General features: G+C 48.6%; 1 protein-coding gene across 13 annotated transcripts; it reads left to right on the plus strand.

Annotated features, from left to right (window-relative positions):
• Window positions 1-3731: 3731 nt before the first annotated feature.
• Window positions 3732-37255, plus strand: LOC100281091 (LHY protein). 13 transcript variants are annotated; one of them, XM_008678959.4, is made up of 12 exons: window positions 3745-4087; window positions 4180-4271; window positions 11343-11401; window positions 13576-13601; window positions 13736-13823; window positions 17507-17535; window positions 17696-17901; window positions 17970-18081; window positions 18574-18635; window positions 34852-35073; window positions 35170-36546; window positions 36636-37255. In XM_008678959.4, the coding sequence occupies exons 7-12, from the start codon at window positions 17863-17865 to the stop codon at window positions 36984-36986; spliced, it is 2163 nt and encodes a 720-aa protein (XP_008677181.1). In that variant the 5' UTR covers window positions 3745-4087; window positions 4180-4271; window positions 11343-11401; window positions 13576-13601; window positions 13736-13823; window positions 17507-17535; window positions 17696-17862; the 3' UTR covers window positions 36987-37255. The 13 variants fall into 13 exon arrangements, with proteins under 13 accessions (XP_008677180.1, XP_035822786.1, XP_008677181.1 ...); XM_008678958.3 differs by lacking the exon at window positions 11343-11401 and having other exon boundaries at window positions 3732-4025; XM_008678962.4 differs by lacking the exon at window positions 11343-11401 and having other exon boundaries at window positions 18563-18635.
• The last annotated feature ends 34834 nt before the right edge of the window (window positions 37256-72089 follow it).

Genomic DNA, 72089 nt, shown 5'->3' on the forward strand with positions numbered 1-72089 from the left:
TTTGCAATGATTTGCTAGCTAACAGCACATGAGATCGAGTTATGTTCTCTATGAGTACTTATGATCTGGTTATAGTTGGATATACTGATCTTGGATATCTATAGAAGATCCTCAGGTACAAGATCAATGACATACTTCTGGTAAGTTGGACCTACTGTTTGATAAATGATGATCAATAGAGATTAATGGTCACTTACACTAATCATTCTATAGCACACTTCGTGGAATTGTATAGAATGATATACTACATACATAGGATATGTGGTGGTCATGATTTTCTATCACTGACCTTATTATCTATGAAGATAATTATACTTTGTGTGGTTTAGATGAAAGACAAGTTACGAACTAAGTCTCTACCTTACTCCACATTTTTAAGTGTGTTTGAGAGTAGGTATAGGATGACTTAGTGATTTGCAAAGATAAGTGGGGGTTTCCTCTTGATCGGAAGAACTTGTTTCTACATCATATTGTACTCATTTCTTTGCATGAGTTTTTCCCATGTTTGGGTTTCTCATTCAAAGTTTTTAACGAGGCAACATCAACACAAGACCTATGTCTTATCATCTATTTTTTCCCGTAGAGGTTTTCGAGGATGATACATTATGACATAGCTATTGTTGTATTTGAACTAGGTTATGAGTTTATCTCCCTAGAGTTCAAATAGATCAACAATAGGGTATGACCACTCTCCTTATTTTTCCCGTTGGATTTTTTAGGAGACTTAGCTGATATGTTGATTTCTCAGATTTTCTGATAAGATTATCTTGGACAAATATTAGCCTGAGTTATATGTCTTATCATTTATTTTCCCTAAGGGGGTTTTGAGATGATGAATATAGACATATCATTGTTCTTTGGGCTAGAGGTCCATGGGAGAGCAATGGCATACCATGGTTCAATGGAACCACCGATAATTATCTATAAGGATATTTGAGCTTGTGTTGTTCAGATGGAAACATTTATATTAGGAGCAACATTAATAAGCATATTGCTCCTAAATTGTTTTATCCCCATGAACTTCAGAAAATGGAGATATAAACATCTTGCAAACAAAGTCTTGTGATAATCTTGCTGATCTATTCACAAAATCTCTACCATACTCCATGTTTCAGAAATGTGTCGAGAGGATTGGTATGAGAAGACTTAAGCGATTGCAAGAATTAGGGGGAGTAATTCTCCATGATATTTGACTGTTTTGAACCATCATATTATACTCTTTTCTTTGTATGAGTTTTGCCTTGTTAAGGTTTTCTTATCCAAAGTTTTTAACGAGGTAATATCAACTAAGCTATATGCTTCGTCATTGATTTTTTTCCCATGGGGTTTTTAGGAATGATGATTACAGGCATATTTTTCTTTTGGAAATCAGTGCGAGTTCTACTCATGATCCAAAAGACATTGTGTACTCCTTATTTTTCCCACAAGATTTTTGATGAGATAATATATTGGAAGATAGCTGACAGATGATCAAATTGACTTTGATTGATTAAGGGGGAGTGTCACAAAATAACATATTACAAAGTTATATGTGATATAGTGATCAATTCAAGGGGCTCGGTGAACACATCCCCAAAAAACATACCTCTTGAGAATGACCCCTATTATATATATATATATATATATATATATATATATATATATATATATATATATATATATAAGTAAGTCTTTCATGCAATAAAGTACATACGAACTCTCATTTGTCATTCTCTGCGATCTACAGCTTGTTCGCTGCGGCTTGCTGCGGCTGCGGCTTCTACAGTATTTTTCTCTCTATGGATTGCAGCTGCAGCAGTCCAAACAGCTGCAACAGTGTCGCTTGTAGCCAGCCGAACACGCCCCTAGTTTTTTCACTGCTCTCTGCTGAGCTCGCTGGCGTCGCCGTAACCGCGAATAAAGAAAACGCCCCGCCATGTCACGTCCTACCGGGCAGATAAGCCACCAGTCCAACTCGCGGGCCCCACGGCTCCCTCGCATCCCACAAATCCAGTCGCCACGTGCACGCCCTCCGCAATCACAAAGGCCCAGCCCCGGGGCCCCACCCCCCTGGTGCGCTTTTCCGCCACAGGCTCTCAGAATCTTTACACCCGCACAAGCGCCCTTGCCGGCTCGGCCCCACCTGGCCGCTTCGTCAGCCGCACGATGTGACGGGGCGCGCATCGCCGCCGTCCAAGGCCCGCGCGACGCTGGCCACTAGTTCCCGCGCGGGGATCGGACGGTCGCGGCTCGGGAGCGCGGGCGGATCGGACGCTCCCGGTGGCGTCGCGGGGAGAGGGTGACGGTGGAACGGAGGTGGAGAAACGGCGGCCACAGGCTCGCGGCGCTCGCCGGTGCCCTGGAAAAAGCGCAAGGGGAGCCGCTAGATCGCCGCCAGTTGGCCGCCAGGTGGGCCCCGCGTGGCGGGGGCGCAGGCCAGTTCGGGCGTTTCCCAACCGCAAATTATTCATTATTGTCTGTGAGTCCTGTGACCTTTTGCGTTTTGCGGAAGGGTCCCTGCTTAAGCCTGGATTTGCACGTGGCTACCGTGGGAGGTTTTCTGGCTGTTATTTTTCGGTTCAGGTAACAGGCTTTGTAAATTAGTCTCTGCTGATTAATCTTCTCTCTATTCTATTTTCTATTTTATAAAGTAGCAGTTTACACGGTTGCCGCGCGTTACCCTTTCACTTACCGCGTTTCAAATCTCGGTTGTTGGCTCCACATTCACAATTACCTAACCAACCGAATACATATATTTTTATGTTTTACTAAAATAAAATCTACTCATGCGATACATAGAACAAAAAATAAGATAAAATTACGTACAAGTAGAGGTTCAACCTTGATTGTTATTTCCACGTTCACACCCATCTATCAACAAAACCCATATTTTTTTGTTTTATTAAAATAAAATCTTCACATGTGATATATAGGAACTATTGTAATATACATGCATCTGACTATTGTTTATGTATTCTTGAGATGAGAATGCTCCGAGAGATAGAAACATAAATATTATTAGTTAGTTGCCGTGAATCCCACAATTTCTATATATGATATATGGTTCTTCGTATAATACAAGTATACAACCCAACGTAACCTGTAGTGGTTAGAGGCAAATACTCTCTTCTTATAGACCATGCTTCCAATCAATGGACATTTTTTTTGATATTTCTCTAAGTGGGGAAGGGGACGGCACACGACAATTCTGGGGACCCTCACTACGCGCGTGGGAAGGGACAACACACACAATGGAACTTCCACTTTAAGGTGTAGTGAAGAGAAATTAATTTTCTCTATTTTATGTTAACTAGACACAAATGATACAAATCGGACAAAACCAAAAAATGAACTTATATGCTCAAACTAGTAGCTAGATAGCCATTCTCTGTAAACATGACGGGTGATCGTACATGGACCCTCAAACTCCTGCGCTATTCAGAGTGACCCTGACTATAATCCTCAAGTAAGTACCACTACACGCACTTTCCAAAAGCTGAGCAGCAGGATGAGCGTGACCAATCTTCAGCTTCAGCTCCTTCGCAAATCAAGAACCATCCATCCATTTTGTTCCGTTAGAGCGAGACACCGACGGATGCAGAAATGGTCGTCAGCCAGCAGCACCACCTTGCCCTCTGCATAAACTTAAACTATTCTCGCTCAAGGCTGCAATTCCGGGGATGCTGGAGGGCGTGCTCGCAAGATTTCTGGGGCCGGAGCGCGAGAAATCCACAAGAAAAGATAGTGGCCCAGATTTCTCGCGGCGCTCGCCGCGATCGCGACCCGCACAGGCCACAGCCTCTCTCCCCTCTGCTCCCGCGGCCCGCGCAGCGCACAGCATACAGCGCACCGAGCTGCGGCCACCGCAGCGAACAGCAAAGCACCTCCGACTCCAAGTCGCGAGAGCCTTCTCATTCGTCTTCCTCCTCTTCCACCCATCCTGCCTGCTCACTTCCGTTCCGTAGTCCAGCTAGATCCCCGGGCAACCGATCCACCGAGAAGCTTGTGGTTGTGGCGGCGGCGGAGAGGGAAGCGGGAGGTCGGAGGTAGGCGCGGATGCCACTGTTGTGCCGGCGCCGGCGGGGCCGGTGATGCCCGCTTGAGCTGGGTGGGAATCGGGCCTCGTTTTGCGCTGCCTCGTGGCGTTCCCTGTGATTACTGAGCCTCCTGACGCTCGAATGGGTGCGCGGGTTGGTGCAGGCCACCGTGCGTCGGAGGTGGACGAGGGAGCGAGGCGGCGCCAGACCGAGGTTGCGTCGGGCTCGATTTCTACTGGGCTGCTGTCTGCTGAGGTACTGCTGCTTCCCTAGCTAGAATTCACGGACCTCTGTGGCTCTGTTTTAGTCGACGCGACATGCCCGGATTACTACTTTTTTTTGCCTGCCAGAAAATTACTTTTCAGAATGTTCTCTGGTGTGCTTTTGTTATTCCAATCAGATGGCCATTCGCCTGTTTTCATTTTGTTCATCCTGGGCTACGTGTTTTCGATGCTTAATTTAGCAGTGGAATGGGTCATAATCTCTGGTCTGGTGTACAAGCTGAGAACCTGACGAGTCGTAACGCACAGTAGTTGTAAATGAGTTGTGCCGCTGCTCGCTGTGTTTCTTTTGCAGAGGACGGCGGTTGTGATTTGTTCGTCGTGGTATGTGATGGGTAACTTTACGGGGTTGAGTGTTTTCTTGGTGAGGTTATGGTTTTAGCGTTGTGCTTTAGGACGCCGAGTGGATATTTGCGTTACTATTCCTGCTGCTGAGCTATGTTGCTTTAGTTTCTGGACATGAACCTATATGTTTCTTGCAGACGTGAGTCTCTGATATTGGTTCCTGGAGGCTTATTGCTTCCCTTTGATTGGAAGAACTGGATCCTGTGAACTCTTAACTCGGCAAATTATTTGCAAAAACTTTCCTACTGGTATATGCTAGTGTTTTGAGGTCTGATTGCCTGATTTGATTAGCATGACTAGGACAATGAATAGTTTGCTTGCGAATTTTTGCAATTCATGTTTCCTTTGTCAGATTGAGCTGGATTATTTTCTGGCACGTAATCAGTCCCATATGTGCTTTCATCTCACTCTAGTCAATTTGAAATGCTTTTTATTGCGTTACTTGCAAAGTTTCCTAATAGATTTTAGTGTCATTAGGTGCAAAATAAAGAGTGATTTCCTGCTGTTCCTTTAGTGTCATTATTAGGGGCAACATGGAGAGTGATTCCTTCTACTCTTTAGAGTCATTAGGGGCAAAATGAAGAGTGGTTTTCTAGGCTCTTTTAGCCACATTAGATATCACTAGTTAGGTGTTAGTGTATTGTTACAGTTTCTATATATCACATAATCAGACCTTGTTTAAATGGGATAATTGTATAAACATGTTCCAAACCATTACACTGATTTGTGCTCTATTTGAACTGGTCGTTGTGCCTGATCTCAACACGTCTACCATGTAACCTGCATAATGCATTTCATATGTTGAGTGAGAAATCATAATTCCATTCCCCGCCCGGTCTCCTGTGAATTGGCTCGCGCGGCACCAAACCCTAGCCACCGCCACCGCTTCCTCCCCTCCCTGCCTTGTCACCAGCAGAGTAAGCAGCCGAAAGGAGACATGTACAAACGGCCTGTCCGGCCTGGCCCGGGCCCGGTGAAGCCCGACCCGCCAGGCACGATTAGAAAATTGGGTCAGACCTTCCAGGCTCTTGGGCTCAGATCTCTGCACGGGCCTGGCCCGTTGTAGGCCTAAATAGGCCAGGTCGGCCCGATAAGTACAAAAAAGCGGAACGATTAGTGGGCTAAGTGGGCTAGTAAGCACGAATAAGTACAAAAAAACCGGGCCTAGCGGGCTAGACATGTAGCGGACCGGACTGGGCCAGCCCAACGTGCTCATTTCTCTGTGACGGGCCACAAAACCGAGTGGGCTTTCGGGCTTCTTGTACATCTATAGCCGAAAGTCCCGAGCGGCTTGCGAGGATGTTGGCGGCGGGTCCTCGCGTGGCCCGACACGGTTTAGCCTGGCTATTGGAGTGAATATTCAATGGTTTAGGGCTAACCCAACAGGTTAGCTATATAGTGTTTACATGGGCCACATGGGCCAAGCCTTAACAGGCCTAACACTCTAACACCCCCCCGCAGTCTGGACGTCCGGCGCAGCGGAGTACACAGATTGGACTCAAAAAGAAGTACATCACACAATAGGATCCCCCCACAGACTCAACTAGCCACTACTGATGTTGAGGCTGGAGCGAAACTCGGCGAAGGTCGAGGACGGAAGACCCTTGGTGAAGATGTCGGCAAACTGGGAGGTGGTCGGGACGTGGAGGACCCGAACAGTACCGGCGGCGACATAATCACGGACGAAGTGTAGATCGATCTCGACATGCTTGGTCCGCTGGTGCTGCACTGGGTTGGTGGAGAGGTAGACCGCGCTGACGTTGTCGCAGTAGACCACCGAGCTCCTGGAGAGGGGACTGTGAAGCTCGGTAAGGAGCTGCCGGAGCCAGGCAGCCTCCGCCACGCCGTTGGCCACGGCACGGTACTCCGCCTCTGCACTGGAGCGGGAAACGACCGGCTGGCGCTTCGACGACCAGGACACAAGGTTGCCGCCTAAGAAGACAGCGTAGCCGGAGGTGGAGCGCCGAGTGTCTGGGCACCCGGCCCAGTCAGCATCAGTGTAGACGACCAGCTCGGAGGAGGTAGACTGGTGAAGAAGCAGTCCGTAGTCGACGGTGCCCCGGAGGTAACGGAGGAGGCGCTTGAGCGCCGCAAGGTGGGGCTCCCGAGGGTCGTGCATATGGAGGCAGACCTGCTGCACGGCGTAGGAGATGTCCGGCCTGGTGAAGGTGAGGTACTGAAGGGCACCGGCAAGACTCCTGTAGCCGGTGGGGTCCGCGACTGGGTCACCCGTGGCCGCAGAGAGCTTGGCCTGCGTGTCGACAGGGGTGGAGCAGGGCTTGCAGTCACTCATCTGGGCCCGCTCCAGAATGTCAAGTGTATACTGTCGCTGGTGAAGGAGGAGTCCTGAGGGGCGAGGCTCAGCAGTGACCCCCAGGAAATGGTGAAGCACGCCCAGATCTTTGACCGGAAACTCCCGCTGAAGCGCGTCGACGAAGCGGCGAAGAAGAGACGGACTGGAGGCGGTGAGGACAATGTCATCCACGTAGAGTAGCAAGTAGGCAGTCTCTGCGCCATGATGGTGGACGAACAAAGACGTGTCGGACTTGGCCTCCACGAAGCCCAGTGTCACCAGGAAGGTAGCCAGTCTGGAATGCCACGCCCGGGGGGCCTGCTTGAGGCCATAGAGGGACCTGTTGAGCCGGCAGACCATGTCAGGGCGAGAGGAGTCCACGAACCCCGCAGGCTGACAGCAGTAGACGGTCTCGGTGAGGGCGCCGTGCAGGAAGGCGTTCTTGACGTCGAGCTGGTGAACTGGCCAGGAGCGAGCGAGGGCCAGCGAGAGCACCGTGCGGACGGTGGCCGGCTTCACAACCGGGCTGAAGGTCTCATCGTAGTCGACTCCGGGGCGCTGAGTGAAGCCCCGAAGAACCCAGCGAGCCTTGTACCGGTCCAGGGTACCATCGGCCCGTCGCTTGTGTGTCCAGATCCACTTGCCGGTGACGACGTTGGTGCCGGGCGGACGGGGCACCAGATCCCACGTCTGGTTGGCGACGAGCGCCGCGTACTCCTCCTCCATCGCCTGACGCTAGTGGGGGTCCAGCAGGGCGGTGCGGACGGAGGAGGGTACCGGAGAAACCTGCGAGTCGGCGGTCGTGGCCGCCAAGACACGGGGCGGCAGGGTACCGGCCGCGTGCCGCGTCACCATCGGGTGGACATGCCGCGGGTCGCGATGAAGGAGCGGTGGATGGTACACCGGCGTCTCGACACGGGCCGCGGGTGGCCGCGGCGGAGGTGTAGGTGTCCCTGGCGGGGACTGGGCCACCGGCGGTGACAGCGGCAGGGGCGGCGACGGTGGAGGGGCGAACCCCGGCGGCGGCAGCCGGCGCTGGTAGACCCGCACCGGCTGGGCGAAGCGGGACGGAGGGGTCGTAACCGACGGCCCCGGAGGCGGTGCAGTCCCACCACCCTCGCTCGGCCCGGGGGCGATCGGAGACGGGGCGCCGCGGAGACGCGACACCACCGAACCCGAGCAAGGTACCGGGCCGGGAGTAGGACCGACAGGTGGTGAGCGAGTACCTGCAGAGAGAGGAAGGAGAGGTGGCTCGACCACCGTGTCAGTCTGAAAGAGAGTGAAGAGGTCAAGGTCAGGGTCGGAGGAGGGTGGTGTGGTGGTGGAGGAGTAGGGAAATACGGACTCATCAAACACCACATGGCGAGAGATGAGGACCCGGCGAGAGCAGAGGTCAAAGCAGCAGTAGCCTTTGTGGTCCGGGGAGTACCCGAGAAACACACAGAGGGTGGAACGGGGTGCTAGTTTGTGAGGAGCAGTGGCAGCGGTGTTCGGGTAGCAAGCACACCCGAAGACACGGAGGTGGTCATAGCGCGGAGGGGTACCGAAGAGTGCCTGGTGAGGAGTGGGGGCCGGGCACGCAGTGGAAGGGAGACGGTTGAGTAGGTAGGTAGAGGTGTGGAGGGCCTCGACCCAGAAACAAGCCGGAAGGTGCGCCTGGAGAAGAAGAGTGCGGATGGTGTCGTTGGTCGTGCGAATCATGCGCTCAGCCTTGCCGTTCTGGGAGGAGGTATACGGGCAAGACATCCGCAATTGCATCCCGTGGGAGAGAAAGAAGTCGCGGGAGGTGGAGTTATCGAACTCCCGACCATTGTCACACTGAACGGCCTTAATGGTGAGGCCGAACTGAGTGGACACCCAGGCGAAGAAGTGGCGGAGGGCGGGGAAAGTCTCAGACTTGGCACGCAAAGGAAAAGTCCACACATAATGAGAAAAGTCATCAAGCACCACAAGATAGTATTTGTAGCCTGACATACTGGTAATAGGTGAAGTCCACAAATCGCAGTGTACAAGATCAAATGCATGAGTAGCATGAGAGGAAGAAGAAGAAAAAGGAAGACGAACATGACGGCCTAACTGGCACGCATGACAAAGATGCTCATCATGGGATCTAGTACATGGGATAGTGACACTACGAGTAAGCTGCATCAAGGCGTCGCGTCCGGGGTGACCAAGGCGACGATGCCAGGTGGTAGAAGACGTGGCGGCAGCAAAAACAGCAGCTGTGTCAGGTGACGAAGACGAAGAAGATGTGGTGTACGGAAGCCGAAGGGTGTAGAGGGGGCCGGTGCTGTCACATCTGAGGAGGGGGCGTCGAGTTGCCGAGTCCTTCACAGTAAGACCAAAAGAGTCAAACTCGACAGAACAAGAATTATCAGCAGTAAATCGACGAATAGAAAGAAGATTGTGGACCAAAGAAGGAGCGACAAGAACATCGGGAACGCGAAAAGAGCCGGGAGGGCCGGCGGCACCCACAGATGTGACAGGAAGACACGAGCCATTCGCCACCATGATGGACGAGGGGAGAGAGGAAGAAGGAGGGCGAACAGAGGTGAGTATACCAGGGTCGGGGGTGGTGTGGTAGGTAGCACCGGTGTCCGCGATCCACTCGGGACCCATCGGCGGAGTCAGAGTAGGAGTCTGGAAGGCAGCCAGGGCGGCCGCGTCCCAACCAACCAGCCCGGACGGTGGAGAAGCCGGAGGCGTGGGCCACGACGAAACGGCAGGTGTCGAGGTCCAGGGCGACGGAGAGGCGAACCCAACAGGTTAGCTCCATCAACCCCTTGTATAGTGTGACAACGTCAGCGTTGTATACATCTCCATCAACCCCATCCAACACCAACGCACGAAGCACGTTGAGATCGATCTCCACTTCGTCCGTGAGCGTGTGGCTGTCGGCGACATTCGTGTTCATCATGTTCCGACGCACTCACAATTTGTCGACATCTTCACCAAGGGTCTTCCCTCCTCGCTATTCTCGGATTTCCAGTCCAGTTTCAACATCTGTCGTAGTTAGAGTTTCGACCGTGAGGGGTGTTAGACTCTTGTTTATATGTGTGTTACGGGCCTAGAGCCTAATCCATTAGGGGTAACTTTTCTGATGCTATTTATGCAACCCATGAATTTAGGGTTTCTAATTCTGCAACACTACAACTACACTAATAGGCAACTCAAGGAAAACAACCACGTAGTCAAACTTAGTACATTAGTTTAGCATGACTATTTATAAGTCAAATAAAATAGGAAAAAGGCTATTTTATGACCACCAACTATTCGTTGTATCTGTTTAACTCCCCACAATAACAACAAGAAATAAAGAGAATTGAGAGAAAAAAGTTGGTTGTTCCTTTGAGGGATTGGGGGTGATTTTTCGCAATTGAGAAAAAATAGGGAAAGGGAATTGGAAAGGAAATCTAGAGTTTTTTTGCATCTAGAGTTCTAGACCCCATTATCATTGGTTAAAGGGAAACATGTCACTTATTCTCAATCTAGTGGAGATGTTCTTAGGGAGCACCTGGGTGAGTGGCGTCTCAACTCCCAACTTAAGGCTCTACCAAGTACCAACGGAGCAAGTTCTTAGGGAGCACCTGGGTGAGTGGCGTCTCAACTCTCAACTTAAGGCTCTACCAAGTACCAACAGAGCAAGTTCTTAGAGAGCACCTGGGTGACAAAAAACCAAGAATGGTTCAATGCAAAAGAAATGTAAAATCGATGTAGGCGAATTGCTCCCTCTGGCCCAATAAAGTGTCGTTTTGACATCATCATTGTAAAACACAACTCTAACCATTGTTTCCTATCATAATAGATTCATATACATAGAAAAATTATATCGTCTATGAAGCTTAGTTTGAGATAAATTGGAACATCATTTTGCAAGTTCAGTCTCAACAGTGAAAGGCAATAATAATCAAAGTTTAGTTGTGCCCATCCCAAAACGATACTACATAGCTAAAGGGTTTACCATGCGTTTGGGATCTTACGTGGATCACAAATTCATGTTGCAAATTAATAGTTCAAGAACCTACTACCTACATGACACATATGCTGCTATGGCATTCATTTTGAGATAAATGGACACATCATTTTGTATGTTCAAACTCAACACTAAAAGGTATCTATTATCAAAGTTTATAGGTTTGGTTGCACCCATTCCAAAATGACATTCTGTAGCGACTAGTGGGTGTAAACACAGTAGCCATCTTCATAGATCAATCCATTAACGTCTCCAAAATCAAATCTTAGAGAAATAAAAGTACCTTCTAGAACGACCTCAATGGAATTACTGAAACGACTAGATCAAATAGTTTCTCCCAACAAATAAATGTGAGAATAATGTTTCACTTTTCCTTTTCTTACCACTATGAGTGTCTACTAATTTGATTACTAATCTCTGATGCTATAATGCAGGAGTTTCTACGTGCATCACCCCTCCCATGCACCTCTCCCTGATCCCTCGCGGGCCAATGGTAAACCATGCTTGTTGGCTCTAAACACACATTCACACTCATCTAGCCAACAAAACGCACATGTTTTTGGTATTTTATACTCTATACTCAAGCAGAATATACGTATTTTTTATGAAAAATAGCAACAATAAAATTGGGTCATGTCAAGCCATGCCCGCCATGCCACACCTAAGACCCAGGCATGGCACGATGATCAAGCTTGACGACACGGTCCCGGTGGACAATGGGTAAGACCGGCCTAGCACGGACCCGATCGATGATGGGCCAGTGTTAGAGTGTTAGGCCTGTTAAGGCTTGGCCCATGTGGCCCATGTAAACACTATATAGCTAACCTGTTGGGTTAGCCCTAAACCATTGAATATTCACTCCAATATGGTATCAGAGCCCATGTAAACACTATATAGCTAACCTGTTGGGTTAGCCCTAAACCATTGAATATTCACTACTTTGATTTTGGAGACGTTAATGGATTGATCTATGAAGATGGCTACTGTGTTTACACCCACTAGTCGCTACAGAATGTCATTTTGGAATGGGTGCAACCAAACCTATAAACTTTGATAATAGATACCTTTTAGTGTTGAGTTTGAACATACAAAATGATGTGTCCATTTATCTCAAAATGAATGCCATAGCAGCATATGTGTCATGTAGGTAGTAGGTTCTTGAACTATTAATTTGCAACATGAATTTGTGATCCACGTAAGATCCCAAACGCATGGTAAACCCTTTAGCTATGTAGTATCGTTTTGGGATGGGCACAACTAAACTTTGATTATTATTGCCTTTCACTGTTGAGACTGAACTTGCAAAATGATGTTCCAATTTATCTCAAACTAAGCTTCATAGACGATATAATTTTTCTATGTATATGAATCTATTATGATAGGAAACAATGGTTAGAGTTGTGTTTTACAATGATGATGTCAAAACGACACTTTATTGGGCCAGAGGGAGCAATTCGCCTACATCGATTTTACATTTCTTTTGCATTGAACCATTCTTGGTTTTTTGTCACCCAGGTGCTCTCTAAGAACTTGCTCTGTTGGTACTTGGTAGAGCCTTAAGTTGAGAGTTGAGACGCCACTCACCCAGGTGCTCCCTAAGAACTTGCTCCGTTGGTACTTGGTAGAGCCTTAAGTTGGGAGTTGAGACGCCACTCACCCAGGTGCTCCCTAAGAACATCTCCACTAGATTGAGAATAAGTGACATGTTTCCCTTTAACCAATGATAATGGGGTCTAGAACTCTAGATGCAAAAAAACTCTAGATTTCCTTTCCAATTCCCTTTCCCTATTTTTTCTCAATTGCGAAAAATCACCCCCAATCCCTCAAAGGAACAACCAACTTTTTTCTCTCAATTCTCTTTATTTCTTGTTGTTATTGTGGGGAGTTAAACAGATACAACGAATAGTTGGTGGTCATAAAATAGCCTTTTTCCTATTTTATTTGACTTATAAATAGTCATGCTAAACTAATGTACTAAGTTTGACTACGTGGTTGTTTTCCTTGAGTTGCCTATTAGTGTAGTTGTAGTGTTGCAGAATTAGAAACCCTAAATTCATGGGTTGCATAAATAGCATCAGAAAAGTTACCCCTAATGGATTAGGCTCTAGGCCCGTAACACACATATAAACAAGAGTCTAACACCCCTCACGGTCGAAACTCTAACTACGACAGATGTTGAAACTGGACTGGAAATCCGAGAATAGCGAGGAGGGAAGACCCTTGGTGAAGATGTCGACAAATTGTGAGTGCGTCGGAACATGATGAACACGAATGTCGCCGACAGCCACACGCTCACGGACGAAGTGGAGATCGATCTCAACGTGCTTCGTGCGTTGGTGTTGGATGGGGTTGATGGAGATGTATACAACGCTGACGTTGTCACACTATACAAGGGGTTGATGGAGAGGTATACAACGCTTACCATGCTTAACAGTCCACTCTTCGATAAGGACTCATCTAAGCGAAGTACTGGAACTTCTTAGTTCATTTAAACTCAGTTGTATTGTTTTTCATTTTTTAATGTTTCGAGAGTGCAGCTATTATTTTATATGCCAATAAGTACACAACTATTTTAAATATAGTGCCTTTTTATCATGAACTGTGATCAAGGGTTGAGATTTGATTGGGAGTAGGCACTTATTATACCCTTTCTTTTTGTTCTGGCAGTTTACGGAAGTGTTTGGCCCTAGAAGGTGCGCTTGATCTCTTCTTCTGATAGCGCTTTACATCTTGTGCATGCTTTTGATTGGTTTTATGAATCTAATCCATTTGTTTTCTTGGAATGGTTGCATAATTTGAAAACTTGCGAGTTTTAATATGATTCTAGAGTTGAAGATAAGGAGTGGAGCTAGGTTTAAACTCTGGTGACTTGGTTGTTGCGTGCAACGAATCAACTATGCTGAGTTTTTCTGTAGGTAAGTGAAATGTTGGTGATCCTAGGATTTTCATTTGAAGTAACTCCTGTAATTATGTTAATATACTCTACTTAATTGTGTCATGGACCTTCGGTCCATGGGGATAGCTGTCTTCTCCGGCGAGGTTATACCCCTCTGCCGCAGGCTTGGTTCTAGGGTAGCAGCCCTAGGCGCTTGAGAGGGTCATTGCAAGGGAGAGAGATTGGTTTGATAATGATCTTTGCTTGATTTATTCCCTGTTGCCATGTGGCTTATAAATAGCCCTATGGCTAACCAACTTCTCCTACAAACTCTCAACTAACTCCTACTTTCTTGGACTTATCTGCTGCTAACCAACTCTCCACAATTCTCTCATCTCAATCTTATTCTCTAGCCTTATCCTAGCTCATCTCAATCTTGTTCTCTAGCCTTATCCCAGCCTGGCTGTTGCCTCTCGCTCCCTATGATGCCCATGACATCTCCCCCTCCCTTGAGGACCAGCTCGTCCTCGAGCTGCCATAGACTTACCTGACACGACTTAAGGTTAAGCCTTTTACATCTCGGCTTACCTTTATTATTTAAGACGAAAATACAAAATAATTGTGGAACTAAAATATAAATTTGAACTGTAGCTATGTCCTCCTGTCCTCCTGGATCCCAAGGAAAGAGCTGAACTGCGGACTTCACGTTGGATGAAAGGTGAAGGAGGAACCGGCCCGTTCTTATGTTGGGTCTGTCCAGCACCAAGGCAGTTGCCCGAATGAAGGAGACGACCCTCTTTGGCCGTGCAGGGGGATTGCATACCCAGATCTTGACTTCTGCAGGGGATTCAAAAAGTATAGACGAGACCTGGTGGTTGGGCGCGCAGGCTGCGAGTTGGTGCAGCGATGAGCTGATCAGCAAGTGCAGCTTCCGCACCGCCCGCCTAACAAGGAAGCCGCGCACTGCGGCTTGCAGGCGCACCACGGCCTGCTCATGTGATGACGGCCATGGGGTGGCCCTGGAGGCCACAGCAAGGTGCTTCTCCCCACGAAGGGACTGTACCTGGCGGCGTGCCAGGAACCCTCGCGCTGCCGCCTGAAGCCGCACCGCTGCTTGGAGTTCCTTCTCTGTCTTCTCCTTGTAGCGGTGGAACATCACAACGAATTGATCCCACTTCTCTTCGAGCCGAGTGAATGCATCTAGAGTTGGAGAGGGCGGGTGGGAGGGCGTTGCGGCGGCAAATGGCGCGGCGGCTGGTGGTGGTGAGGGATGGGCGGCTGGTGGTGGTGAGGATAACCTGGAGCTGATACCAGGTGTCATGGACCTTCGGTCCATGGGATAGCTGTCTTCTCCGGCGAGGTTATACCCCTCTGCCGCAGGCTTGGTTCTAGGGTAGCAGCCCTAGGCGCTTGAGAGGGTCATTGCAAGGGAGAGATTGGTTTGATAATGATCTTGCTTGATTTATTCCCTGCTGCCATGCGGCTTATAAATAGCCCTATGACTAACCAACTTCTCCTACAAACTCTCAACTAACTCCTACTTTCTTGGACTTATCTGATGCTAACCAACTCTCCATAATTCTCTCATTTCAATCTTATTCTCTAACCTTATCCCAGCTCATCTCAATCTTATTCTCTAGCCTTATCCCAGCCTGGCTGTTGCCTCTCGCTCCCTATTATGCCCATGACATCGTGTCATGGACCTTCGGTCCATGGGATAGCTGTCTTCTCCGGCGAGGTTATACCCCTCTGCCGCAGGCTTGGTTCTAGGGTAGCAGCCCTAGGCGCTTGAGAGGGTCATTGCAAGGGAGAGATTGGTTTGATAATGATCTTGCTTGATTTATTCCCTGCTGCCATGCGGCTTATAAATAGCCCTATGACTAACCAACTTCTCCTACAAACTCTCAACTAACTCCTACTTTCTTGGACTTATCTGATGCTAACCAACTCTCCACAATTCTCTCATTTCAATCTTATTCTCTAACCTTATCCCAGCTCATCTCAATCTTATTCTCTAGCCTTATCCCAGCCTGGCTGTTGCCTCTCGCTCCCTATTATGCCCATGACATCTCCCCCTCCCTTGAGGACCAGCTCGTCCTCGAGCTGCCATAGACTTACCTGACACGACTTAAGGTTAAGCCTTTTACATCTCGGCTTACCTTTATTATTTAAGACGAAAATACAAAATAATTATGGAACTAAAATATAAATTTGAACTGCAGTATGTCCTCCTGTCCTCCTGGATCCCAAGGAAAGAGCTGAACTGCGGACTTCACGTTGGATGAAAGGTGAAGGAGGAACCAGCCCGTTCTTATGTTGGGTCTGTCCAGCACCAAGGCAGTTGCTCGAATGAAGGAGACGACCCTCTTTGGCCGTGCAGGGGGGCTGCATACCCAGATCTTGACTTCTGCAGGGGGTTCAAAAAGTATAGACGAGACCTGTTGGTTGGGCGCGCAGGCTGCGAGTTGGTGCAGCGATGAGCTGATCAGCAAGTGCAGCTTCCGCACCGCCCGCCTAACAAGGAAGCCGCGCACTGCAGCTTGCAGGCGCACCACGACCTGCTCATGTGATGACGGCCATGGGGTGGCCCTGGAGGCCACAGCAAGGTGCTTCTCCCCACGAAGGGACTGTACCTGGCGGCGTGCCAGGAACCCTCGCGCTGCCGCTTGAAGCCGCACCGCTGCTTGGAGTTCCTTCTCTGTCTTCTCCTTGTAGCGGTGGAACATCACAACGAATTGATCCCACTTCTCTTCGAGTCGAGTGAATGCATCTGGAGTTGGAGAGGGCGGGTGGGAGGGCGTTGCGGCGGCAGATGGCGCGGCGACTGGTGGTGGTGAGGGATGGGCGGCTGGTGGTGGTGAGGATAACCTGGAGCTGATACCAGGTGTCATGGACCTTCGGTCCATGGGGATAGCTGTCTTCTCCGGCGAGGTTATACCCCTCTGCCGCAGGCTTGGTTCTAGGGTAGCAGCCCTAGGCGCTTGAGAGGGTCATTGCAAGGGAGAGAGATTGGTTTGATAATGATCTTTGCTTGATTTATTCTCTGTTGCCATGTGGCTTATAAATAGCCCTATGGCTAACCAACTTCTCCTACAAACTTTCAACTAACTCCTACTTTCTTGGACTTATCTGCTGCTAACCAACTCTCCACAATTCTCTCATTTCAATCTTATTCTCTAACCTTATCCCAGCTCATCTCAATCTTATTCTCTAGCCTTATCCCAGCCTGGCTGTTGCCTCTCGCTCCCTATTATGCCCATGACAATTGACAGTGCCTGATTTTATGTACATGATAGTTTCTACTTGCGAGTGAATATATCTATATACATATACACAAAAGGAACTCTGAATTTCATGTATAGAATTTTGAGGGCTCCAACAGTTGACTTTTGTGTCCATCAGATTTATGCTTTAGTGATGGTGCATAGAGGTCAGAAAAATCCATATATTTTAAGGTTTTCTAAAACCTGATCTTTTCATTTACGATCAATTTATATTGGAATTAAGTTACTTTAAACTAGAGTTGCATTCAGTTTTTTTGGGTACAAAGTATGACCTATAGATCTTAAATTTTGTGGCTGGAAAATAGGGCGTTAGGAGCCCTATAACATCCATGTGTTGTATAGACACTCCAAAAATAATGCAGTTATGTAGAAATTTACATTTCAATGGAAGCACATGAATATTGAAATGATTTTGCTCTATCTTAATGTTTTTATGCAGAGTAACAGAAATTGGATCAATTCAAGTAGGTGAGTGTAATTGATCCTTTTGAAGATTCTGATCCCAGATTAATTCACGACTAGAGTTGTGAACTCTATAGGTTTTCTTGTGTAAATTTAACACTAATTTGGCTGCTCTTTGGGTCTGGGGGCACAAATTTGAAATATTGGGAGTGCTGGTGTGATATAGAGGTCTAGGAGGAGATATGAGGTACTACTTGCGTCAGGTCCAGCGTTTGGTTGGAGATATGGAAGGAGGAGCTCTCTTGTTTATAGACGACCTCAACTCCAAGTGACAAAGCGAACAGCTGTTGAACGTTTCCCTTCTATTTCTGTTTCTTTTTGCCGGATTTGGAGATGGAGGTGAATTCCTCTGGCGAGGAAACTGTGGTAAAGGTGAGTTGTTATATAATGTGCTTGTTGATTCTGGTAAAGAAGGAACATTTTATCATTGTTCTTTGTAGGTAAGAAAGCCGTACACAATAACGAAGCAGCGGGAGCGGTGGACAGAGGCTGAACACAAACGGTTCCTTGAAGCCTTGAAACTTTATGGCAGAGCATGGCAGCGCATAGAAGGTAAAATCTCTACCGTTTGTTTCGTTGGAATTGAATTCCATTCTTATAATCATAATTTAGACACAAACTAATTAAGTTAATATATTTGTATATTATCCTAAATCATATGAGAGAGATAGTTATACACTACACTTATGCTATAGAGAAGCAAGTAGAAGAGTATGTTATAAGTTATACATTAGAAAAATATCATGTAAAACTATAGAATCAATTTCCATCTCTTACCCTATGAATTTGATATGGACTTATATATAAACTTGGGAAACTTGTGGAATGTTACATTCTAAAAAATAGCCTACTCCATTAGTTAGATTCCAATTCTTAAAATGAAGGGAAACAAACGGAGCCTAAGCGATTATATCCAAGTAGTTTTATGCTATTGTTTTCTGACTTCATCAATCTGTAACCACTGAGGTTTATTCATGTCGATTTAGTTTGCTTTATACTGATTGCACTTTGTTTTGTTTGTTTGGCTTCTGAGTTGCTCCATAGAGCATGTTGGGACAAAGACAGCCGTGCAGATCAGAAGTCACGCTCAAAAGTTCTTCACTAAGGTTGTTTCTCTATCTGATTGGCTAGTGCCCTTGTTTGGTTCAGCGCTGTTACCCTAGCATTCTAGTTGCATTGTCTTCATATTTGCTGATAACGTGAATGACTTTTGTTCTAATTTCCTGATTTGTAGTGTCTTTACATTACTGCATTATAGATAAGGTACAGGGGAATGTCAAACTTGAAGCCAAAAAACCTTGGTTTAGCTGTGAATTCATGTCTTTGCTAAATGGAATTAAACTGTTATAGTTTCGGGGCTAATCCATGTGTAATTACTTGCATACCCTCAGTGTAATGGGCTTGGCCCAATTACTCAGTATATATATGCACTCATATATATATATATATATATATATATATATATATATATATATATATATATATATATATACACTCCCAACCTAGTTAGGGTTAGGGTTTCCCATTCCAACTTCCAGTTCCTCTCTCTTCTCCCTTCCCTCTCCCTCCCCACAGCCACCGGCGTCGCTGGCCCGTCGCTGGCCGTTCCTCTCCTCCTCCCTCACTGTCTCCCACGAGCTCCTGCGCCTTGCCCCGCCGGATCTGCGCCTGTGGTGCACGCGCGCCGTCGGTCGGCGCCGTCAGACCCAGCAGTCCGCGTGCTCCCTTCACTCCGGTCGCCGCCATCCCCGGTCGACATCTCCTGCGTGGCCTGCCGCCGGCCGGCCTCCCCTGTGTGGCCCGCCCCGGCCGCCCACCTCTCCGGCGGGTCCTTTCGGCGCACCCAGGACGCACCGACCAGGGGGGTTGCGTCCTCCTTGCGTGGCCTGCCGCCGGTCGGCCTTCCCTGCGTGGCTCGCCCTCGGTCGCCCTCCTCTCCGGTAGGTCCTTCCTGCGTGCCCAACACCTTGCGCGGGCTCTCCTCCGTCACCGCGCCGTCGTCCCTCCTGCCATGGGCTTGGTCACGCTGTTCGGCCACCATCCTCATCCTGCTGTTGACCCCCTCACCAGCATCCTTGCATCTCCCTCTCCACCTCTTGGCCCCTCGGTCCAGCAGCCCCTCCCTGTGTTGCCCTGCAACAACGGTGCAACCTCTACCTGTCGCGGCGGCGCGATCCCCGCCCTCTCGCTCGCTAGGGCCCTCGGCTCCACTTCCATGGTCGCGCCTCCGTTTCCCTCACATGTAGCCCCTGCGGCTCCCGCTTTACTGACCCCCTTTCCCTCTACTCTTCCACCGTACGCCGCCGCTCCCTGCACTTCCTACGGTATCCCACCACCCTTGGTGCCTCTAGCTCCGCTTAATTCCGCCGTAGTCGTTGTGTGTGTCCTCCTTCACGACGGCCACCTTGTCCGGGGTATTTTCGTGTCCTTCGATCAGGCCATGAACCATGTTCTCCATGACTGCATCAAGCTCCACCCCCAGGCCGACCGTCATGTACCCGGACCCATTGTCTTCCTCCGTGCCGCAATCGCCTCCCTGGCAATCGAGCCTCAGTTGTCCCCCTCCTCTCCTAGTGGCCCTGTCGGAGCACCTCCCGTGGCCCTTTACGCACGCCTCGTGGCCTCACCACCCTCTCCCTCTCCCACCGACTGAGTGGTCGACTCCGGAGCCTCCTTCCGCACCACTCCGACCACTAGCTCGTTATTCCACCCTCATCCACCACACACCCTCACCCTCCCTCTATCGTTGTGGGCAACGGTTCCACCCTCCCGGTCACCTCAGTAGGTGCATCGGTTCTTCTGGGACCATTCTATCTTAACGACGTCCTTGTTGCTTCCAGTCCGACTCGTCCCCTTCTCTCGGTTCGTCGCTTCACTAGTGACAATCATTGTCCTATGGAGTTCGATCCCTGGGGCTCACCATACACCACCTTTCAATGCGTGCTGTGCTCGGTCGCTGTGATAGCTCCGGCCCCTTCTACTCTCTTCACTTGCCCTCCACTTCCCCCGCCAGCGTACCCTCATCACATGCTCCTGCTACTACCACCACATCACATGCTCTTGCTACTACCACAACCTCCGTCGTTTGGCATCGTCGCCTCAGGCACCCTGGACCTGACGTGATGTCCTAGCTTTCCAGCCGCTCAAACATCTCCTATACTCGGGCTCCTCTGAGCGCCTCTGTCATGATTGTCAGCTCGGCCGTCACTCTCGTCTTCCTTTTTCCACTTCCACGTCCAGGGTTGTTCAGACATTTGATCTTTGTCCACTGTGATCTCTGAACTTCTCCTGTCCTCAGCCTCTCTAGTTACAAATACTATCTGGTCATTCTGGACGACTACTCCCATTTTCTTTGGACTTTCCCTATTCGGCTGAAGTCTGACACGTTCACCACCCTCACCCACTTCTTTGCTTGGGTCTCCACCCAGTTCTGTCGCCGGTTCGTGCCCTCCAGTCTGATAATGGCCGCGAGTTCGACAACAACGCCTCTCGATCCTTCTTCTAGTCTTCCTCACTCATGGCGTCCAGTTGCTTCTCTCGTGCCCCTACACCTCTCCCCAGAACGGTCGGGTCGAACACATCATTCGCACCACCACCAACATGATCCGCTGCCTTCTCTTCCAGGCGTCTCTCCCTGCCAGCTACTGGGCAGAGGCCCTGCACACCGCTACACATCTCCTCAACTGCCTCCCCTCGAAGGCGGTGAGCCACCCCACTCCCCACTTTGCCCTATATGGCACAACCCCCTCCTACAACCACCTTCACGCGTTCGGCTGTGCCTGCTATCCCAACACTTCCGCCACCGCTCCCCACAAGCTATTTCCTTGCTCCACTCGTTGCCTCTTCCTTTGCTACTCCCCTGACCACAAGGGGTATCACTATCTTGACCTCGCCTCCCACCGCATCATCTCTCGTCACGTCGTTTTTGATGAAGATGTGTTTCCCCTTGTTGGCTCCTCCCCACCCACTGATCTCGACTCTCTCCTTGAGTCCGATCCGGTTCCCCCTCCACACCAGGCGTCCTGCCTTGCGCCATTGCCCGCACCTCGTGCGGCCTCCACGCCTTCGCTCGCATCTATTCCCGCGCCACGCGCGGCCTCGTCGACCCCGCCTGCGCCACGCGTAGCCTTGTCGACCACGCCTGCGCCACACGCGGCCCCGTCGACCACACTTGCGCCATTCGTGACCCCGTCGACGACCGCGAGACGTTTTGTCGACCCCGCCTTCGTCTACCACCGCCGCGGGCGCGCTACTCCCTCAGCGCCCACTGACCTGGGCCCGTCGAAAAACGCGGGTCGCTTCGTCGACCCTGCCGTCGTCTATCACCGACACGAGCAGGCCATGCCCACGGCTCCCGACGTTCCGATTGCCTGCTCTAAGCCACCTGTGTACCACCCGGTCGCCATCCACCACGACCCGGGCACGTCCACCCAATGGTGACTCGGCGCGCCGCTGGCGTTCTCCGCCCGACTGATCCTGGCGGCTGACACGACTGCCACTCCTTCGGACGCCTCCTCGGTCTCCTCCTCCGTTCGCGCCGTCCTCGCCGACCCCCACTGGCGCCGCGCTATGGAGGAGTACGCGGCCCTGCTGGCCAACCACACTTGGGACCTGGTGCCGTGTCCCCCAGGCACTAACGTGGTCACCGACAAGTGGCTCTTTCGCCACAAGCTGACCTTGGACAGCTCCCTCGACTGTTACAAGGCCCGTTGGGTCCTTCGGTGCTTCACCCAACGCCCCGTAGTGGACTTCGACGAGACCTTCAACCCCATCGTCAAGTTCGCCAAATTTGCCACAGTTCGCGCTGTCCTCTCCCTCTCCCTCTCCCGGGATTGGGTGATCCATCAGCTCGACGTCAAGAATGCCTTCCTCCACGACACTCTGACAGAGACTGTCTATTGCAGCTAGCCCACCGGCTTCGTCGATGCCGCTCGTCCGGATCTGGTCTGTCGGCTGAACCATTCCCTATACGGCCTCAAGCAGGCTCCGCGGGCATGGTACGGTCGCTTGGCCTCCTACTTGACCTTCATCGGCTTCGTCGAGGCCAAGTCGGACACTTCCCTGTTCATCTACCAGCGCGGCGACGACACCGTCTACCTCCTGCTCTACGTCGACGACACTGTGCTCATGGCATCTACCGCCGACCTCCTACAACACGCGATCGTCGCGCTTCAGCGGGAATTCGTGATGAAGGACCTGGGCCCCTCCACCACTTCCTCGGCATCACCGCCGAGCGCCAGCCTCAGGGTCTCTTCCTCCTCCAGCGCCAGTACGCCATCGACATCCTGGAGTGGGTTGGCATGTTCGACTGCAAGCCCTGCTCGACGCCCGTTGACACTCAGGCGAAGCTCTTTGAGGATGACAGCCCCCGGTCACCGACACGACGTCTTACCGGAGCCTGACCAGCGCCCTCCAGTACCTGACCTTCTCCAGGCCCGACATTGCCTACGCCATGCCTGCATATGCACACTCCGCGGGAGCCCCATCTCAAGCAGATCCTACGTTACCTCCGCGGCTCCCTTGACTACGACCTTCTACTCCGACCCTCCCCGACGTCGGAGCTCGTGGTCTACATCGACACTGACTGGGCTGGCTGTCCCGACACGCGTCGATCCACTTCCGGTTATGCAGTGTTCTTGGGCACCAACCTCATTTCATGGGCCACCAAGCGGCAGCCCGTCGTCCCCCGCTCCAGCGCGGAGGCCGAGTACCGCGCTGTGGCCAACGGCGTGGCAGAGTCCTCTTGGCTCCGCCAGCTTCTCCACGAGCTCCACAGCCCCTCTCCACCAATCCAGTGCAGCATCAGCGCACGAAGCACGTGGAGATCGACCTGCACTTTGTCCGCGAGCGGGTCGCCGCCGGTGATGTTCGGGTTCTTAGGCTCTCAGCATCCCCACCACGCTGCAATTCTCCGTCATCTTCACCAAGGGGTTGTCGTCGAGTGTCTTCGCCGATTTTCGATCCAGTATCAACATCTGTGCAGGATAGAGTTGAGACTACGGAGGGGGGGGGTGTTTGAGTATTGTTAGGGTTTCGGGGCTAGTCCCTGTGTAGTTACTTGCATACCCTCAGTGTAATGGGATTGGCCCAATTACTCAGTATATATATATGCACTCCCAACCCAGTTAGGGCTAGTTTGGAAACTCAAACCCACTTCGGGATTGAAGGGGATTGGAGGGGAAATTAGTTTATTTCCACCTCAATCCCCTCCAATCCCGAAGGGGGTTTGAGGTTTCCAAAGTAGCCCTTAGGGTTAGGGTTTCCCATTCCAACTTGGTACCAGAGCTAGTTCCTCTCTTTTCTCCCTTCCCTCTCCCTCCCCACAGCCAGCGGCGTCGCTGGCCCGTCACCGGCCATTCCTCTCCTCCTCCCTCACCGGCTCCCACGAGCTCCTGCGCCTTGCCCCGCCGGATCCGCGCCTCCCTTTCCAACTTAAACTATTCCATTTATTGTAGAGAAACAGGGTTGAGGGCAATTGGCCACACCTCAATGAGAGGTTATATAGAGCTGGCTGGCCTGCTTTACAAGGCAGGGATAATTCTCCTGATTTATCCCTGATTTACATCTGCTATATCTAGCAACTAATCCCTGATTTACATCTGCTATCTATAGCAGCTAGGATTCCATCCCTGATTTACATCTGCTATCTATAGCAGCTAGGATATCCACAGATGGCATATTCTATTGCCTAACACCCGCCCGCAGTCGCAGCGGGAGGCTCCCGGACGCAAAGACTGGATCGAAATTCTCGAAAGAGTGCTGTCGGAAGCCCTTTAGTCATGATGTCGACGAACTGGTGAGAGCAGGGCACATGGAGAACCCGGATTTCACCAAGGGCCACCTTTTCGCGGACGAAGTGAATGTCGATCTCGATGTGCTTCGTTCGCTTGTGGTGGACGGGGTTGGCCGTCATGTAGACGGCGCTGACATTGTCGCAGAAGACAACTGTGGCAGAAGGCAGCTGGATGTGTAGCTCCTGGAGAGGTGGATCGTCGAGAGTCTAGGTAGCCTGCCCAGTCGGCGTCAGAGTAGGCAGTCAGCTTGGTGACAGACCTGGTGCCAATGTGAAGACCCGAGGAGAGAGTCCCCTGGACGAAGCGTAAGATGCGCTTGACGAGCGCACGGTGAGGCTCGCGCGGGGCGTGCATGAAGAGGCACACCTGCTGAACAGCATATGCCAGATCAGGACGAGTCAACGTTGTAAGTAGAGGGACTCTAACTCCCATCAAGAGGATGACACTATGAGTTGGGGCAATTTTCTGTTTATTTCTTCAAACACTACACAATGCCATACCCTTAGAGGGGTTGGGGACACATATTTATAGCCCTAGGGGCTGCACTACCACACCTTCTCACACACACTACACAACAGGATTGTCCTCTAGATGCTAAAGAGACTACAGAGGACAGTCAAAAAGCGACTGTTGTCCTCTAGATGCTAAAGCGACTACAGAGGACAGTCAAAAAGCGACTGCTGTCCTCTAGATGCTAAAGAGACTACAGAGGACAGTCAAGTTGTCCTCTAGATGCTAAAGGACTACAGAGGACAATCAAAAGCAGGCTGTCCTCTAGATGCTCAAGACTTATTCCATCATTCTCCCCCTAAGTCTTGGGCGTCGTCTTGTGAGAAAATTGGGCCATCCCGGACCTGGAGCAAAGCTCAACAAACTTGATCTTCCCAAGGGGCTTGGTGAGCAGGTCTGCAAGCTGATCCTTGGTATTGATGTAGCGCGCCTTGATGCTCCCTTCTGCCAAGCAGTCTCGGATGAAGTGGTATCTCAGCCGGATGTGCTTGCTCCGTTCATGGAACACGGGGTTCTTGGCCAATGCCAGAGCGGACTGGCTGTCCACCCTGAGTTCCACCGCTCCAGTGTCTCTCCCGAGGAGATCACCGAGCAGTCGAGCCAGCCAGAGAGCCTGAGTCGAAGCAGTGGACGCCGCTATGTACTCGGCCTCGCAGCTGGACATGGCCACCACCTGCTGCTTGACCGACTGCCAGCTGATGGGGCACTTGCCGAGGAAGAAGAGGATCCCGCTTGTGCTCTTGCTGGTGTCGATGTCGCCGGCGTGGTCGCTATCGCTGTACCCGACAAGGTGTGCCTCCCCAGGGCACCTCGGGTAGTAGAGACCGTGGTCGAGAGTCCCCGCAACATAGCGGATGATCCTCTTCACAGCCTGCTCATGCTCCGTCGTCGGTCGCTGCAAGAATCGACTAACGTAGCCAACAGAGTATGCCAAGTCAGGTCGTGTGTGGACGAGGTAGCGAAGGCTCCCCACAAGACGCCGGTAATGTGTAGCATCCACCTCCTCCGTCGTGCTGTCGCGACTCAGCTTCAGCCTCTCCTCCATCGGAGTGAGAGCTGGGTTGCAGTCGGTGAGCCCAGCCAGCTCAACAATGTGCTTGGCGTAGGCGGTCTGGCGAAGTGTGATCCCGGAGTCTCCCTGGTGCACCTCAATCCCCAGGTAGAAGGAGAGATGCCCCAGGTCACTCATTTGGAAGGTGGCCTTCATCTCTTCCTTGAACGCTGCCACCTCTGCATCCTTGGCGCCGGTGATCACCAAGTCGTCGACGTAGACACCCACCAGCAGGGCACTTCCTCCATTGCCCCGCCGATAGATGGCCGCCTCGTGCGGGCTTGGCGTGAAACCCATTCCTTTGAGCGTGGAATCCAGCTTGACATTCCACGCCCTCGGTGCCTGTCGCAGGCCATAGAGAGCCTTGCGCAGGCGCAACACCTTGCCCTCCTTGCCAGGGATCGCAAAACCTGGCGGCTGCTGTACGTAGACCTCCTCCTTTAAGTCGCCGTTAAGAAACGCCGACTTGGCATCCATGTGATGAACGTGCCAGCCCTGCTGGGCTGACAGCGCAAGGAGGAGTCGCACGGATTCCATCCGTGCCACGGGGGCGAAAGCATCGTCGAAAGTCGATCCCCTCCTGCTGTAGGAAACCGCGTGCCACCAAGCGAGCCTTGTGCTTGACGATGGCGCCGGCTTCATCCCTCTTCAGTTTGAACACCCATTTAAGGGTGATCGCGCGATGACCAGGAGGGAGATCAGCGAGCTCCCAGGTGCGGTTCGTCTCAACCGCGTCCATCTCCGACTGCATCGCGGCACGCCAAGCCGCATGTTTCTCGGCCTCCGCGAAAGACCGAGGCTCACCATCGTCGCATGCAAGATGCAACTCTCCTGCCAGAATGCGAGATGCAGGGCCTGGCACCGACGGGTCGATGAGAAGACCCTCCACCCTTCGATACCGCAACGGCTCGCCGTCGTAGCACGCGTCGACGCGCTCCTCGTCGCGAGACAGAGGGGTCACGAGCTCCACCGGGTCGTGCTCGACACGAGCTGGTGTCGAAGAGGACGTTCCCGGAGAGGGTACCGTCGGTGCTGGAGTACGTGGTGGCGAAGAGCTTGCTGTAGCCGGAGTCGTGGCTGGAGTGCGTGGTGGTGAAGAGCTCGTTGTAGCAGGAGCTGGAGAGTTTGGCGCTGGAGTCGATGGAGACTTGGGGGCTGGGGTAGACCTGCTCGGAGAAGAGTTGCCTACTCCCCCAGCTCCCTCAAAGTGGACGTACTCGATGGTGAAGTCGTACGTCGGAGTCGTGCCGTCGTCCACCGCCTTGTCCCACGCCCATCCTCGCCCTTCGTCGAACACTACATCGCGCGCCGTGCGCACACGCTGTGTTCTTGGGTCAAGGATGCGGTAGGCCTTCGAGCCCTTCGCGTAGCCAATGAACACCCCCGGGGTGCTCCTATCGTCGAGCTTGCTGATGTGGCCAAGCTCCTTGGTGAACGCGAGGCAGCCGAAGACCCGTAGGTGAGAGACCGCCGGCTTGCGCCCATGCCAAGCCTCGTACGGTGTCATCCCGTTGAGAGCCTTGGTGGGCGAGCGGTTGAGGATGTAAACCGCTGTCACCACCGCCTCTCCCCAGAAGACAGCTGGCATTCCTCTCTGCTTGAGGAGAGCCCGAGCCATCCCCACAACCGTCTGGTTGCGCCGCTCGACGACGCCGTTCTGCTGCGGGCTGTACGGCGCGGAGTAGTGGCGCTGAACGCCCTCATCCGCGCAGTACGACGCGAACTCAGCCGCCGTGAATTCGCCGCCGTTGTCGGTGCGCAGCACGCGCAGCTTGCGGCCGCACTCCGCCTCCGCAGCGACCTGCACACGCCTGATGGCGTTCGCAGCCTCTCCCTTGCTGCCAAGGATCATCACCCACATATAGCGGGAGAGATCGTCGACGAGCAACAAGAAGTAGCGTCGTCCTCCTGGTGTGGCTGGTGTCACCGGGCCACACAAGTCCCCATGCACGAGCTCGAGCCTCTCCTTGGCTCGGAAGCTCGACTGCTGGGGAAAGGGGAGCCGTCTCTGCTTTGTCAACACGCAGACATCGCAGAATTGCTCCACATGGTCAAGGCACGGCAGGCCTCGTACCATCTCCTTGGCACTGAGCCGCTTCAGGGCCTCGAAGTTAAGGTGCCCGAAGCGCTCGTGCCACTGCCATGCCCCGTCGTCTCGACGAGCAGCAAGGCAGCAAGGTTGTGCCACCTTCACATTGAGGATGTATAGCCGATTTGGACTCCTGCGTACCTTGGCAAGAAAGCGACGAGAGGGATCCCAGATCCTCATGACTCCGTGCTCGATCTCCACGCGCGAACCGTTCTCATCCAGCTGTCCCAAGCTGATGATAGAGTTCCTCAACGCGGGGATGTAGTAGACTCCGGTGAGCAGCCTGTGCTCACCAGACGCGGCGGTGAAGACGACTGAGCCGGCGCCCTTGATCTCTACGCCGGAGGCATCCCCAAACTTGACGGAGCCTCGGACGCTAGAGTCAAGCTCGGTGAAGAACTCCCGTCGGCCGGTCATGTGATGAGTGGCGCCGGTGTCGAGGCACCATCCCTCGATCATGTTCTTGTTGGAGCCGTCGCCGAGGAAAGCGCGTGCTTTCGACTCATCAAGGTGGAGGAGTGCCGCTGGAGATGGCTCGATGCTTGCATGTGCCAGGAGCAGGGCCTCCTCCTCCGCCTCCGCCTGTGCGACGTTGGCCTGGCCACGTCGTGGCTGCCGACAGTCCCTGGCCCAGTGGCCAAGCTTGCCGCAGTTGTGACAGCCGTCGTCTCGTGCCGGCTTCTTGTTGCCGACGGCGCCGCCTTGGGCACCTCCACGTGCACCACCCTCAGCATGTCCTCGCGCCCCGGCCTGGGCGCCTCCACGCGCCTTGCGCGGCTTGCCGTGTTTGCGGCCTCGTGTCGAGGAGGACTCCCCCTTCTTCTTGTCACCCTGGCAGGCCTCCCACTGCTCCCGAGTGAGATGTAGCTTCCCGCCGATAGTGATAGGCCCAGAGAGAGCCTGTGGTTCGTCGCCGTCGACCACCTTGAGGCGACCAATCGCCTCTTCGATCGTCATCGTGGAGAGGTCTAGCAGAGACTCGATCGAGCGAGCAATCTGCTTGTACTTCTCGGGGATGCAACAGAAGAGCTTCTCAACAGCTCTCTCCTCATCGTAGGTGTCGTCGCCGAACTGCACCATCTTCTGCAACAGAGTGTTGAGGCGGAGAGCAAAGTCATCAACATCCTCACCTGGCTTGAAGGCCAGGTTCTCCCACTCCTTGCGAAGTGCCTGCAGTGTGGTCTTGCGGGCGCGATCGCTGCCGATGCGGGTCGCAGCGATGGCGTCCCAGGCCTCCTTGGCAGTCCGCTTCTGGGAAAGCGAAAACTGCATCTCGGGCGGGACTGCAACAATGAGGGCATCCAGCGCCCGCCGATCCTCGTGGTAGTCGACGTCGTCGTAACGAACTGCTTCCCACATGTGGCGAACCTGGAGCCGTACCCTCATCACCGCGGCCCACTCGACGTAGTTGGTCTTGGTGAGGGTAGGCCACCCACCGCCGGGACCGATGTCCCTGACAATGGCCTGGGCCATGCGGCGACCATGGTACCGATCCGGGGAGGGAGAACCGCGCCGCCTGTAGAGGCCGCGATCTCCGTCGACTCGGTCGCCGCCGCCGGGAGCACCGCCGGCGCGTCTACGCCCGTCTGGGCTGCCGCCGCGTGCGCCCCCGCCTGGAGCGCCGTCAGCGCGTCGGCGCCTATCCGGGCTGCCGCCACGCGCGCCTCCATGGGGATGCGCGGCTGCCCACTGTGCCGCCTGCTCTCGCGCTGCTTCCCTCGCCAGCCTGAGCTCTTCGTCGGTGTTGTCGTCGACAGAAGCAGAGCTGCCAGCTCTACTGCCGCGCAGAACCTCGAGCTCTGTTGCCGCCGCACGTGCAGCATCCGCCGCCTCCGCTGCTTCTACTTCCGCTCTCGCCGCTGCCAGTTCCGCCGCCGCCAACCGTGCTGCCCTCGCCGCTGTCGCTGCAGCCGCTGCTGCTGCTCGCTCACGTTCTTGTGCCGCGGCGACCTCGGCCTCCTGCTGGCGCCGCGCACTCGAAGTGGCCGAGCGTAGGGACATGGTGGGCTAGTGAGGGGTCACTGCGTGTGGAAGAGGCTGTCTCAGACGAAAGGCTGCTCGTCTGAGCAGGGGAGGAAGGAACAGTTGGAGCTCTTGCTGCCGACTGAGTGTGGGGAGAGGCGCGAGAAGGAGATGAGCACGAGATGTTTAGGCTGCAGGATAGTTTGCCTCTGATACCAATTGTAAGTAGAGGGACTCTAACTCCCATCAAGAGGATGACACTATGAGTTGGGGCAATTTTCTGTTTATTTCTTCAAACACTACACAATGCCATACCCTTAGAGGGGTTGGGGACACATATTTATAGCCCTAGGGGCTGCACTACCACACCTTCTCACACACACTACACAACAGGATTGTCCTCTAGATGCTAAAGAGACTACAGAGGACAGTCAAAAAGCGACTGTTGTCCTCTAGATGCTAAAGCGACTACAGAGGACAGTCAAAAAAGCGACTGCTGTCCTCTAGATGCTAAAGAGACTACAGAGGACAGTCAAGCTGTCCTCTAGATGCTAAAGGACTACAGAGGACAGTCAAAAGCAGGCTGTCCTCTAGATGCTCAAGACTTATTCCATCAACGTCAGGTACTGGAGAGCCCCCGCTAAGCTCCTGTACTCCGATGCATCCTTCTCTGACAGTAGATCCCCGTCGGTCGCGGATAGCTTGGCGTGAGTGTCAACAGGCGTCGATGTCGGATGACACTCAGCCATGCCTGCGCTGAAGAAGCTCGACCGCGTACTGTCGCTGGGAGAGGAAGAGACCATCGGAGGAGCGCGTGACAGCGATGCCGAGGAAGTGGTGGAGGGCGCCAAGATCCGTCATGGCAAACTCGGAGCTCAACCGAGTCATAATGCGTTGTAGGAGGGCCGACGACGAGGCGGTGAGGATGATGTCGTCGACGTACAACAGTAGGTAGGCGAGACTTGTCCCCTCTCGTAGAACGAAAAGAGACGTGTCGGAGATGGAGGCGACGAAGCCGAGGTGCCGGACGAAGGTGGCGAAGCGATGGTACCAGGCCCGCGGAGCCTGCTTCAGGCCATACAAGGACTTCTGCAGATGGCAGACGTGATCTGGAGCGCCAGGGTCGACGAATCCTGGCGGCTGTTGGCAGTAGACGGTCTCCTCGAGGTGGCCGTGAAGAAAGGCGTTCTTCACGTCCAGTTGATGAATGGGCCAGGCGCGGGATGCGGCGATGCTGAGTACAGACCGTATGGTAGTCGGTTTGACAACCGGGCTGAAGGTCTCGTCGTAGTCAACGCCCTCGCGCTGGGAGAAGCCACGGACAACCCAGCGAGCCTTGTGGCGAGCAAGGGACCCATCGGCATGGAACTTGTGCCGGAAGATCCACTTCCCCGTTACGACGTTGGCTCCGGGGGGCTGCGGAACAAGCTGCCAGGTGTTGTTGTCGACGAGGGCCTGATATTCATCCATCATCGCGACACGCTAGTTGGCGTCGGCCAGCGCGCTACGGTAGTTCTTCGAAAGCGGCGACGGTGAGGATGACGTCGTGGCCGCCAGCCCCTCATAGCAGACACGAGGAATGGCACCCGTCATGGTGCGAGTGACGCGCGGCGGCGGTGGAGGCGATGAAGTCATAGGGGCTGTTGGGACAGCTGCCGGCTCGGACGTAGACGTCGTACGGGAACGACGGACGTAGACTCGTGGGAAGGGAACCACGCCGGGTCCAGGCGGGGGCACGGGACCACGCCCGCCCAGTGTCGCAGAAGGCGAGTCGTGTGAGGCTGCAACGTCTGGGGGCGGCTGCTCAACATCCGAGTGGGATGGAGCAACCACGGGCGTCGAGGATGGAGTCCCACCTGCAACAACAGTAGGACAGGGCACCGAAACCATATCGTCGTCGAGGAGGAATTCTAGGGAAGCAGAGGACGAGACATCTGAGGTGGCTGCAAAGGGGAAGGTGGTCTCGTCGAATGTGACATGGCGAGAGATGATGATGCGACGGGTTGATAGGTCGAGACAGCGGTAACCTTTGTGTGAGCTAGGATATCCTAGGAAGATGCATGCCGTGGAGCGAGGGGCGAGCTTATGTTTAGAGGTTGCTTGCATGTTGGGGTAACAGAGAGACCCAAAAACACGCAGATGGCTATAAGTTGGTGGTTGATTATGCAGACGAGTATAGGGAATTTCATGCTGAATAGAGAAGGGGCGCCTATTATGGAGGTAGCAGGCTGTCAGGAGTCCCTCGGCCCAATATGTGGGTGGTAGGGAGGCATGTAGAAGCATGGTGCGAATGGAATTGTTGAGTGTGCGGATGATACGTTCAGCCTTGCCATTTTGGGGAGATGTGTAGGGGCAGGAGAGGCGAAGGTGAGTGCCTTGAGCAGCGAGGAATTTGATGGTGGCAGTGTTTACGAATTCAGTGCCGTTATCAGCCTGAAAGCATTTGACGGGGAGGCTGAATTGTGTTTGGGCAGAGGCAGCAAGCTCGACTAAGTGTTGGTGGACATCAGATTTTTTTCGGAGCGGAAAAACCCAACAGTAGTGAGTGTAATCATCCAAAAAGACCAAGTAATATGAAAAACCAGACAGACTATTGATGGGGGAAGTCCATACATCACAGTGAACGAGTTCAAAGGGTGCATGAGTTATGGAATGCGAAGAACTAAAAGGTAGACGCGTATGCTTGCCTAGTTGACATGAGTGACATAGGGAGTGTTGTACTTTATTACAGGAAATAACATGAAGTTTATTGAGACGCTCTAAAACGGCGGGGGCGGGGTGACCGAGACGTTGATGCAGAGAGTTGACGATGCAACCAGGAGAGCATGAGGTGGAGCGCCAGGTGTGGAGGGAGGCATGGTGTATAGGTCCCCGTCGCAGTTACAACGGAGAATCACGCGTTCCGTCCTGAGATCCTTAATAGAGAAACCATGGGTGTCAAATTCAAAGGAACAATTGTTGTCGCGAGTGAATTGACGAACGGATAACAGGTTGCGGACTATGGATGGGGCGACAAGGATAATATTAAGAGCAAAATTTGTTGTAGGTGTAGGAAGGACGGAATGACCTCTAGACATAACAGGTATACTAGTGCCATTACCTACTGTTATTGAGGAGATGGAGGGGGGTCCGAGGACGTCATGTGCGTAGAGGCGCCAGAGTCAACAACCCAGGGCGAGTTGCCCTGAAGTTGCATGTTTTGCAGGGCAGCGATGAGGCCTGCTGCATCCCAGGTGCTGGTGGAGGTGTTGGAGCTGCTGGAGGACGCCTGGAGTGGAGCGAAGGCGGTGTGGGCCTGCGGGGAAAACCCGAGAATGCCCAGGGTGCGCCCAGCCTGGGCACCAGAACCTCCCTGGCGGCGCTGTCCAGGAGGGGTGACGCGCTCTCCAGGGGCCACACGTTCGCCAGTCCAGGGATTAAAGCCCCAGGGAACACGTTTGTTGGTGCTGGTGTTGCCGGAGTTGTTGGAGAAGCTACCAGAGGTGTTGTAGAAGGGTTGGTGGCCGCCCTTTTTGGTATTAGGGCGCCGGCCGCCCTGCTGCTGCGAACCACCAACATTAGCTAGGAGGGCAGCGACAGCACATGTCTTCTCGTCGTTCTGCAGCCGCAGCTCCTTGAGGAGTAGCTGATGGCGTGCGGTGGCGAGGGTGAGGGGCTGCTGTCCGGCGATGTTGTCGACGACGCCGGAGTAGACCTCGTTAAGTCCACGCAGCAGGTTGAGGACGAGGTTGGGCTCAGATACCGGCTGTCCAACGTCGCGTAGTTCGTCGGCTTTCTCCTTCATGCGAACGCAGTAGGCGTCAATGGACAGGTCCCCCTGAGTCATCGAGTGAAACTCGTGATTCAGGAAGATGACGTGGGGAGCTTTGTTTGCCTGGAACACCTCGTCGATGGCCTTCCAAAGGGCGCTCGCCGTCTGGGTGCTGTCGGTCATGGCGAGGTTGAGGACGGCGTCGGCGGTGGTGCTGTACATCCATCCGCGGACGCAGAAGTCAGCCTGTGCCCATGCCGCATCGGTGGGGCGCGAGGTGGAGAGGTGATGCAGCAGCCCAAATTTCCCACACGTGGCCTGAAACGTCGTCGACCACTTGGTGTAGTTGGAGGGTTTCAACTCCAGGGTCATGGGGACGTGGAGCTTGATGTTGATGGTGGCAAAGGGGCAGAGGACAGGAGCAGAATCAACAGCTTCGGAGATGGTGCTCATGGCGCAGGGAAGGGGAAGGAGAGGGCAGGCGGCACGGTCTGGTTAAGGCGGCGCGGCTGGAAGAGAGAAGGGGGTGGGGCGGTGCGCTGGAAGTCGGTGCAGAGGGTTTTTGGCGGAAGGCGAGGGGGGGTTGGGAAATTAGATCGATGCCTGGGTCTCTGATACCATGTAGAGAAACAGGGTTGAGGGCAATTGGCCACACCTCAATGAGAGGGGGCACCTTCTATTATATAGAGCTGGCTGGCCTGCTTTACAAGGCAGGGATAATTCCCCTGATTTATCCCTGATTTACATCTGCTATATCTAGCAATTAATCCCTGATTTACATCTGCTATCTATAGCGGCTAGGATTCCATCCCTGATTTACATCTGCTATCTATAGCAGCTAGGATATCCACAGATGGCATATTCTATTGCCTAACACTTATATTGCATGCTTTGAACATTGTTTTTCTATAAGCACTATGTTCAGTCATAATTGGTGCAAGCTGAAAAGAAATGTGCCATTGCCATTAACCTTTCCTCCCCTGAGCTTCAAGTTACTGGTTTCTGAATCTGTATAAGCTGCCTTATTTTGTTACCTTGTAAGGTTATATATATTTAGAGACTAAAAAAATCCAGTCACTGGCAACAGTTTCAAGTCCTTAATTATTTCCTTCAAGCATATAATTTTATTTTCAATGCCTGTACCTAACAAATTAGGAGATTGCAGTTGGAAAAGGAAGCTATGAACAATGGTACTTCTCCGGGGCAAGCCCATGACATTGACATACCTCCACCACGGCCTAAAAGAAAGCCAAACAGTCCATATCCTCGAAAAAGTTGTCTCAGCTCCGAGACACAAACCAAAGAACTTCCAAATGACAAGTCAACAAAACCAAATATGCCCTTGAGCAATGGGCATGTAAAAATGGTAGGCGATGCATCTCTTCAGGTAAATTCTACCTGGTACTTTGCTTTCCTAGGACACATGTTATCCTCTGTATAAGTATCTTTAACTTTCTTTTATTCTTAACTCACTTGCATCCAGAATTTTCAAAGGAAGGAGTTGTCTGAAAAAGGAAGTCGCTCGGAAGTTCTTAATCTCTTCCGTGATGCCCCATCTGCATCATTTTCTTCAGTTAACAAAAGCTCTTCAAATCATGGGGCACCCAGGAGGACCGAGGCAAGTAAAACAGAAAGCCGAGATATGTCCATCATGGAAAATAATTCTTTTAACCCCAACACCCAAGAGGATGTAAAGGTGATCAGTGATCAGGAAATGGAAAGGCTTAATGGTATCCAGATCAGATCTAAATGTGAACATTCTCATGAGGGGTATTTGGACATCTCAACGCAACAAATGAAGCTAATGCCAAAGTCTGTGGAGACAACATATGTGGATGAACAAACTGCAAGAGCTTCACACACCCTAGCAGAGAGCGACGGGACAGCTAGCATTCCAGTGACTGTACCTGAAGGAACTCATCCTGATCAAACAAGTGATCAAGTGGGAATCAATGGAAGCATGAACCCATGCATCCATCCAATGGTTTCTGCTGACCCAAAATTTGGTAGTAGTGCCACACCACAGACTTTCCCTCATAATTATGCGGCCTTTGCTCCAATGATGCAGTGCAACTGTAACCAAGATACGTACAGGTCATTCACCAACATGTCATCCACCTTCTCCAGCATGCTTGTTTCCACGTTGTTGTCAAACCCTGCCATCCATGCAGCCGCCAGGCTCGCAGCATCATACTGGCCAGCAGCTGAAGGTAACACTCCTATTGATCCGAATCAAGAAAACCCTGCAGATGGCGTCCAAGGAAGGAACATAGGCTCTCCTCCAAGCATGGTTTCTATTGTAGCAGCTACAGTTGCTGCAGCATCTGCATGGTGGGCAACACAAGGTCTTCTCCCTTTCTTCGCTCCACCCGTGGCTTTTCCATTTGTACCAGCTCCTAGTGCTGCCTTTCCCACAGTTGATGTTCCACGACCTTCAGAGAAAGACAGAGATTGCCCAGCTGAAAATGCACAGATTGAATGCCAAGAAGCTCGAAAACAGGTACAGTTCGAAGGTTTAAGAATTGCTGCTTCTTCAGAGTCTGATGGGAGTGGAAAAGGCGAGGTGTCTCTCCATACGGAGTTAAAGCTATCTCCTGCCCAGAATGCTGATGCCACACCTACCACAGGAGCTGGCACAAATGATGCATTCAGGAATAAGAAAAAGCAGGATCGCTCTTCATGCGGTTCTAACACACCTTCAAGTAGTGATGTAGATGCGGGCAATGTTCCTGAGGAGGACAATGCTAATGAGAAGGCGAAGCAAGCCTCCTGCAGCAACTCTTCAGCTGGTGACACTAACCACCGCAGATTTAGAAGCAATGGAAGCACAAGTGATTCATGGAAGGAAGTTTCCGAAGAGGTTGTAATCTACCAACAATATGCTAATTCACTCTGTCCAAATTTTTGAGCACGCATCATTGCCTTTCTGATTCACTTCTTTGTTGACAGGGTCGTCTGGCTTTCGATGCGCTGTTCAGTAGGGAAAAGCTTCCGCAAAGCTTTTCTCCCCCACAAGCAGTAGACTCGAAGGAGGTTGCCAAGGAGGAGGAAGATGAAGTGACCACAGTGGCAGTTGACCTCAACAAGAATGCCACAAGCATTGATCATGATGACCTCGACACAATGGATGAGCCCAGGGCTTCCTTTCCCAATGAATTGTCGCACCTGAAGCTGAAATCGCGCCGTACAGGCTTCAAACCATACAAGAGATGTTCTGTGGAAGCGAAGGAAAACCGGGTGCCGGCTAGCGACATGGTTGGTACCAAGAGGATTCGTCTTGATAGCGAAGCATCCACATAATTGATTTCTTCAAAGTTATATTTACATCTAAGCTACTATAGGACTTCAGATCTTGCAATGCAGTGCTTCATTAAAACTCAATCTGTTGTGTGCTGTATTTTAATGCTTGTCAAGCAGCCCGCTAGACTGCTTTAAAACCTTATCTCGTAGAGTCTGATTTAAGCATCATGCAACTATCAAACTTTTTTTTTTGGTCAAAATGTATTTTCCTTATGTTTTATATTTTTGGAAAGGAAAATAATTGAAATATTATTTATTTTGAAGGCTCATGCAAAGGTTTATTTGATCAAGGTGTAGGATAGGCTGAGCGAGAGGGTGAACATTATGACTAATATAGGGCAGAAAATATTTGAACATTGTCATGTTTGCTGTTGCTAGAAGATTGTGTAGAGAAAGTACTCACATAAATGTTTCACTTCTATTTTAACTTGTGTTATGCTATCATGGATTGTGTTATCATTAACTTGGGTTATGCTCTCATGGACATCCATCCATTAATTGTGTTATCCTGCATGAGACAATTCATGAAGTCCACCGGAAGAAACTAAATGAGGTCATTTTGTAAATAGGTTTTGAAAAAAAAACTTATGATACAGTTAGATGTTTTTTCTACAAATCTACATATGATCTTTCACTCAAATGGACCAAATGAGTTGGAACCTTTATCATAGGCAGAAGTATAGCAGTTAATGTAAAAGATAAAATTGGACACTTTGCAAACAAAGAAAGAACTTCGTCAACGGAACTGTAACACCCCGGGATCCACAAACACCTCGGAATGCTACTGAATTACACTTCTGACATTTACAAAATTGCATAAATGAGGGGACAACAATGTATAAACATATATCATGACAAAAAACATACTAAGTATTATTAATCGGCTAGCAAAGGGAAGTTAAATATACGACATGAATTGAATTAACCAGTGCGCACAACTAGTTAAAAAAAACAAACACCATTTGACAACAAGTTTCTAATTAAATCATGGTTGCGCCTGGGCAGCGTTATTATGAGAGTGAAAGTGGACGTGCTGCTACTCCCCTCATTCCCAACATATATCAAGTACCTGCATTGAGTAATGCAAGAGTGAGATGACACATCTCAGCAAGTAAAATAATAACAAATTGTTTAACCATATAAAAACATTGTTTTACCACCACTTGATTTCACAACCTTCTTAATACGAAGATGCAGCATGAATACGACGTACAACACACCTAGTTACCACACCTCGCAGGTAGAAACCACAATAGTAACATAGTAATGTCACACTTCATATATACCTCATGAGTGCAAATGTCCACAAATGCAAGGATGACTTCTGCCTCCATACCTCTAAGGATATGAAGCCGCATCGTACCCCTCATCGGGCAACGTACGATGCTAAAAGTGTACCGGTACGGTCGTACCATAAGATCACGACATAACTTCAAAACGCAAGATGGATGATGCGATATGCATGGCATGCCTACAACACTTCATATAACGTGATTCAAAAATATACTTCAACTATATCCAAGATGGGAATCAACCACATATATCATTCCCAAATCATGATCATCCGCAATATTAGACAATTGAGAATTAATACTTTCGAACAAATAAACTTTATCATAGAATACAATGATTAACACATTTAATACTTATGCATACTCAATGACAAGGCATAGGATGCAAACCAAACGGTAGGAACCACCACTATATTTACTTGCCTTCACCGGGAATTTGGAATGGTACTCCACCACCTGTTTTTGACACACACCTTAGTGCACAAATCAACATAACAAGCACTAATAAACAACGCCACACCTACGCACAATTCCAACCCGTCGCGAGCGACAACTCTCCCCATCACCACCAAACTGTAGCGGCGCTGCTTGATAATTTCATAACTTTAAAATTATAACAACAGTGATATTAATCAAAAACTCCGGAAGCATCTACATAAAATTCTCCACAAGTTTTATATTCAAATGATAATTAAATTGCAACATATAATTAGCCCAAACCCGTCTACAAGATACACCCTGCAATCTATTTTTGGACAGCAACATAGCCGGGTTCAAACAGCGATATCTCCTAAAGTATAACTCCGAATCGAGCGCATAAGTACTCGTTGGAAAGGTATGACAAAGCTTTACATGATTCTCATACTTTTTACCACTAATTACCCACGAAAAATCCCCAGAAACTGATAATACTACAGTTGTTCGCCCTCCCACAAAAATTCTGGACAACACCTCTACCGATTCGCATAGGTAAACATGTAACCGATTGGATTGCAGCACAAATACAAAAAAATGATCACAAAAATCACCTTGGGTTCTTCCTTTCCTCCTTCCTTTCTTCCTTCTTCCTCCCTCCAAACTCCAATGGAAGACTCGCACCCACACGACGGGGTACCAAGCAGGGAGGCTGCACCTTGGAGAGGAGGAGGTGGGGGGCTAGGGTTGAGGGGTGGTGCTGCAATCACTTGGGGAAGAAGGAGAGGGAGAGAGAGAGGGGGGCGGCCAACAAAGGGGAATAGGGGAGGGGGTGGCTGCAACCAAAGGGGAATAGGGGAGGGGGCGGCTAGGGTTAGGGGGGAAAACTAGTGGCTCCCCACCGCCGGATTGAGATCCACGGCCCAAACTCGCTCTCACGTCTGCTCCTGATCCCAGCGCACAAGTCCAACAAAAATTCTACTATTTTACTGGTGAATGCTTCCTAAAAGTTCCAAACCCATGTAGCACAGGACCTGGAAGAGAAAACAAAAAAAGAATAATCTTCAATTTCTCTTCTTTTTGAAAATTGGGTATCACACTCTACCCCCCTTAAAAAGAATTCGACCTCGAATTCCGACGCTTCTATCGGAACGATAAAATAAAGATTAATGAATCAACAAAATTCACACGTAACGAAAAGTTCGGGTACTTCTGCCGCATCAGCTCCTCAAGCTCCTAGGATTCTAAGATACGCAGCAGACGACACTCTAGAGTCTGGTCTTGCTACACGGGAATCGGCTCTAGCTCGATTTGATGGTCTGGATTCCGCATAAACTTTCTCAACATAAAGACATGGAATACATGGTGTACTCTGATTATAGATTCCGATAATTGCATGTGCTAAGCCTAGCTGCCAACTCGGCTAAGATAGTAGACGGTCCTATATACCTCGGACAAAGCTTTCCTGACACCGAATCAACATTGACATATGCAAGTACTTCAATGAATGCATATATGAATGCAATGCATATAGTGCTCCTATAGCCTAAAACAAACTTAGCCAAACAAGAGCAACTTCAAGAGAGCAACTTAATGCTTGCATATTTCTGGACAGCAGCACAGCGGTTAATTGTTTTGCTCATAACTCACAAAATATGCATAAAAAATAGTAAACTAGGACTTTATGGAAAGCTTATAAAGTACACTATACCCTTAGTATTATCATCACAACAAGATTTGACACTTAGAAAGGTCAAACAATGCTAAACGTAAATTCTGTCTAGACTTGGACATAATTCAACTACTCAATTCAAAAATCCATAATTGGAGTCTCAGTCATCCAATTCAGGTGCTCCTAGACTTTTTAGAAAGCTAGTAGAATTGTCTATAATTCATTTATAAACATATCAGGTCAATTCAATGCATATCAAGGTCAAAAGACATGAGAAAGGCTATGCTGTCCAAATTTGGACAGATTCAGAGATCACACTTAAAACAGTTGTAACTTAACTTATAGATGTCCAAAAAAAGGTGATCCAAAATTTGTTGAAAAGATTAAGAAAAGTACTACAACTTCTTTATAATTTATAAGAACTTATTCGAAGTTTAAATTGGGCAAACAAGGTCAGTTTCGAAATCTGTACAGAATCTGGACAGATTCCAAGTCTGGACTTGAGAAAATCATAACTCCCAAACTACTAGACCTATGGTCGTGAATTTTTTACACAAGTAAGATAAAGAAGTTGGCTACAACTTTTATATATAACATCTCTACAGAAAAGGTGGTTTACTTCATTGAACTGACTGCATAACTAAAACTAGTCATGCAGTCCCAATAGCAAGCAATAGATTTTATTCAGGTTCATTACTCTTCTAAGATTAAGCGTTCATCAAAAGACTAATAACTTTAGGTTCTTCATTACGAGACCCTTAGAACAAATATAAGTATAGAAGCAATATGATAACTTTTTAAATTATTTTAAGCTTAATCTCACATCATGCAAACAAGAATGAATTTAAACATGTTATGTATGTCCACATATTCATCCAAGCACATTCTATACATTATATCATCCCATAGAAGAACTCTTTTTTTAATTATACTATACATATATATCTATCCAATAACTCAGAAAAATTGCATCTCAACCTAGACTTCACATGACGTAACTATTTCATACTTACGCAATCACACCAATACAAGAAAACGTGGCTTCACAACAATACGCACTGGCCTATTCAAACGTTCCTCGCTATCTCTGAGTTTCAGCCCATGCTCCACATATACATAAACAAGATAACCATCCCAACCACTACATCTATTCCCTCCCACCATACAACTTATTTAACATAGATTGCGAAAGAGCTCACCACAACTAAACCAAACTCCCATGAAAAAATCCCTAAATAGAAAATTGACAACCAATAGCGCAAATGTTCATTTTGTTTCTACCTCTCACTATAAAAGCAATGATAACAATGAAATAATGTAAAATCATCTAAACTTCATGATCTACAACTTTCATATTCAAAGGATAAATTTTTTATTCATCTACCATTTTTAATTTGACTTGTAAGGCGGCATACATGATCTACCACCAGAACCTGACGAAACATGACACATAATTCAAAATATCATAACTCCCTGCTATACTCAACTTAAACTACAACGAACACGCGCTGGAAAAGTTTGGAAATTGTCCATGACTTTTGAAATAAAGTTGCACCCAAATTTATCTTTATAGCCCTCAACTCTGCATGACCTACAACTAAACTCAACCTGAGATACTGCACATTAGAGATTCGACTTATATCCGGACAACCACCTCTCCCAATCAATTTAACAGTCAATTACAAGTAAATACCCATTTAAAAGGTACTGAGAAGAACTAAAAGTTTTGCTTAAAGAGAATTCCCAAATTTGGGCTCTAAAACTATCAAAACGCGGTCGATTTATTGGTGGTTATAACGACACCTAAAGTCCAGACACAACGGTGCAACAACTTCAGAGCAGCCTAACTCCAATTATATGCAATGAGAATTACAAACCATTACTCTTAGGTAAAATCATGAAATTACTAAAACTTTCATAATCCAACAAAGACCAAATTATATCGTCTTCAATGTCTACTCTTCCGTACAAAATTAAAGACTCATTCTGCCAGAGACACCAACAAGGATGTTTTAGGAAACTCATAACTCTAAAATGTTTAGACCAAACCGGGTGATTGAGCATCCTATGGAAAGATGAAGAAACATACTACAAAACATTCTATATAAGTGAAGCCTGATTCGGCCTCCAACTAATTTAAAATGCCTCCCAAAACCAAACAACACATTAACAACAATAAAAAAACAATATAAAATGAAACCCAAGGCATTGGCAGGTGCAATCAACACTAGGATTTTCCACTACCAAACTGGGATGCAACTCCACAAAGTCTTTAAATAACACTCTACCAAACAGGTTATAACACTAAGCACAACAATCATCGAATTCAACAACCTCGTTTGTTAATGCCACTAAGGTCAAACATCCATGTATCGACAATGTATGAAACACCTGACATACCCGTCTCAAGCACTATAAAACATGGTTGTTATTACACTAGAATCCAACTACTAGAAATCTCCAAAACTATTCTGTTGACGTGAAGCAAAAGGTGCTCATGCCATATAACGTCTTTTTTCTCTTCTCAAAAGAGATAAAATGTGCAACACTCATAAAGCAATGGAGGGATAACAACAAGAAAACTAATGTTCTTCTTGATACAGACTCATGCAAAAGCTTCATAAATATTACTTTCAACACTAAAATAATAACACGATACTATGCTCAACAGGAGTAATTGGACTTCAATAAGACAATCCACCTAACCAAACTACCTTGATTAACCTCACATACAACAATTCCTCCTATTATTGCACTTGAACAATTTGTACCTCGTGATGTCATATGATGAATTCAAAGTAGTAGACGTACATGAACTATCAAACCATCATTCATATGAAAAAAATCTCAATCTGATGCAACAACCACATCATTATAGAGATAGATGACTAACAAACATAAGCAACTTCCAGTTAAGCATTGACTTTATTTAAGATAAAGCGGTCCAAATAATAATTCAACAAGCATGCATAGAGAACTGATCATAAAAAATAAAACTACCATATTTCGTCGGTGATTAAAAAAATATAAAACGGGTTGTCCATATCGTCCACATGACTAGCCTCCAACAACTAAAAATTATGCATAACCTTTATGGCTATAGAAACAAACCATAGAAGGAAAACATGCATGCCTCTTCAACTATAATATAGACATAAAATCCACTTGAAATAACCCTATTTATTGTTAAAGATAAGGTTGCACACAATAAGAAAACCTATCATGTAAACATGGTTGATCTTATCTATCCACGTCGTCTTACAAATTCACTTGAGTTCTACCAGTCTCAAGATTTCGTAGACAGTACAACATTGCCTTTGCTCTATGGAGACAAACCTATTGTACTCTAAGATCAAGTCCTACTTGATTAGATCATAACCCAGGTTAACAAGGAATAAGGTTGGAAAGGTATGGTGTATCTGAATAGGTAACCCATCAAATTGTGCACATATCCAAAAGTAAACTTTATTAAATGTATGGTATGGGATCAGACAGAATATGCAGAGGGAGAAGTCCACTTGCCTTGCTTATTGAAAACTTGAGATTCTTCCACGGATCGGAATAGATCTTGATTCTTAACTACTAGATCAACCACTGAATATCACACAAACAAACAAGAAGAAACAAAAACCACTCAATAACATACAACATTCACCATACATAATGTTGGGGACTTGTTCTCAAATGTTATGAATTAAGAACAAGGCAACACAAAATGTTAAAGGTTAATACCCTTTGTCCTTCGAAGCATTATTTCCCTTAGGATATAATGATCTTTAGACGAAGGTCATAAAGGACATACCTTCATCATCGCAGTATACGTTAATAAAAGAAGAATCATATGAAATATAAGAAACAACATGAACTATCACATAACATTATTAACTCATCTTCGTTATATTATCATGGAAAAACAAAAACAATATTGAATTACATTTGTACCTTCGGCTTGATAGAAGGTGAAAGTATAAGTGTGACGCACAAGCAAGTACAAATCAGCGTGAACAGTATGAGGGTACTGTTCATCTATTTATAGGCACAAGACGTAGCCTGTGTGAAATTACATTCATGCCCTTCATATTTACTATTGACTTATAGACAACCCAATGGGGACTAGATAGGCTTTTATCTTTTAAGTCGGTTCCTTTTTCCGCCATTGAGCCGAAGCTCCCTTGCGCGTAGCTTCGGAGCAACACCAGCCTTCGTCACGACCATGCTCTTCACATTGTATATGCTTTTAACCCGAGTCCAAAGGTACCTGTTCATATGTCACACTTTGAAGACATTGTTAAATCATGTTTTTGAGGACCTTCGGAAGACGAAGGCCCCCAACAGTAGCCCATCGCAGTATTAATTTGTTAAGATAACGAATTCAGACTGCGACATGACGAAGGCCTTAAGCCGAAGGTCCGAAAAAACACCTTCCCTTTGCTAGAATATCAACAGTCAATGACAGATGGGGCCCTCCATTTTGGAGCGCACTGGGCGTATAAATAGGAACTTACACCGACTGCACTTGATACACTGCTTGTGCCATTTGCTTTATTTTCTCAATTTTATAGCTCTTGTTCACTAGCGCTTGCTAGTTTTTCAAGCTCTCTGAGCTTCGGTTTAAAAGATGTGTTTTCACCATTTCTGAAGAAAAAATGTCTCAAGACAAGAAGGTTGCTGCCGAAACGAAGCTGACTGAAGAGGAGAAGCTTTTTGAGGAGAAGAAGACTGTGGATTCTTATATTGCTAGATTTGTAGAGTCAATGGAAAAAACAAATACAGAGAAGATTACTAAAGAGATACTGGAGGGCTTGTCTAAAGATACTGGTGACAGCGATAACTATAATGTGGAAAGTGGGGACGAAGATTCTGAGGATCGGCCCTGGAGGCCAAGTCATTCAATCTTCGGAAAATCGACCATCAAACAGAGTCATCTTGAAAATATGAGAGGAAGGTACTTTCGGGATTTGTCAGTTGTGAGAGCTGGCGGCGACAACAACGTCACTGCTCCTGAGGAGAACGAAGTTGTAATTTTCCGAAGCTTCTTCAAGGCTGGGCTTCGGTTCCCTTTGAGTAAGTTTGTAGTTGAAGTGCTGAAGACCTACCAAATCTTCCTCCATCAGATCACCCCCGAAGCCATAATAAGGATGGGGATTTTTGTCTGGGCAGTAAGGAGCCAAGGGCTAGAGCCAAGCGCGAAGTGCTTCTACAGTATGCACGAACTTCTATATGAGACGAAGGCCATGGGTAAAGAACAGTACCACAACAACTTCGGTTGTTATGAATTTATCGCTCGCCCCAATGCAAGCCACCCGGTGCCGACATTTCTGAAAAGGTGGCCCGGGGCTTGAATGGAAGAATGGTTTTATGTAAAGAATGATTTGAAAGCGAGGGAAGACATTAAGAAAGTCATTATGTGCCTCATCTGGTCCCGCTTCGGCCTCCGAAGGCCAAAGGTCAAAATTGATGATGTCGTCGAAGCGTGCCAGAAGGCCTTCAGTACTGTTTGCTCCTTCATTGGCACAAGAGATTTAATTCAAGAATATATAGCCTTCAGAGTATGGCCGCTTGTAGAAAGCTGGGAAATGCCGAAGGAGACCATCACTAACTCTAGCGAAGGTGATTTGGTCCGGCTAAAGTACACATTCAGGTTTGGGGATAAGTTCGATGAACCGAACGACGACTGGCTGAAGTGTATCGAAGCTACAAGTAATGAACTGCTTGGAGCATATTCCAAGGCAGAAGATAATGCATTGTCCGCAGCCTTCGGAGGTCGGGGAAAAAGGGATTGAACAGAGTTTTTGACGCCATTGGCTTCGTTTACCCTGACTACCGCTATCCGCTGCGGGGACAGGGGCAAAAGAGGAAAGTTGCTACTTCGAACACCCTAGTTGGGCCTGCGCCGAAGTGGAAAAAGTTGAAGGTTCTGACTCACCAGCCGCGTTACATCGAACCAGCAGTGATTCCTGAATTTGGCGAAGAGGCCTCTTCGGCTGCCGAAATAAAAGAAACTGTTCCGCCTGCGCGGGACACTGGAGAGCCGGCTATAATGCCGAAGTTACTTCCAGTTAAGCTAGTTGAGGCGACGGCTGATAAAGCTGAGGGGTCAAAAATTGGAGAAATAACAAAATGCCAGAGATTTTGAGCCCTTCAACAGAGGCAACAGTGCCGAAGACACAAAAGAGTTCTACCACAACTCCTAAAAGAAGGATGGCAAATGTGCTAGATGTTGTGTTAGAAACAGCAAAAACCTTGAGTTCTACTCCTTCAAGAAAGATTGTCGAAGCTTCGAAAGCGCAACCCGAAGTTGAAACAAAGCAGGCAGAAGTCGAGGCTGTAAAAATTCAAGCTGAAACCGAAGCTGGGCCTTCAGAGCCCACCGAGACAGAGCCTGCCGTAGTTGAAGAAAAATTGGCAGAGAAAATTGCGTCTGAAAAGGTTGAAGCTGCTGCTAGCGAAGCTTCAAAAGAAAGCACTGATTACATCATTCGTCATGCTTCGGGAAAGAGACTTTCTCAAGAAGAAAAGCTAGAAGCACTACACTATGCCAAAAAATTAAAATACCCGAAGGGGGCATTAGTGTTTAATGGCAGTGAGGAAGAACATTTTTTGTACTGTCTCCCGAATAATAAAGAGATATCCATCTGCCGGGAGATAGGTAGAAGCATCGGATTCCCGAAGCTGGAAGATGGTCTTTCAATATTATCAAAGGATGAGCTTGTTGACAACTTGGCATATAATAGCATAAAGGTATAAAGGCTAATTTTGTATTTTGAAAACGAAATATTTTATTTGCTTATACTTAATTCTGTCCTCCTCTTGCAGGGCTTAATTCTTAGCAATGCGCTTAGGGCTCAGAAAAACATTGAAGATGAAGGATATACGATGGCTCTGAACAACCTTCGTTCAGAGGTAATTGAATTAAGAAACGAAGGTCTTGAAAAAGACAAAATTTTGATTTCATTGGTAAACAAAGTGAAAGAAGATGAAGCTAGTTTCAAGGCTCAAGCCAAAATCCAAAAGAATGAAATCGAAGACCTTCGGAAGCAGTTGGCAGAAGCCAAAGAAAAATGCGCTCTTGCAGAAGCTAACCGGAAGATCAGTGAATATTGGAAAAACCATTTAGAGAAAACAGTTGAAGAACTTCGCGCATCCAAGGAAAGATGCTTTGAAAAATCCTTGGGTTGCGTGGAGAAAATAAAGGCTAGCTTCGCCAACGTGGGCGCCTATTCTAACGAAGATAATTTCATACGAGGCGACCCTGAAGGTGTTATCGAATGGATAAGTGGAGAGGCCGAAGCTTTCGAAGAAATATTAAGTGATCGCGGGGATGCCTGCGCGTTCTCCGGTGCAAGGGGAATTTCAGCCATCCTAGAGAAGGCAGGATGCGACCATGTCAAGACCTTGGCCTAGGCCGAAGCTGCCTTCTCCGTGGATGATACAAAGGATCCCTCAGCTGAAGCAAGTTTAATGGGCGGGAAATTTTACAATGACATCTAGGTAAATGGTGGACGAGAAATGGCTCACGAAATTATGAAGAAAAGTGAAAAAGACATTCATGACGCCCGAGTAGAAGCAAAATAAGCTGAGGAAGCTGCAGAGCGTGAAAGACGTATAGGTATTGTTTCGTGGCCTTTAGCTTCAGCATCTGTTTTTATAGCTTTGGACTAATTAACTTTTTCCTTCTTCAGCTGAATTATCTCCGTTGCCGGAACCGTTCGATCCCCTGGCCGATCCAGAAACGAAGGAAGCACTGGAGATCATTAATTTGGCCGAATCTATCGTTGACGAAGTCGTCAATAAATTGCTAAATGAAGTTGCGGAGAAGATCCTGAAAGAAGACTAGCACTTATTGTAAAAACATTTTTAAATAGTCGATGTAAGAGACAATAGAATGAACATTGTGCTTTTATTGCAACGAAGCTGTAACATTTGATGTGTGTAACTTTAGATCGAATATGTAAATTATTATATTCTATTTCTTTACGATGCATGAAACTTATGTACATACCGTTTTTGAGCTTTCGGGGAAAAACACCTTCCCTTCTTTTCATGCGTCGTGAAGAAAAAGATCCATGCTTCGTAAAAAATATCCAGGCTTCGTACACAAGGGATATCTTCTTTTGTAACAGGGCTGATGAAGCTGTATTTCTCAAATCTTATTTTGTGCCTTAGCAAATTTTCATTTTTACGAAGCATTCTCCGAAGATCAACTTTGTATCCGATTCGTGTCATTGATGCGATATGATGTATAATGTGATGCTATGCGGAATGATGTGATGATATGATGCAAAATAATGCTGATGCCGAAGGCACATACTCACACTTCCACACTGGAACACAATCTCTGCATTCCCTTAGGAACGACTGAAATCTCTTTGCCGTTTATTTTTCGGCTTCACCGTTTATTTTTCGGTGTAAGTTCTGCATCCCCTTAGGAACGTCTTTTGAACTTCTTCGCCTTCTATTTCGGCGGTATAAGTTCTGCATCCCCTTAGGAACGTCTTTTGAACTTCTTCGCCTTATATTTCAGCGGTATTTGGCTCTGCATTCCCTTTGGAACGACTTTTGAGCAGAAAACTTACTCTGCGCTCCCTTAGGAACGACTTTTTGTAGCTTCGGCAAAACTTACGCTGCGCTCCCTTAGGAATGACTTTTTGTAGTTTCGGTGATTTTTAGCTCTGCATTCCCTTAGGAACGACTTTTGAGCTTCGACAGTTTTTAAGCTTCGTAAGTCTGTGAAGAAGATAGATTTCATTCTGATAGAAGCGAAACTATTACAAGGAATTAAAACTAGATTTACATTGCTTGTTCTTTATTGAAAAACAAAATGACATAGAACATAAAAGTATTTCGGGGGTAGGATATCGCTCAATAAATGTGCTTTGATTCTGGCACAGTACTATTGACTGTGCGAGCTTCGGATTCCTCCCTGAACTCCCGTTGCTGTTGGGTGTGCTGGCGCCCTTCTGGCTGCTGGCTTCGGGAATAGGTTGGTTGCAGTGGTGGTGGGGGTGGGAGCTGTTGTCAGGAAGCCTGTGAATGGCTAGCCGAAGCAACAGAAGTTGCAGGATGATTGCCCACATATTCGGGTATGTAGGGAGAGTGGCACGAAGCAGTGTGCAAGACCTGCTTCGGCTGATTCTGCCGAGCTTCGGCTTTCGCGATCTCCTTCTGCTTCTGAATGGTGATTTGGCACATTCTTGTAGTATGGCCCTTGTCCTCACCATAGAATAAGCAATAAATCTTCCTGGGCTGATCCCCATATCTTCCTCCGAAGCCCCTGGCGCCTCTGCCCCTTTGTCACACCCGGTTTTAGAAGGCAAACCGAATGCGAACCATGTACGTGCCAGGATCAGTTATTCACGTACACAGCAGTTACATAATATGGACATCATCACACAGTGCTCAAAATAGTATTAATAAGGGAAATAGTCGATTACATCATACGTCTGAGACGTCCATATAGTTCTTACAATAAATCAAAGTGCGGAAAAGAAACGTAGATAACACGGCCTTCACAGGCAGCCGACTGGGGGGTTGCCGCTAACCCACACCTAGAACTCGTCGTAATCTTGGAACTCCTGGAAGTCTCCTTCCACAGCTTCATCTTCTCCTGAGCAGTGGTTGCAATGCTGACAACCTGGGGGGGGGGTTTGGTGTGTAGAGCAAGGGTGAGTACACATCAACATACTCAGCAAGCATCCTGTTTGGCTGTAGTGGACTAGCTTTATGTGGGGATAAGTCAAGCAGTTGCTTTTAGTTGGTCAGATTATTATTTACTAGTAGAAAGCCAAGTTTTAGCATTAACCCAAGTTATTAGCCCGATGTACCCTTTCCAAACGGAAAGAATACCACTTACCAGCACCATAATCGTAACCAGAACCATCAATCTCATTGCCACCTGTACCACAATGTCTCTGATCAAGTACCACTAATCACTGGAGCTCCCTTGGCCGCTCATAACCGCGAGCACGGCTGATATATCAGTTTCATAACACTCTGCAGAGGTTGTGCACTTTACCCACAAGCCGTGATTCCCTCTCTGGCCCGGGCTTGCAAGACCCTTATTCACTCCCGAGGTGAATGGCCAAGGATTCACTACGAAGCCTTTACAAAGATTCCCCGGGGCTGTAGCCACCCGTTAGGTTTCCTAAATGCACCGCACTCCTCCCCAAGGGACAAATCAACCTTGGCAGAGCGAGCCGCATACACCGAGCCCCATTGACGGCACGACGGCTAAGTGAACTACACCCCGGATCCTCTAATTATTCAGCTAAGGGCACCCCATTCCACCCTCATGGTTGCACTGTTTTCCCGGGCGGTCATCCATAGAACAGGTCCTTACGGAGAGGCACTCGAGAAACCGCTCGAGCCCCCTTGAATACCACAAGTACAACATCATAATAAGAGAAGGGAAAACAGCGTATCATAGATAATCACATCATGTTCATTGATTAGAGTTGAGCAATAGCATCAGACTAAGTAGTAATAATCCGACCCAAATAGGTAAACAAGGACATGGATAACAAAAGCTAGTCAATCCTTAGGTATAAATGTGTAATGCGGGAGGTGAATTAAAGAATGAATAGGACAGAGATAGGTCAAAGGACACTTGCCTCCACCAAACGACTGCTGCTCAGGGGCTTCTCCTGCGAATTCCTCGGGCTCTTCGACCGGATCGTTCTCTATGCGAGCGCAAACACACATACATACATCCACATATTTAATACAAAAGAACAGTACACCATATAAGATAACAAATAAAGCGAATATGCATCAAGTATGACGTTCGATAACGCATTTGTTATGGTTAGAAAGAAACGGGAAAGGTCTCGCAGGGGGTTAAATCTTATGCACTAATGACACAATTGGTTTTTAACAACATAATTCTGTTATATATATTTATATATACTGATGGAAACCTAATCACTTTTAGTTGATCAACATTGCACAGGGTAAACAATTAACTACGTGAATCAATAACATAACGGAATTTTAAATTAAACTTCCTATTTTCCCATAGCATGAACAGTGATTAGCCTACTTAAAATACAGTAATTATGATCACAGAAAGTAAATAAAATTAAATAAAAAAAAATAAAAAAAACAGAAGGGGGGGGGGGCGGTTGAACCGGCCCTAGGGCGGTTGAACCGGCCCTAGGCGGGGCGCGGGCGCGGGCGGGGCTGGCCGGGCGGCTGAGCCGCTGAGCCGGCCGGTTGAACCGGCGGCCAGGCGGGCGCGCGGGGGGGGGGGTCGGGCTGGGGAGGGCGGGCGGCGCAGGGGGCGGCCGAGCCGGCCGAGCAGGGGGCGGGGCGGCCGAGCCGCAGGGCGCGCAGGGGCGCGGGGCAGGGCGCGGGGCAGGGCGCGGGGCGGCCGAGCGGCCGAGCCGGCGGGGTGGGGCGGGCGGCCGAACCGGCCATGGGGCCGAGCGGCGAGGGGAAGGGGAGGGAGGAGAGGGGAGAGAGGGAGAGAGGGAGGAGGGGGGGGCTTACCGGCGTCGGGGATCGACGGCGAGGGGCGGCCGGCGGCAGGGGGCGGCGCGGCAAACAGGGGGCGGCGGCGGCTACCTAGGGCAGGGGGCGGGTAGGGGGTAGGGGCGGCGGCTTAGGTGGGGAGGGAGAAAATGAGGGGGGGGAGAGGGAGAGGGTTAGGGAATAAGGGAAAGAGGGGGGGGCGGCTGGGCCTTCCAGGCCCAAGAGGGGGGGCGCGCAGGGGCCTGGGCCGGCCGGGGTCGGCCCACGGCGCGGGAGAGAGAGAAAAAGAGGAGAGAAAAAGAGAGGGAGAAAAAAGAAAGAAAAGATCTTCTCCACATTTTCGAAATCCGATCTTTCTACATGAATGCAATTGCGCTTTCAAAGCAATCAAAAGAAATGCAAGGTTCGGCATGGTGCATCAAACAACATAAAGTACTTAGGGTTTTCTTACACGGGAAATCCAAACCGAATCCCGCTAGAACTTTGGAAAAGGTCAAGGTTTAGCGAAGGGAAAAAGAAAAAGAAAAGGTAACGCCCGAATTTTGGCGAGTAAAGAAAAGAAAAAATTCAACTGCAAAATTCGGGGCGTTACAAACCTATCCCCCTTAAAAGAATCTCGCCCTCGAGATTCAGGGTTGGCTAGCAAAGAGCTCTGGGTACTTGGCCATCAGATCATCTTCACGCTCCCAGGTTGCTTCTTCCTCAGAGTGGTGATTCCATCTGACTTTGCACATTCTGACGGTCTTCCTTCGGGTGACTCTATCTGCAACCTCAAGGATCTGAGCTGGCTTCTCAACATAGGTCAAGTCCTCCTGGACCTCCAGACCTTCCACTGGCAACTGCTCTTCCGGCACACGCAAGCACTTCTTCAACTGAGACACATGAAAGACATTATGCACAGCAGACAAATTCTCTGGCAAACTGAGCTGATAAGCCACTTCTCCTCGTCTTGCAAGAATCTGATACGGACCAATGTAGCGGGGTGCTAGCTTGCCTTTCACTCCGAATCTTCTGACTCCTCTGATCGGTGACACTTTCAGATAAACAAAGTCTCCGACTTCGAAACTCAGCTCTCTTCTTCTTGTGTCTGCATAGCTTCGCTGCCTCGATTGCGCTATCTTCAGATTCTCTCGGACCATCTTGATGTTCTCTTCGGCTTCAAGCAGAATATCTGGCCCAAACACCTGCTTCTCTCCAGGCTGATCCCATTGCAACGGAGTTCTGCAACTCCTTCCATACAGCGCTTGAAACGGTGACATCTTCAAACTGGCCTGATAACTGTTGTTATAGGAAAACTCTGCATAAGGCAATCGCTTGTCCCATCCGGACTGATCTTGCAACGCACAGGCTCTCAACATATCTTCAAGGATTTGATTGGTTCTTTCAGTCTGACCATCTGTCTGCGGGTGATAAGCTGAACTGAAATTCAGATGCGTGCCCAAGGCTTCATGCAACTGCTGCCAGAAATGAGAGGTGAACTGCGTTCCTCTGTCTGACACTATCTTCTTTGGCACACCATGAAGACAAACGATCCGAGACATATACAATTCTGCCAATACTGCACTGTTGTAGTTGGTCTTGACAGGTATGAAGTGGGCTGACTTGGTCAAACGGTCCACTACTACCCAAATGGAATCGTAGCCGGCTCGAGTGCGAGGCAATCCGACTATGAAATCCATACCAATTTCATCCCATTTCCACTGAGGGATCTGCAACGGTTGCAACAATCCAGCTGGCCTCTGGTGTTCTGCCTTAATTCTTCGACAACTATCGCACATAGCCACATGCTCTGCGATTTCTCTTTTCATTCCGTACCACCAGAATTTCTTCTTCAGATCCTGGTACATCTTCTCACTGCCAGGGTGAATCGAATAAGCTGTCTCATGAGCTTCCTTAAGAATCAACTCCCGAATAGACTGGACATTGGGAACACACAAGCGGTCTTTGAACCATACCACACCTCCAGCATCTTCTCGAAAATCTTTGCCTCTGCCATCTAGAATCAATCGCCGAATCTCACTGATCTTCTCATCATTTTTCTGCGCTTCTTTGATTTCGCGCTCCAAGGTAGGTTCCAATTCAACTGTGACTCCTCGAGAATTGTTCAGAAATCCGAGACTCAACCTGTCAAACTCCTTGGCCAACTCATAAGGCATCGGGCGAGCGACCATCAGATTGACTTGACTCTTTCTGCTCAAAGCATCTGCCACTACGTTCGCTTTGCCTGGATGGTAATGAATCTCCAACTCATAGTCTTTGATCAATTCTAACCATCTTCGTTGCCTCATGTTCAACTCTGACTGAGTGAATATGTACTTCAGACTCTTATGGTCTGTGTAAACATCGCATTTCTGTCCATACAGATAGTGCCTCCATGTCTTCAGTGCGTGAACCACGGCTGCCAACTCTAGATCATGGATTGGGTAATTCTTCTCATGAACCTTCAGCTGTCGGGACGAGTAAGCCACAACTCTTCCCTCTTGCATCAACACACATCCCAAACCTGTGTAACAAGCATCGCAATACACCGAGAAGGGCTTGTGCACATCAGGCAAGACTAGGACAGGCGCTGTAGTCAACTTCTCTTTCAGCGCTTCAAAGGCCTCTTGGCATTTCTGGGTCCACTTGAACTCAACCTTGTTGCCTAGCAACGCTGTCATTGGCTTCGCAATCTTCGAAAACCCTTCAATGAATCGCCGATAATATCCGGCCATTCCAATGAAGCTCTTGATTCCTCGAGCATCCGTTGGCGCTTTCCAGTTCAGAATATCTGCCACTTTCTTCGGATCCACAGCCAATCCTTCTTTGTTGATTATGTGACCCAAGAACAGGACTTCACTGATCCAGAACTCACACTTGCTCAACTTTGCATACAACTGGTGCTCTCGCAATCTCTGCAATACCATCCTCAAATGATCTGCATGTTCTTCTTCACTTTGAGAATAAACCAGAATGTCATCAATGAATACCACCACGAACTTATCAAGATAATCCATGAATACACTGTTCATCAAGTTCATAAAGAATGCTGGCGCATTGGTCAAACCAAAAGACATCACTGTGAACTCATATAAACCATACTTGGTAATGAATGCCGTCTTCGGAATGTCCGAAGGTCGGATCCTGAGCTGATGATAACCTGACCTCAGATCGATCTTGGAGAACACACTGGCTCCTCTCAACTGGTCGAACAGATCTTCTATTCTGGGCAAAGGATACTTGTTCTTGATCGTGACCTCATTCAAAGCTCTATAATCGATGCACATCCTCTTAGTGCCATCTTTCTTCTCCACAAACAAGACAGGGGCGGCCCAAGGCGAAGTGCTTGGCCGGATGTAACCTTTCTCTGACAGCTCATCAATCTGCTTCTTAAGCTCAACCAACTCTGGTCCAGATATTCTGTAAGCTCTCTTAGAGATGGGGGCGGTTCCAGGAAGAAGCTCTATAGCAAACTCAACCTTCCGCTCTGGTGGCATACCCGGTAAATCCTTTGGAAACACATCTGGGAATTCAGACACAACCTTAATACTCTCAATTGGGTCTGCTTCACTGCTATCGACAGCCATCTGATAACAACTCTCTTTCTTTGGCTCAGGCGGGACTAACTCGGTCACCACTTCCTCTCCTAGTGGGGACACCAACTTGATTGTCCTTTTATCTCAACTGATAACTGCCTGATACTTATCTAGCCAATTCATCCCTAGGATGACATCTATTCCCTGAGTACCCATTACTATAAGGTTGGCGGGAAACGCTATCCCCCTTATTTCCACACTTATATTCAAACAAATGCTATCAGCTCGAACTCTACCACCGGCTGAGTCAATTTGAATGGGGGTTAACATGGTAGTAGCTGGAAGATTATGTGCTTCTACCCATGATGCAGTAATGAAAGAATGTGTTGCTCCAGTATCAAATAACACTTCTGCAATATGGGAGTCGACTGGGAACATACCTACTATCATGTCGGGGGTCTCCTGAACTGCTTCAGCCTCCAAGTGATTCAATCTTCCATGATTATAGCGCTGCTGAGAGCGATTGCCTGCTCCAGGCTGAGGCACATTCTGCTTTGTTGGGGCATTGGGGCCTGACTGCTGCTGGGCTGCCTTCTTCGGACATTGCATCACCCAATGGCCTTGCTCTCCACAGTGGAAACATGCCCTGTTTCCAACCTGAGCTGGTGCTGCCTGACTGTTCTGCTGATTTGCTGGGGCAGGAAGACGAGGTGTTTGCTGATTCTGCTTTTGAAACTGACCTCCTGACTGATTGCTCTGACGGTTCTGGTACTGATGCTGAGGATACTGCCTTTGGAACTGCTGATACTGCTGACGCTGCTGATGCTGCTGAGATGGACGCTGGTTCTGCCTGAACTGCTGAGGTTGATTGCCTGAGAAACGGGGACGGCTGCTGCTCCCAGGCTGGGGTCCACTGATCTTGCGCTTACGATCTTCCATCTCCTTGCGCTTCCTTTCTGTCATGATTGCTCTGTCAATCAGGTGCTGGAATGTCGGGAAGGTGTGATTCATCAGCTGATACTGCAGAGGGTCAACCAAGCCTCTCAGGAAACGGTACTGTCGCTTGGCGTCGGTGTTGACATCTTCAGGAGCATAGCGAGACAATTGCAGAAACCTGTCTCGATACTCACTGACAGACGATGACCCTTGCTTGAGGGCCAGGAACTCCTCCTTCTTCACTGTCATCAGACCTGCAGGCACGTGGTACTGACGAAAGCTACCTCGGAATTCTTCCCAGGTAATGGTGTCGGGGTTGGCATGGGTGGCGAGGTAAGACTCCCACCATGACTGGGCTGCTCCTCTCAACAGACGGGGACCATACAAGACTTTCTCCCGGTCATCGCACTGAGCGGTATGCAACTCCCGCTCCACAGTGCGCAGCCAATCTTCAGCATCCATGGGGTCAGAAGAGTGAGCGAACGTTGGTGGATGACCTCTCATGAATTCAGCACGCTTGTCTCTAGGCATCTGAGGCATCTGAGGCTGGGGTGGTGCTTGCTGCTGTTGCTGCTGCTGCTGCTGCTGAATGGCGGCCAGAGTCTGACCGATGGCTTGAACTGCCTGAGTCTGCATCAGAAACATCTGCTCGATCGACATCGGGGGCGGGGGCGGCAGGTGCTGCTGCTGGGGCACCTCATCCTGCGGAGCGGCTCGCTCCTGCTGAGCACGCCTTCCTCCTCTACGCCTGTTCTCTGACATCTGCAGAATGCAACCACTCATCAAAACTGATCTGGCAAATCTTGCAGCATAAGAAAAGAGTATAGAATTCTTCAACAGCACTGAACAGATGAGCATCTTCACTGATCTCCAACACAGACCACACAGCTTCTCAGATAAAGAGGAGAGTGGAATAAAAGGTTTCCCAACTATATAACTAACTTTATTAACATAGTATGTAAACCAAAATGCAGGGGATACCCACACTCTGGTGACAATCATTACAAAGATCCAAATCAAACATAGTTCATCATGACAAACATAAATGCACAGGATATAGCAAACTACCCTGTCTAACTAAAACTAACTAAGACCGAGACTAACGCTAAGACTGAAGCTTCCATGTATATATTTATTTCGTATTAATTACAAGATCCAACTCTAACGATCTATGGTTCTAGGTTTATCTTGGTCTTGCAGGCGGGATTGCCATAAGACTGGTGTCCACGCTGAGGTGAGCGGTACGGGTGCTGAGTCCCAACGGGAGCGGGGGAACCACCGTCCAGAAAACGACGTTCCGCGCGCTCAGCCCGCAGCAGGGCGATCTCAGCACGAGCCCTACTCAGCTCGTCTAATGCATGGTCCAGCTCCGTGTTTAGCACGGCGGCTAGGTTGACTGTGCTGCTCAACCTAGGATTGCCCTCACCGACGGGTGAGACAATCACGCCTCCTGTGCTGCCAGATGAACAGCGGGGGTAATACTTCAGGTCAAGACCGTCAGCTGCCCCACCGAAAACCGAGCAGTAGTGCGAAAGCGCACGCCGTGCAGCATCTTGCATGGCTGCCTCAGCTGAGTCCCGCTCAGAGATAGAATAGTGCTCTGAACAGGCCTCTGCACCCTGGAGACTGTCCTCCGGGCAGCGCACCAAGCAAGTTGCCTCCCAGCGGTCCGGGTAGACCCCGCGACTATGCTGGTAGACCACACAGCGATACTCGACGGACCAAGTATGCCGGTCAAATGCCCGACGTAGCAGGGTGTCGAGCGCATCATGGAAGTGACACCCGCGAGCAGCGTCGCGAGTGATGGGTCGAGCAACCCATCCTTCCGGCTCAGGGTTAGCAGAGAAGTCGGTGTCGTGGCTCGAGCTGTCGTCGCCTCCTCCGTCGTCTGGGTCTCCTCCAGCAGCTACTCCAGAGGCTGGGGCGCCCAGTGGTGGTGCAGGGGGCGGCTCCAGAGGAAGCACAGGGGAGCAGCTCCTCACAGACTCTATCTCCTGGTGGAGCGAGAAGGAAGAGCTCTGCTGCTCCTGTCGTCGACGTTCCTGCTCCTCACGCAGGCGATGGTGTAGTCTCTCCAAGTGGCTGGACTGTCCGGCCACAGGACGGCGAAGCGGACGCTCAGCAAGGCGGGAGGGTAAGAAGGGGATGACTGACTTTCGTGCAGTGTGTCTAAGTCGAGCCATCTACAAAAGACATCGCAAGCAAAAGGGTGAGAACAGAATTAATATGACCAGCAAGTAATGAATCATAAATAAATGAAGGGTCAGAATAAAACATAATTTTCAGCAAGGTATAATATGTAGTAGAACATAGGTTTGGTCAGTAGGACCAACTTTTGAAGGGATATCAAAGTCAAGGAAGAGACAGAGGTCTATAATCCTTAGAACGGCCATTCTACTCTAGGTTAGCGGTCCTACAGTCAGCACGGCTTTGATACCACTTATGTCACACCCGGTTTTAGAAGGCAAACCGAATGCGAACCATGTACGTGCCAGGATCAGTTATTCACGTACACAGCAGTTACATAATATGGACATCATCACACAGTGCTCAAAATAGTATTAATAAGGGAAATAGTCGATTACATCATACGTCTGAGACGTCCATATAGTTCTTACAATAAATCAAAGTGCGGAAAAGAAACGTAGATAACACGGCCTTCACAGGCAGCCGACTGGGGGGTTGCCGCTAACCCACACCTAGAACTCGTCGTAATCTTGGAACTCCTGGAAGTCTCCTTCCACAGCTTCATCTTCTCCTGAGCAGTGGTTGCAATGCTGACAACCTGGGGGGGGGGTTTGGTGTGTAGAGCAAGGGTGAGTACACATCAACATACTCAGCAAGCATCCTGTTTGGCTGTAGTGGACTAGCTTTATGTGGGGATAAGTCAAGCAGTTGCTTTTAGTTGGTCAGATTATTATTTACTAGTAGAAAGCCAAGTTTTAGCATTAACCCAAGTTATTAGCCCGATGTACCCTTTCCAAACGGAAAGAATACCACTTACCAGCACCATAATCGTAACCAGAACCATCAATCTCATTGCCACCTGTACCACAATGTCTCTGATCAAGTACCACTAATCACTGGAGCTCCCTTGGCCGCTCATAACCGCGAGCACGGCTGATATATCAGTTTCATAACACTCTGCAGAGGTTGTGCACTTTACCCACAAGCCGTGATTCCCTCTCTGGCCCGGGCTTGCAAGACCCTTATTCACTCCCGAGGTGAATGGCCAAGGATTCACTACGAAGCCTTTACAAAGATTCCCCGGGGCTGTAGCCACCCGTTAGGTTTCCTAAATGCACCGCACTCCTCCCCAAGGGACAAATCAACCTTGGCAGAGCGAGCCGCATACACCGAGCCCCATTGACGGCACGACGGCTAAGTGAACTACACCCCGGATCCTCTAATTATTCAGCTAAGGGCACCCCATTCCACCCTCATGGTTGCACTGTTTTCCCGGGCGGTCATCCATAGAACAGGTCCTTACGGAGAGGCACTCGAGAAACCGCTCGAGCCCCCTTGAATACCACAAGTACAACATCATAATAAGAGAAGGGAAAACAGCGTATCATAGATAATCACATCATGTTCATTGATTAGAGTTGAGCAATAGCATCAGACTAAGTAGTAATAATCCGACCCAAATAGGTAAACAAGGACATGGATAACAAAAGCTAGTCAATCCTTAGGTATAAATGTGTAATGCGGGAGGTGAATTAAAGAATGAATAGGACAGAGATAGGTCAAAGGACACTTGCCTCCACCAAACGACTGCTGCTCAGGGGCTTCTCCTGCGAATTCCTCGGGCTCTTCGACCGGATCGTTCTCTATGCGAGCGCAAACACACATACATACATCCACATATTTAATACAAAAGAACAGTACACCATATAAGATAACAAATAAAGCGAATATGCATCAAGTATGACGTTCGATAACGCATTTGTTATGGTTAGAAAGAAACGGGAAAGGTCTCGCAGGGGGTTAAATCTTATGCACTAATGACACAATTGGTTTTTAACAACATAATTCTGTTATATATATTTATATATACTGATGGAAACCTAATCACTTTTAGTTGATCAACATTGCACAGGGTAAACAATTAACTACGTGAATCAATAACATAACGGAATTTTAAATTAAACTTCCTATTTTCCCATAGCATGAACAGTGATTAGCCTACTTAAAATACAGTAATTATGATCACAGAAAGTAAATAAAATTAAATAAAAAAAAATAAAAAAAAACAGAAGGGGGGGGGCGGTTGAACCGGCCCTAGGGCGGTTGAACCGGCCCTAGGCGGGGCGCGGGCGCGGGCGGGGCTGGCCGGGCGGCTGAGCCGCTGAGCCGGCCGGTTGAACCGGCGGCCAGGCGGGCGCGCGGGGGGGGGGGGGTCGGGCTGGGGAGGGCGGGCGGCGCAGGGGGCGGCCGAGCCGGCCGAGCAGGGGGCGGGGCGGCCGAGCCGCAGGGCGCGCAGGGGCGCGGGGCAGGGCGCGGGGCAGGGCGCGGGGCGGCCGAGCGGCCGAGCCGGCGGGGTGGGGCGGGCGGCCGAACCGGCCATGGGGCCGAGCGGCGAGGGGAAGGGGAGGGAGGAGAGGGGAGAGAGGGAGAGAGGGAGGAGGGGGGGGCTTACCGGCGTCGGGGATCGACGGCGAGGGGCGGCCGGCGGCAGGGGGCGGCGCGGCAAACAGGGGGCGGCGGCGGCTACCTAGGGCAGGGGGCGGGTAGGGGGTAGGGGCGGCGGCTTAGGTGGGGAGGGAGAAAATGAGGGGGGGGAGAGGGAGAGGGTTAGGGAATAAGGGAAAGAGGGGGGGGCGGCTGGGCCTTCCAGGCCCAAGAGGGGGGGCGCGCAGGGGCCTGGGCCGGCCGGGGTCGGCCCACGGCGCGGGAGAGAGAGAAAAAGAGGAGAGAAAAAGAGAGGGAGAAAAAAGAAAGAAAAGATCTTCTCCACATTTTCGAAATCCGATCTTTCTACATGAATGCAATTGCGCTTTCAAAGCAATCAAAAGAAATGCAAGGTTCGGCATGGTGCATCAAACAACATAAAGTACTTAGGGTTTTCTTACACGGGAAATCCAAACCGAATCCCGCTAGAACTTTGGAAAAGGTCAAGGTTTAGCGAAGGGAAAAAGAAAAAGAAAAGGTAACGCCCGAATTTTGGCGAGTAAAGAAAAGAAAAAATTCAACTGCAAAATTCGGGGCGTTACACCCTTGGAGCTGGCGGCCTGAAAGAGCTTTACTGTTGCCCCGAAGGTTGTGAGGTGTACTATGGCCTCTGAAGCTGACTTCCTTTGTCATCATTCTGACTGGAATTATAGATTGACCTGACATGCCTTGGTGGATTCTTCCTTCGAAGCCCCTGGTCATCTCCGAGAATCTGTAAGCTTCCTCCCTTCTTTGGCGGAAGTCGTTGTCAGCCCGAATGTATTCATCCATCTTCTGAAGCAGCTTCTCCAGAGTTTGTGGGGGCTTCCTGGCGAAGTACTGAGCCGTGGGTCCTGGCTGAAGACCCTTAATCATGGCCTCAATGACAATTTCATTGGGCAATGTGGGAGCTTGTGCCATCAGTCGCAAGAACCTTCGGACATACGCCTGGAGATATTCCTCATGGTCTTGCGTGCACTGGAACAAGGTCTGAGCTGTGACTGGTTTCGTCTGAAAGCCTTGAAAACTGGTCACCAGCATGTCCTTGAGATTCTGCCATGATGTGATTGTACCTGGCCGAAGGGAAGAATACCATGTCTGGGCCACGTTCCGGACTGCCATGACGAAGGACTTAGCCATGACAGCTGCATTGCCTCCGTATGAGGATATTGTTGCCTCATAGCTCATCAGAAATTGTTTTGGGTCTGAGTGCCCATCATATATTGGTAGTTGAGGTGGCTTGTAAGATTGTGGCCATGGGATATCCTGCAGTTCTACTGCCAAGGGAGAAGCATCATCAAAAGTAAAGGTATCATGATTAAAATCATCATACCATCCATCTTCGTTGAATAAGCCTTCCTGACGAAGCTCACTGTGCTGGGGCCTTTGGTCTTGTTCGTCTTGAGCAAGATGACACACTTCTTCAGTAGTGAGAGCACCTAGAGGGGGGGTGAATAGGTGATCCTATAAAATTCAACACTAATAGCCACAAAACTTAGTTATGAAAGTTAGAAAACGGCTAAGTAGCTTGAAACGAGCTCTTGTAAACACAAACAATCAAAGAGAAAGCACACAAGAGACACGCGATTTTATCCCGTGGTTCGGCCAAGTAATACTTGCCTACTTCCACATTGTGGCGTCCCAATGGACGAGGGTTGCACTCAACCCCTTTCAAGTGATCCGATGATCAACTTGAATACCACGGTTTTTCCTTTCTTAGTCTTTCTCCCGTTTGTGAGGAATCTCCACAACTTGGAGCCTCTCGCCCTTACAATGATGATCACAAAAGAAGCACAGAAGTAAGGGAGGGGAGAGCAACACACACAAGACTCAAATCCACCGCACAATCACGCACACAAGTCACAACTCGAGCTCAAACACAATGCACGGAGTTTACTACTCAAATGGAGCTCAAGTCACTATCTCAAAGAATCGAATGCGTGAAGTTGGAGTCTTGGAGTCTTAGAATGTTTCTTGTAAGCTTAGGTAGCTCCTCCATGCGCCTAGGGGTCCCTTTTATAGCCCCAAGGCAGCTAGGAGCCGTTGGAGACCAACAAGGAAGGCCATCCTTGCCTTCTGTCGAGTGGCGCACCGGACAGTCCGGTGCGCCACCGGACAGTCACTGTAGACGATCCAGTGCCGATCTCCTTCCTTTTCTGGCGCAGAAGACCGTTGCACCTCCGGGCCAGTTGGCGCACCGGTCAGTCCGGTGCCCCTGCCGACCGTTGGTTCGGGCCACGCGTCGCCCGCGGATTGCGCGGCCGACCGTTGCGCTGGCGGCCGTTGGCTCACCGGACAGTCCGATGAATTATAACCGTACGCCGCCCAATTTTCCCGAGAGCGGCTTGTTCACCGGAGTCCAGCCTGGCGCACCGGACACTGTCCGGTGCACCACCGGACAGTCCGGTGTGCCAGACTGAGCTGAACTTCGGCTGCACACAACCAGTCTTTTACAATCCATTTCTTTTCTTCTTTTCTCTGTTTCTAACACTTAGACAATATATATTAGTACTCAAAACAATGTACTAAGTCTAGAAACATACCTTGTTACATGATTTGCACTTCTTGCTTGTTTGGCACATAATCAACTCACTTAATATGTGTTGGACACTAAATCACCAAAACATTATAGAAATGGCCCAAGGGCACATTTCCCTTTCAATCTCCCCCTTTTTGGTGATTTATGCCAACACATCTAAAAGCAACAAAAATAAGTGCAACATTGATGCAAATAAGAACCAAATTGTTTTTGGCTCTAATTTGGCATATTTGGATCATTCTTTGCCACCACTTGGTTTGTTTTTGCAAATCAAATTCATTTTCCTGTCTTTAAGTCAAACTCACTTGTTTGGGCATAAAGAGAGATATTCCAAGAGTGTAATTGATCAAGATTCAAAAACTCCCCCTTTTTCCCATAATCATAAATTCTCCCAACAAGAGACCAAATTTTGCAATAAGAGTATTTTGGACAAATCAAAAGTTCTAACTCTATTGTTTTCAAAAATTCACAAGTGGTAGCTGATCCTATTTGATTTTGGCCTTAATTTCTCTCCCTTTGGCATTAAGCACCAAAACAGGATCATTCTTGGCCCTTTAACCCCATTGCCTCACCAAAATTGTCAATTAAGAGCAAAAAAGCAATAAGAGCATAAGAATGAACTTGGAATTTAGTACACTAATACCGGAGTGCAGTGGAAGTCTTTGCATGGTCCAAGTTCACCTTTCCCTTTCAATCCACCTTTGAGACTACATCAAGTATACTCAAACAAACGAATTAGTCTCAAAGGGTCAAGTTGTAGCACATCTTCCCCTAAATATGTGCATCACTCACACATGGACCTGTGAGGTCTGGGGATCCCTTGCACAACTTGAGCACCATAAATAAGCAACAAATTTTATAAATGCATAAGGTAACCTGATGAAAGGCATAAGACACATGTATGTTATAAATCAATCCAAGTTACGCAAATATAAGACATTTAGCTCACTACGCAGCCTGCAAAAGGTTTTCTCATCTAATGGCTTGGTAAAGATATCGGCTAACTGGTTCTCGGTGTTAATATGGTACACCTCGATATCTCCGTTTTGCTGGTGGTCTCTCAGAAAGTGATGCCGGATGTCTATGTGCTTAGTGCGGCTGTGTTCAACAGGATTATCCGCCATGCGGATTGCACTCTCATTGTCACATAGGAGTGGAACTTTGCTCAATTGTAGCCAAAGTCCCGGAGGGTTTGCCTCATCCAAAGTAGTTGCGCGCAACATTGTCCTGCAGCAACATACTCGGCCTCAGCGGTGGGGCAATGGAGGTTTGTTTCTTTGAATTCCAAGACACCAGGGACCTTCCTAGGAATTGGCATGTCCCTGATGTACTCTTCCTATCAACCTTGCATCCAGCATAGTCGGAGTCTGAGTATCCAATCAAGTCAAAAGTAGACCCCTTTGGATACCAGATCCTGAAGCAAGGCGTAGCAACTAAATATCTAAGAATCCGCTTAACGGCCACAAGGTGACATTCCCTTGGGTCGGATTGATATCTAGCACACATGCATACACTTAGCATAATGTCTGGTCTACTAGCACATAAATAAAGCAAGGAACCTATCATAGACCGGTATGCCTTTTGATCAACGGACTTACCTCCTTTGTTGAGGTCGACATGCCCATTAGTTCCCATCGGTGTCTTTGCGGGCTTGGCGTCTTCCATCCCAAACCGCTTGAGAAGATCTTAAGTGTACTTCGTTTGGGAGATGAAGGTGCCGTCCTTGAGTTGCTTCACTTGGAACCCAAGGAAGTAGTTCAACTCGCCCATCATTGACATCTCAAACTTTTGAGTCATCACCCTGCTAAACTCCTCACAAGACTTTTGGTTAGTAGAACCAAATATTATGTCATCGACATAAATTTGGCACACAAAAAGGTCACCATCATAAGTCTTAGTGAAAAGAGTGGGATCGGCTTTCCCAACCTTGAAAGCATTAGCAATTAAGAAATATCTAAGGCATTCATACCATGCTCTTGGGGCTTGCTTAAGTCCATAGAGCGCCTTAGAGAGCTTGAACACATGGTCGGGGTACCTGTCATCCTCAAAGCCAGGGGATTGTTCCACGTACACCTCCTCCTTTATTGGCCCGTTGAGGAAAGCGCTTTTCACATCCATTTGAAACAACCTGAAAGAGTGGTGAGCGGCATAGGCTAATAATATTCTAATGGACTCTAGCCTAGCCATAGGAGCAAAAGTCTTCTCGAAAGCCAAACCTGCGACTTAGGCATAACCTTTTGCCACAAGTCGAGCCTTGTTTCTTGTCACCACCCCGTGCTCGTCTTGCTTGTTGCAAAACACCCACTTGGTTCCCACAACATTTTGCTTGGGACGTGGCACCAGGCTCCAAACTTCGTTCCTCTTGAAGTTGTTGAGCTCTTCCTGCATGGCCAACACCCAGTCCAGATCTTGCAAGGCCTCTTCTACCCTAAAAGGCTAAATAGAAGAGACAAACGAGTAATGCTCACAAAAATTAGCTAAACGTGAGCGAGTTGTTGCTCCCTTGCTTATGTCACCTAGAATCTGATCGACGGGGTGATTTCTTTGAATCGTCGCTCGGACTTGAGTTGGAGGGGCCAGTGGTGCTTCTTCCTCCATAACTTGTTCTTCTTGTGCTCCCCCTTGATCACACGCCTCTTCTTGAGGAACCTGTCCATCATCTTGTGTTGGGGGATGCACCATTTGTAGAGGAAGATGGCTGATCTTGCTCTTGTTGTTCCTGTGGTCACATATCACCTATCGTCATTGTGCGCATTGCGGCCGTCGGAACATCATCTTCATCTATGTCATCAAGATCAACTTGCTTTCTTGGAGAGCCATTAGTCTCATCAAATACAACGTCGCTAGAGACTTCAACCAAAGCTGATGATTTGTTGAAGACCCTATATGTCTTTGTATTTGAGTCATATCCTAGTAAAACCCTTCTACAACTTTGGGAGCAAATTTAGAATGTCTACCTTTCTTCACCAAAATGTAGCATTTGCTCCCAAATACACGAAAGTAAGAGACATTTTGTTTGTTACCGGTAAGGAGTTCGTAGGAGGTCTTCTTGAGGAGGCGATGCAGATATAGCCGGTTTATGGCATGGCAGGCTGTGTTCACAGCTTCCAACCAAAACCGCTTGGGTGTCTTGAACTCTCCAAGCATTGTCCTCGCCATGTCGATAAGCGTCCTGTTCTTCCTCTCTACCACACCATTTTGCTATGGTGTGTAGGGAGCGGAGAACTCATGCTTGACGCCTTCCTCCTTAAGATACTCCTCCACTTGAAGATTTTTGAACTCGGACCCGTTGTCGCTTCTTATCCTTTTCACCTTGAGCTCAAATTCGTTTTGAGCCCTCCTTAGAAAGCGCTTTAGGGTCCCTTGGGTTTCTGATTTATCCTGCAAAAAGAATACCCAAGTGAAGCGGGAAAAATCATCAACAATTACTAAACCATCCTTACTTCCCCCGATGCTAAGATAGGCAACGGGTCCGAAGAGGTCCATGTGGAGAAGCTCCAGTGGTCTTGATGTTGTCATCACATTCTTGCTATGATGAGTGCTTCCCACTTGTTTCCCTGCCTGACAAGCTGCACATGGTCTATCTTTTTCGAAACATACATTGGTTAGTCCTAACACATGTTCTCCCTTTAAAATTTTATGAAGTTTCTTCATTCCAACATGTGCTAGACGGTGATGCCACAACCAGCCCATGCTAGTCTTAGCTATTAAGCATGCATCTAGATCGGCCTCCTCTTTCGAAAAATCAACTAAGTAGAGTTTGTCGTCTAATACACCCTTAAATGCTAATGAACCATCACTCCTTCTAAAGACAGAAACATCAACATTTGTAAACAAACAATTGTAGCCCATGTGGCACAATTGACTTACAGACAGGAGGTTGTAACCAAGCGACTCTACTAGAAATACATTTGAAATGGAGTGCTCGTTGGTGATGGCTATCTTGCCCAAGCCTTTGACCTTGCCTTGGTTCCCATCTCCAAAGATGATCATATCCTGGGAATCCTTGTTCTTGACATAGGAGGTGAACATCTTCTTCTCCCCCGTCATGTGGTTTGTGCATCCGCTGTCGATAATCCAGCTTGAGCCCCCGGATGCATAAACCTGCAAGACAATTTACGCTTGGGTTTTAGGTACCCAACTCTTGTTGGATCCTACAAGGTTAGTTACAATAGCCTTTGGAACCCAAATACAAGTCTTGTCTCCCTTGCATTTGGATCCCAACTTTCTAGCAACTACTTTTCATTCTTACATACAAGCGCAAATGAAGTATTGCAAGCATGGTAAATAGTGGAAGGTTCATTACACACTCTCCTAGGCACATGATGCACAACATGATTTCTCCTAGGCTTACCATGCACAAAAGTAGAGCTAGAGGCAAACATATCATGTGAATTAAAGGCATCATGATCATAACTCCTATTATAATGAGCATTCCTAGAAAATTTTCTATCATTATAAATGAAAGCATGATTCCTTTGAGTACTATTAGCCATAGGGGCCTTCCCTTTCTCCTTGTTGGGAATGGGAGCCCTTTGGCTTGTTAAGTTCTTGGCTTCCTTTTGAAAGCCAAGTCCATCCTTAATTGAGGGATGTCTACCAACGGTGTAGGCATCCGTAGCAAATTTTAACTTATCAAAATCAACCTTGCAAGTCTTAAGTTGAGCATTAAGACTTGCCACCTCATCATTTAACTTAGTAATGGACGCAAGATGTTCATCACAAGCATCAATATCAAAATCCTTGCATCTATTGCAAATTACAACATGTTCTACACATGAACTAGATTTATTAGCTACCTCTAGCTTAGCATTTAAATCCTCATTCAAAATCTTTAAACTAGAGATAAATTCATGGCAAGCAGATAACTCAGAAGATAGCATTTCATTTCTCTTAGTTTCTAAAGCAAGAGATTTTTGCTCACTAACAAACTTATCATGCTCCTCATATAAAATATCCTCTTGTTTTTCTAACAATCTATCATTTTCATTTAGAGCATCAATTAATTCATTGATCTTTTCTACCTTAGCTCTATCTAAACCTTTGAATAAGCTAGAGTAATCTACTTCATCATCACTAGAATCATCATCGCTAGAAGTAGTATACTTAGAGGTATCTCTACCGCTTACCTTCTTCTCCTTGGCCATGAGGGATGTGTGGCGTTCGTTGGGGAAGAGCGAAGATTTGTTGAAAGCCGAGGCTGCTAGTCCTTCATCGTCGGAGTCGGATGAAGAGCAGTCCGAATCCCATTCTTTGCCAAGGTGCGCCTTGCCCTTCGCCTTCTTGTAGACCTTCTTCTTCTCCCTCTTCCCATGCTTCTCTTGTTCCTGGTCATTATCATTATCGGGGCATTGTGCTATGAAATGACCAGTCTTACCGCATTTGAAACAGGAGCGCTTTCTCCTTGCTTTGTTCTTGTTGGGGTACTCCTTGCGTCCTTTCAGTGCGGTCTTGAAGCGCTTGATGATTAGGGCCATCTCATCTTCGTTTAGCCCGGCCGCCTCAACTTGTGCCACCTTGCTTGGTAGCGCCTCCCTGCTGCTTGTTGCTTTGAGAGCAACGAGTTGAGGCTCGTAGACGGGTAAAGGACCATTAAGAGCATCATCCACATATCACACTTCTTTTACCATCATACGCCCGCTCACGAATTTTCCGAGTATCTCCTCGGGCGTCATTTTGGTGTTCCTAGGATTTTCACGAATAAGGTTTACAAGATGGGGGTCAATTACCATAAATGACCTTAGCATTAGTTGGACGACGTCGTGGTCCGTCCATCTTGTGCTTCTATAGCTTCTAATCTTGTTGACCAGGGTCTTGAGCCTGTTGTATGTTTGTGTTGGCTCTTCTCCCCTGATCATCGCGAACCTTCCCAGCTCGCCTTCCACCAACTCCATTTTGGTGATCATGGTGGCGTCGTTTCCCTCATGTGATATCTTGAGGGTATCCCAAATTTGCTTGGCGTTGTCCAAGCCGCTCACCTTGTTGTATTTATCCCTGCACAAAGATGCTAGCAAAATAGTGGTAGCTTGTGCATTCTTATGAATTTGCTCATTTATGAAAACGGGATTGTCAGTATTATCAAAATGCATTCCGTTTTCAACAACCTCCCAAATACTAGGATGGAGAGAAAATAGGTGACTACGCATTTTGTGACTCCAAAATGAGTAGTCTTCATCAAAGTGTGGAGGTTTCCCAAGTGTAATTGATAGTAAATGAGCATTAGAATTGAATGGAATACGAGAATAATCAAATGAATAATTTTGATTAACCATTTTCTTTTTCAATGAAGAGTCGTCATCATCATCGTCTCTTGGTGAAGATAAAGAGGCATCGCTGTTGTAGTAGACGATTTTCTTAATGCACCTCTTCTTCTTCCCATCCCTCTTCTTGTGACTTGAGCCTGAGTCGGTAGGCTTATCGTCTCTAGGCTCATTGAGGAAGGACTCCTTCTCCTTGTCGTTGACCACCATCCCCTTTCCCTTAGGATCCATCTCTTCGAGGGGGGGTGAATAGGTGATCCTGTAAAATTCAACACTAATAGCCACAAAACTTAGTTATGAAAGTTAGAACGGCTAAGTAGCTTGAAACGAGCTCTTGTGAACACAGACAATCAAAGAGAAAGCACACAAGAGACACGCGATTTTATCCCGTGGTTCGGCCAAGTAATACTTGCCTACTACCACGTTGTGGCGTCCCAATGGATGAGGGTTGCACTCAACCCCTTTCAAGTGATCCGATGATCAACTTGAATACCACAGTTTTTCTTTTCTTAGTCTTTCTCCTGTTTGCGAGGAATCTCCACAACTTGGAGCCTCTCGCCCTTACAATGATGATCACAAAAGAAGCACAGAAGTAAGGGAGGGGAGAGCAACACACACAGGACTCAAATCCACAGCACAATCACGCACACAAGTCACAACTCGAGCTCAAACACAACGCACGGAGTTCACTACTCAAATGGAGCTCAAGTCACTATCTCAAAGAATCGAATGCGTGAAGTTGGAGTCTTGGAGTCTTAGAATGTTTCTTGTAAGCTTAGGTAGCTCCTCCATGCGCCTAGGGGTCCCTTTTATAGCCCCAAGGCAGCTAGGAGCCGTTGGAGACCAACAAGGAAGGCCATCCTTGCCTTCTGTCGAGTGGCGCACCGGACAGTCCGGTGCGCTACCGGACAGTCTCTATAGATGGTCCGGTGCCGATCTCCTTCCTTTTCTGGCGCAGAAGACCGTTGCACCTTCGGGCCAGTTGGCGCACCGGACACTGTCCGGTGCACACCGAACAGTCCGGTGCCCCCTGCCGACCGTTGGTGCGGGCTACGCGTCGCCCGCGGATTGCGCGACCGACCGTTGCGCTGGCGGTCGTTGGCTCACCGGACAGTCCGGTGAATTATAGTCGTACGCCGCCAAATTTTCCCGAGAACGGCCTGTTCACCGGAGTCCAGCCTGGCGCACTGGACACTATCCGGTGCACCACCGGACACTGTCCGGTGCACCACCGGACAGTCCGGTGTGCCAGACTGAGCTGAACTTCGGCTGCACACAGCCAGTCTTTTGCAATCCATTTCTTTTCTTCTTTTCTCTGTTTCTAACACTTAGACAATATATATTAGTACTCAAAACAATGTACTAAGTCTAGAAACGTACCTTGTTACATGATTTGCACTTCTTGCTTGTTTGGCACATAATCAACTCACTTAATATGTGTTGGACACTAAATCACCAAAACATTATAGAAATGGCCAAAGGGCACATTTCCCTTTCAAGTAGCTTCGTCGATCTTCCTTTGAAGATCGGCCAGCCGAGCCATCTTCACCTTCTTCCTTTGCACTTATTGATGGATGATTTCTATGTCCCTGATCTCTTGGTCCAACTCCTCCTCCTAGAGTGTTGGACTGGTGGCCTTTCTCTTCTGGCTTCGAGCCTCTCGGAGAGAGAGAATCTCCTAATTTGTGTCCAGTGGCTGCAGTGCAGCAGCCCCTGGCGTGGTTATCTTCTTCGGCGGCATGACGAAGGTCAGTGCTTGCCGAAGGTGGTCGAACGAGTTCACCGGAGGTGGGCGCCAATGTTGGGGACTTGTTCTCAAATGCTATGAATTAAGAACAAGGCAACACAAAATGTTAAAGGTTAATACTCTTCGTCCTTCGAAGCATTATTTCCCTTAGAATATAATGATCTTTAGACGAAGGTCATGAAGGACATACCTTCATCATCGCAGTATACGTTAATAAAAGATGAAGCATATGAAATATAAGAAACAACATGAACTATCACATAACATTATTAACTCATCTTCATTATATTATCATGGAAAAACAGAAACAATATTGAATTACATTTGTACCTTTGGCTTGATAGAAGGTGAAAGTATAAGTGTGACGCACAAGCAAGTACAAATCAGCGTGAACATTACGGGGGTACTGTTCATCTATTTATAGGCACAGGACGCAGCCTGTGTGAAATTACATTCATGCCCTTCATATTTACTATTGACTTATAGACAACCCAATGGAGACTAGATAGCCTTTTCTCCTTTAAGTCGGTTCCTTTTTTCGCCATTGAGCCGAAGCTCCCTTGCGCGTAGCTTCGTAGCAACACCAGCCTTCGTCACGACCATGCTCTT

Source organism: Zea mays, chromosome 4, assembly GCF_902167145.1.
Source record: "Zea mays cultivar B73 chromosome 4, Zm-B73-REFERENCE-NAM-5.0, whole genome shotgun sequence".
Taxonomy (NCBI): Eukaryota; Viridiplantae; Streptophyta; class Magnoliopsida; order Poales; family Poaceae; genus Zea; species Zea mays.

Excerpts from the sequence above, each read along its gene's own strand:
- LOC100281091 (XM_008678958.3), top strand. The coding sequence starts at position 17,863 with ATGGAGGTGAATTCCTCTGGCGAGGAAACTGTGGTAAAG. Across the intron at positions 17,902-17,969 it reads GCGAGGAAACTGTGGTAAAG|GTAAGAAAGCCGTACACAAT; the intron begins GTGAGTTGTTAT and ends TGTTCTTTGTAG. Across the intron at positions 35,074-35,169 it reads TAGGCGATGCATCTCTTCAG|AATTTTCAAAGGAAGGAGTT; the intron begins GTAAATTCTACC and ends ACTTGCATCCAG.